Here is a 66139-nt window from a genome sequence, read left to right as displayed (position 1 = left end):
TGATTTAGGTGATGAACTGAAAGCCGTTTCAAGATACATTTCAGCAGGATCAACTCCAAAAGCTGTTCTGGAATATAAGTGCACAAATAAGATGACCACCCTCTTTCAAAATGCTTTTGTTGCTCTGTGCAAAATTTTAACACTTCGTGTAACAGTTGACAGTGGAGAACGCAGCTTCTCCAAGCTGAAGTTAATAAAAACACATCTATGCTCCACAATGACACAGGAGAGGCTAGTCGGCCTTGCAACCATCTCAATAGAGCATGAGCTGACCCAGACTGTGGACCTTCAGGAAACAGTTCAAATCTCTGCAACCAAGGAGGCATGGAAAGCACCGCTTTATTCAAACAGATAAAAATGCCAGTGTTTACTATACAGATAAGAAGAGTTACATTTGCTGTTCAGGCGTTTGAAAGTTAAGTGTTACTTAACATTTTTGAACAAGGCATTTTAAGTTGTTAGTTCCCCTTTATTGGGGTAGGTAGCAGAGCAGTACCATGAGAGGAGTAGAACAGGAAGAAAGCAAAATTGAGACCTTTCAAAGTTTTGGCCCAAGCGATGGGGCATGGGGGCATCATTTGAGCTCCCCCCCTCAGGTGCCAAAATGTTGTGAGCTGGCCCTGCTGGCAGGGGGGCAGGGCCTCGGGGGGAAGAAGAGGGACAGGGGCCCAGGCCCCTGACAAAAGGTGGATGGGCCAGACCTGTCCACTTTCCAAAGTGGGAGAGCCATGGCCCTCAGCCCCTCTCCCCCTCCCCCATTCCGGCACCCCGACACCATGGGATGCTCGTTCAAATGCTGGCAGTTGGGTGATGACTGTTAGAAGAGAGAGCTGAAACTTGCCGGCTAGAGATGGGTTGTTCCAGGACCTGGCTGCAGGTGGCAGAAATGGGCTCTCAAGACACCAGAGACTAGTCTCATTGGGGACTGTATGGGTCCAGGGTACTGAGAAGGAGGCAGTAAGACCAAGTCTGGAGGCTGTAGGACCCAGCAGCTTCTGAGAAAGATATCTGAAACTGGGATCTGTAATAAGACTTCCCCGTGCTTGGGAGGATAAAGAGGGCACCTCTAGAGGAACAGTAAATGAGTTCATTCATGGGTTTACTTGTAATTAATAAAGAAAGTTTGTTAATTAAGTCTGGAGTGGGGCTAGGGTTGCCTGCCCTCCAGGATTGTCCTGGAGCCCCCAGAATTAAAAAGATTATCTCATGTGATGAAACCTCCAGAAATAAGTCCAACCAAAACTGACAACCCTATGTGGAGCTGTGGTGACTGGGATTTCCTGCAGTGACCTTTGAAAAGCACCTACCATATTTAATCAGTGAGCACCAGGCTCCTGTGACGGGCTGGAATAAAGGGGCAGAGTGAGGGTGATACCATATAAAATTTCTAAGTGCAAAGCTCAGTGATGGCAGCAATTATCCAAGCTCAGGGCATAGGATGAGTTTTCTTTGTGCTTCTCCTTTACCAAAAATAAATAAATAAATAAATAATCCTCCTTTTCTCTCCATTAGGCCAGATAGGGAGGTGTGTCACTATCGCAACTTGACACAAATACTGAACTGGAAAAATTCTTATGGAGGCTGCCTGAAAGATTCATTAAAATACTTGGCAATTTGTTTTCACACAAGCATTCGATCCTCCATATACTCTTCTTTCAGGAAAGCAACCGCATCCTTGCTTTAGCATAATAGTTCTTAAAATTCAGGATCCTGGCAGTAGCGTTGGCATCAAGAGAGACTGCACTCACCCACCATCCTGCCCTCCTAAAGTAGGCATCCAAAGTGCCACATCTTTCAGGACTAGGAAGGGGAGGCGGAGCCTCTATGGACAGGGCAGGGGCCAACCACTGAGCAGGGGAGAAAGGAGGGTAAAGGTCCAAAAGGAAAGAGTGGAAAGTGATGGGGAGAAAGAGAAAAAGGAAGGGAAAAGAAGAGGGAGAGGCCAGGGTTAAAAACCTCAGAAGAAAGTGCGTGCATGTGTGATGCCCACACTCCAGCCTCAGTGTATGTGTTTGCCTTTCTCTTATGTCTCTGTTAGTTTTCACTCTGGAACTTGCCCCGTTCATTGCTCAAGAAGGTGTTTTTCATAGCGTTTGTCTGACCAAGTGGCTTCCATCATATAAGAACGTTTTGATTTAAACTGGAGGCTGACAGATCCAACAAGGAAGAGAACGGCTTTAAACTAGTTTTGTTTTCTTCCAGGTGCTAAAGATTGCATTTGTCATCTAATTGCAATTAATCGCTGCCCAGGTGACCAATGTTCAGCAGATGTTTCCTCTGCGACAGGAATGCACCTCAGGATTTAAAAGCTCACTTGTTCTGCTTCCACAAAGAGATGCAGGCTAGGAAGGGATCTATTTCCAAGACTATTTATATGCAAGGCAGCCAGGGCCGGCTCCAATGCTTTTGCCGCCCCAAGCAGTGAAGCCAAAAAAAAAAAAAAAAAAGAAAGAAAGATAAAGCCACGAATGGGGGTACTTCAGCAGCAGCTCTACCGTGCTGCTTCATTCTTCTGCGGCAATTCAGCAGCGGGTTCTTCCCTCCGAGAGGGAGTGAGGGACCTGCCACCGAATGGACCCTGCTTCCTTTGCTGGTGCCTGGAGCTGGCCCTGAAGGCAGTTTATTCCATTTCTAAAGCCTACGAACAGCTACACCCACATAAATTAGCACAATCTGGAGTCAGGTGTCAGCAGTGCTTTCTACACATGCCCAGAAAGCAGACCACCGGCACACCCCCTATAGTGCAGTTGTAAGCACTCAACTGCTGATGTTCAGGTGCAATCAGCATTTATATCCTGCACCTGCTTTCTCATATAACCTCATTCTTAAAGGGACATGTCTCCCTTAAACAGATTACTAATTAAGCTACCACAGTGTTCTCTGCACTGGCCAAGGTCCAGGAGAAGTCATGGTCCTTGCCCTCGCAAAGTAAACCATCACGTTGAACACACTGGAGGCTCAGAGGAAAGTTTTGGCTTGGGGTGTTTTGAGCTTTCTTTTTAAGATCATGGACACAGGTGACAGCTGTTAATTCTTTTTCAGACAAGAGAACAGCCACCAGGGAATCATAAAATATCAGGGTTGGAATGTACGTCAGGAGGTCATCTAATCCAACCCGCTGCTCAAAACAGGACCCATCCCCAGACAGTTTTTTGCCCTGATCCCTAAATGGCCCCCTCAAGGATTGAGCTCATAACCCTGGGTTTAGCAGGCCAATGCTCAAACCATTGAGCTATCCCTCCCTCCCAAAATATTAATTAATAAGGAGATATGCCTGTCTCATAGAACTGGAAAGATTATCAAGTCCAGCCCCCTGCCTTCACTAGCAGGGCCAAGTACTGATTTTGTCCCAGATCCTTAAATGGCTCCCTCAAGGATTGAGCTCACAATCCTGGCTTTTAGCAGGTGACTACTCAAACCACTGAGCTATCCCCCAACCCCATGCATAGGAGTAATCCAACCCCCCAATGTACAACACTGACTCTGCATATAGGGCAGAAGAGGGAGGGACCTGACACCTTTGTAGGACACCGATGGCTGCACAGTTGTGGTATACAACCCCTGTTACCACAGTGGCAGGAGATCTTCACCAAGCATGAAGATAAAAGTTCAATCCCATTCATAGTGAACAAGGGTCCACAGCACAAAAGCCACCACAACTGGCACTAACTGGCTGTCTGTGTTGGCAGTCTCAGCAGAGAGACCCAGGACTGAATGGGCCACGGAGCCCAAATCACCCTCAGTGCCAGAGGTGGTCTGCCCAGGAGAAGGGTGAAGCACATCGGCAGGGCAGTTTGAAGGCAGCTTGTCTTGCTGATTCCCATGCTGTGCCTGTTGTGTAGATTCAGAGGGATTAGGAGCTGCCAAGAAGGAAGAGAACAGAGAGGAGAGGAACAGCTGGAGAAGCAGAAGCTGAGGAGAATAGAACAGATGCAGACCTGGAGCAGCAGCAGCAGAAATCAGTGAACAGAGTAAACCTAGCAGCTTTAATTATAACATAGCTATGTGTGTGCATAGGTTAATAAAGATGCATGAGTGTGTGTTAATCATAACATATATATGTTAAACTGAAAGTCCCATTTAAGAACTGCTGTCAGTGATCTGTAAAAGCAGCAAAGAGTCCTGTGGCACCTTATAGACTAACAGATGTATTGGAGCATGAGCTTTCGTGGTGAATACCCACTTTGTCAGATGCATGTAGTGGAAATTTCCAGGGGTAGGTGTGTGTATATATATATATATAAAAGCAAGAGTCAGGCTAGAGATAACGAGATTAGTTCAATCAGGGAGGATGAGGCCCTTTTCTAGCAGTTGAGGTGTGAACACCAAGGGAGGAGAAACTGCTTTTGCAGTTGGCAAGCCATTCACAGTCTTTGTTCAATCCTGAGCTGATGGTGTCAAATTTGCAGATGAACTGAAGCTCAGCAGTTTCTCTTTGGAGTCTGGTCCTGAAGTGTTTTTGCTGCAGAATGGTTACCTTTAAATCTGCTATTGTGTGTTCAGGGAGATTGAAGTGTTCTCCTACAGGTTTTTGTATATTGCCATTCTTAATATCAGTGATCTGTAACAGACCGGCCATCTGTTCCAGAGCGCATCCACTTAGAATCATTTGAACTGTACGTTATTATGGCTTAAAATGCCCTTTAACTGGCAGTAAGGGATTTGTGTTCTCTTTAGATTTTTAAGGTATTACCGTATTATGGATTATTAGTTACATTAATAAAAAGGTGCCTTGTTTTTGGAAAGAATACAGTTGTTTATCCATGTCTTTCAAGTATTTCCTTAACTACCCTGGAAACACATACCTTAGGCAGGATAGATTAAGGGAGCAATAGGTAGATTATTCTAGGGGCTCTCAGAAGCCTGTTTTTTGGGGTAACAATTTGACCAGAATTCATGGACCCAGCTCTGCTTTAGGCTTCATTAGAGCACTCTGATTGTAAAAGCCATGCCACTGAGCTATGAGATTCCCCCAGAAAACCACTCCCAAAGTGCATCAGCAACAAGCTTCTTTGGAAGCTGAGCATGGAGCTGAAGGAGACTCCTTGTCTCAAGGCAATCAGCACCTGTATTTGGATCAGCAACACAGAAGCTTGAGGGAGGGCGCCCCTGGCTGTAAGTTTTAGTACACATACCACCTTGCTTTGCCACCTTCTTTCCTGTTTCCAGTTCCATTTTGATGAGTGTTCAAATGCAGGTAAGAGCAGAGCAGTCCACGGAGGCTGACTCTCTATGGAATATTGGATGAAAATCAGTGTCTGAGCATTGCGTCGCACATATTCACAGCGAAACGATCTCTGAGGACATTCTCACTCTGTTGTGATAGATCACACCCAATGGAAGATCCCAATGGGTGTGTGAAGGCATTTATCTTAGTCTCAGAGGAGAATGTCAGTAGTGTCTTCCAGCCAGACACCCAACCTGAAAAATTTCTCCATCCCGTTGCTCGCGACTGATCTGTTTCACTGACATCAGAGACTCGGGAAGGATGGTGTGTCAGTCACACTTACTCTAGTTCAGTGCTAGATCGCCGTGAATCAGGGAATGATGTACTGTGTGCAACATTATTTGTAATAGCTTCTTTAATGCAAAGTCTAGGCCAAAGTGCTTTATAAAGTTACCCACAGTACATCATTCCCTCTTTCACAGTAAATTAAAGCCAAAGTTGAGGAATGTCTGTTCCTCATACAAACATCCACAATCTCTTGCAATCAAAAGTATCTATGTGCAAACATAAATATTAGGGATTTCTTTTTAACTAAAAAGGGCTATAAACCCTCACATTTCAGGGCATAAGTCAGCCATTAGCTGATGAGAGTTAAACAGAAACTTTTCCTATGGGAAGGTTATTTCATAATTGTCCATTATCAGGTTTTTTGCATGTTCCTCTGATGAATCTGGTGCTGGCCACTGTCAGACACAGGACTGTGGACTGGATGGACCACAGATCTGATTCAGTTTGGAAATTCCTGTTATTTGTTAGTGTCCTGTTTCAGAATTTCATCCATTCCAACCAGGAAGCAGAAACAAATCTAATAACATTATTTTTTGTATTGTGGTATCACCTGGGAGCTAGTCATGGACCATGGCTCTGTTGTGCTAAACATTGCACAAACACATCATTAAAAAAACAGTCTGTGCTCCAAAGAGCTTACAATCTAAGTATAAGATTTAGGTGGATCCAGACAAACAGATGGAGGAGCACAAGGAAACAATGAGATGATAGTGTCAACACAACAGGCAGAGATCACAGCCGGGGCCGGCTCCAGGCACCACCTCAGCAAGCAGGTGCTTGGGACAGCCAAGGGGAGGGGCGGCACGTCGGGCTCTTCGGTGGCAGGTCCCTTGGTCCCTCTCGGAGCGAAGGACCTGCTGCTGAATTACCGCCAAAGAAGAAAGCGGCATGGTGGAGCTGCCACCGATCACGATCACGGCTTTTCTTTTTTTTCCCCCGCCGCTTGGGGCAGCAAAAACCCTGGAGCTGGCCCTGATCACTGCACACCAGTTGTTGAGCTTTCTGTAAGCATCACAGCAAAGGAGAGTTTGAAGGAGGAATTTCAAAGGGGACAATGAAGTGGTTTTCGGGATGTTTACAGGGAGCTCCTCTCAAGCAGGAGAGGCAGCACTGGAGAAAGTGTAAAGATGCTTGTTCAACAATGTAACAAGCGAGCAATGAAATCAAAGTGGGCTAGTTAGGAGGATCTAATACTTTTGCAGAAATCAGGATCAGTTTGCTAAGGATTCATGAGCAGAAATGGGCTAAATTCCCAACCAATATAATTCACCACAAATAATGTCACCACCTCTAGTTACAGTGTTGAAGCAAAATAACGTGAGGGAGATGGAGGTAAGGCAGGAACTGTGGGTTTTAGATGATCCACCAAATGAAATGGGGAGTCTGAATAGATTTAACCCACATCTGATTTAGAATCTGAAGACCTTGAAGAAGGGACTCATATCTTCCTATGTCTGAATATGTTGCCAAGCACAATGTCAATACTCAAATAATCTATAATCACAAATCGATGACGTGGAGAGGCACAGGTGGGATGTTTCAGACAACAGGAGCTTCAAGAGGAGGAATGAGGTTCTCTGAAGGGAGAGAGGAGGACAGCATTGGATGAGCAGGGAGGGAAGGAGAGAGAGAGGTCTGTTAAATCGAGTAGAACAAGTCTATGGAGGACTTTAAAACCAAAATGAGCAGTCTTCTAATGGATCCTGAAATAAGATGAGACTCCAGCGGCATGGGCTAAGCGTGGGAATGACACGGTTGTGTTTATTTGGGCAAAGGTAGACAGTAGCATTACACGCATGCAGGAAATTGGAGAGGTGGGAATTGCAAGTCAAGAGGAGATGAAGGTATGGATAGGCTTTCAACTGGAGGCCAGGCAGTGGCATGACACAGGAAATGATAGGGAGGTGCTGATAGGCAGACGGCAGACATGGGAGGTGTGGAGGAGGAAAAGTCAGGGTCAAGGAGGACACCAGCATTAATTATGGACAGAGGAAACAAATGGAGCATATTACAATACGGTGCCTGCATAGTGACCAGGATGGGGTTGATGCCTGATGCAGTACAATGCTCATGTCAAACAACCAAGCAGTACTGTGGGTCATCTACACAAGCCTTCTGAGTGGGGCTGTTGTGATCCAGACAGTTACCCTACTCTTGATCTGAATTTAGTCTGCAGATGTTGCTGTGAAGGTTGAAGAGCTATAGAAGTGAAATAATATTACCTTCTATAGAGGGGGGAAGAGGTAAGGGCTTCTCACGCGCTGGAAGTATTTTTCTGCTGATTCGGTAAGTAAAGGGTTCAGTACATTTGGCTGCACAGGGCAGCATGAGTTCAATATAGAGTGTTCTGCAGTCTTAGGATGCCATCTGTAGCCCAGTGCTGTGCTATACAACTTCCTTTATCTCAGGTAACAGGGTATCTCTCTATATCAGGGGTAGGCAACCTATGGCACATGTGCCGAAGGCAGCATGCGAGCTGATTTTCAGTGGCACTCACACTGCCCAGGTCCTGGCCACCGGTCCAGGGGGCTCTGCATTTTAATTTAATTTTAAATAAAGCTTCTTAAACATTTTAAAAACCTTATTTACTTTACATAGTTTAGTTATATATTATAGACTTATAGAAAGAGACCTTCTAAAAACGTTAAAATGTATGACTGGCACACGAAACCTTAAATTAGAGTGAATAAATGAAGACTCGGCACACCGCTTCTGAAAGATTGCTGACCCCTGCTCTATATGATTACATAGATATAGTGCTTGTGACACTGAAATAAAAGCCAATCAGGGTTCCGACAGAAGTGTTCAAACAGTCTGGGCAGTATATGTTGGAGACGCCCACAAAATCCTGTTCTCAGTTTATTGGAATGATACGGGTTAAATAACTGTATGTAAGTTTCCCTCATACATGCACACTTGGTGGGTAGCAATGGCTGACACACACACACCCCAGCACGCCCTCCAATGCAATGCACCACCACCAGCAGCCTTATCGCTCTGATCCACGGGCAAGGTTTGAAAAGCAGAACCAGAGAATGAAAGACAAGAGGAAAGGGCGTAAGCTATCAAACTGTAGCAGACAGAAGATCTGAGCCACAGCAATGGAAATATCCTAGTAGCTCTACTTGGAACGGAGACCAGGTTTTGATCACAGTGACTTTGGTGGCTTTCTCCAGATTCCCACTAGCGTAGCAGATCCAAATCTGGCCCACCACGGCTTTGTAAATGGGAAATGCTTTGCTTTTGGGAAACACGTTACCATCTGCTGTAAAAGCTAGAGCAAAGCCTGGCTCTGTATAACAGAGACATCTACTGGAGACTCTCTTTGAATGCATGTACTGCAGCTCTGGCTTTTGGACTGAGTACATACCAAGTATTAACCCTAAAATTTCTCCTAATTTTATTTTACCATTATGCACAGTAAAGTCATAATTATAGTCCTTATTTTATTTAGCAAGTTCTATTTTTTTAACCTGAGTGGCATTCTGTGGAACAGAGGCTAAAACAAACTCAGTGTAACAGTATCAAATTAGGCATAGAGGGGAATGATCACATCCCTTGATCTGCTGGCAATTCCCCTACTTATACAGCCCAGAATGCCATTAGCCTTCTTGGCAACAAGGGCACACTGTAGACTCATATCCAGCTTCTCATCCACTGTAACCCCTAGGTCCTTTTCTGCAGAACTGCTGCCTAGCCATTCGGTCCCTAGTCTGTAGCGGTGCACGGGATTTTTCCATCCTAAGTGCAGGACTCTGCACTTGTCTTTGTTGAACCTCATCACATTTCTTTTGGCCCAATTCTCTAATTTGTCTAGGTCCCTCTGTATCCTATCCCTACCCTCCAGCATATCTACCACTCCTCCAAGTTTAGTGCCATCTGCAAACTTGCTGATGGTGCAGTCCACGCCATCCTCCAGATCATTAATGAAGATATTGAACAAAACCAGCCCCAGGACCGACCCTTGGGGCACTCCGCTTGATACTGGCTGCCAGTTAGACATGGAGCCATTGATCACCACCCATTGAGCCCGACAATCTAGCCACCTTTCTATCCACCTTATAGTCTATTCATCCAGCCCATACTTCTTTAACTTGCTGGCGAGAATACTGTGGGAGACCATATCAAAAACTTTGATAAAGTCAAGGAATAACACGTCCACTGCTTTCCCTCATCCACAGAGCCAGTTATCTCCTCATAGAAGGCAATTAGGTTAGTGAGGCATGACTTGCCCTTGGTGAATCTATGCTGACTGTTCCTGATCACTTTCCTCTCCTCTAAGTGCATCAGAATTGATTCCTTGAGGACCTGCTCCATGACTTTTCCAGGGACTGAGGTGAGGCTGACTGGCCTCTAGTTCCCCAGATCCTCCTCCTTTCCTTTTTTAAAGATGGGCACTACATTAGCCTTTTTCCAGTCATCCGGGACTTCCCCCAATTGCCATGAGTTTTCAAAGACAATGGCCAATGGCTCTGCAATCACATCCACTAACTCCTTTAACACCCTTGGATGCAGCGAATCTGGCCCCATGGACTTGTGCTCGTCCAGCTTTTCTAAACAGTCCTGAACCACTTCCTTCTCCACAGAGGGCTGGTCACCTCCTCCCCATACTGTGCTGCCCAGTGCAGTAGACTGGGAGCTGACCTTGTTTGTCAAGACAGAGGTAAAAAAAGCACTGAGTACATTAGCTTTTTCCACATCCTCTGTCACTAGATTGCCTCCCTCATTCAGTAAGGGGCCCACACTTCCCTTGACTTTCTTCTTGTTGCTAACATACCTGAAGAAACCCTTCTCGTTACTCTTAACATCTCTTGCTAGCTGCAACTCCAAGTGTGATTTGGCCTTCCTGATTTCACTCCTGCATGCCTGAGCAATATGTTTATACTCCTCCCTGGTCATTTGTCCAATCTTCCACTTCTTGTAAGCTTCTTTTTTGTGTTTAAGATCTTCAAGGATTTCACTGTTAAGCCAAGCTGGTCACTTGCCATATTTACTATTCTTTCTACACATCGGGATGATTTCTTCTGCCCCCCATTGGCTACACCCATAACTGTCCTGAAACCTTCTGTCCCCCTGCCCCTCCCACCTGAGCTCACAGTTTTCACCCACATTCCCCCCCATTGATAGAGCCCTGTAAATAACACTTCTGTGAAGTAAGGAAATCTTATCTTCATTATTTGGCAGAGAAAGAAACCGAGGCAGAGGGTTTCAGATACATGCCCAAAATGGCAAAGAGAATTAGCCAGAGCTGTGGTTAGAATTCAGGATGTCCTGGCCGCTAAGCCTGCACTCAAGCCACCAAACTGCAGCTCTTTGCCTACTGCTTAGATACTTGAAACAAATTACCGGATATTTTTTTGGACTGACCGCTGAGAAGGCTCCGAAATATCCAAAATTGCCACTCCACCCATCATTTATATTTAGACATTACGCAAAACCTTCCTAAAAGGGAAGGGGAGTGGGTAGAATTGTACCTAACTGCCTAAATATTAGACTGCATTCAAGGGCAGACAAGCAATTCATTAGTCAGTAAACGCTCATTATTTTACTGAGCATCTCATGTGCTCGGTGCTGTACAAACATTGCGGTGGGGACAGTCTTGCTCCGATCTTATGATTTAGCCTAAATTCAGCTTTGAAAAGGTCATCAGAGCACCTGGCTGTTACTACTGATCACTAGTAAAATGCAACAGCTGGTTGTAGTTATTCTGTGGAACTTCTCAATGGGGCAGCTCTTTCTGCAGGAACTGAATACTAGGCCAGACAGAGGGATAAATAGGCCCTCTTGATTTAGTGCATAAGACAACAAAAGATCTCCTTAGAGGCACACAGTATCAATAGCCTATAACCAAATTAGTGCCGGGAATTAGAGTGCCCTCTACACTCCAGACCCCTGTTCTTGTCCCTCACTGCCCAGGAACAGACTCCTTGTCTCGGGTACAGGAAGCAGGAGGGAGGTCAACAGCTCTCATTTCATGGAGCAGTTCTGGCCCCTGCTGGCCATGGGATGAACCACTAAACACTTGTTCAAGCTGAATTGGCATCAGGGGAGCAAGTGAGCTTGTAGAAGTTGTTCAGAGTGCAGGACTGGGTATTAGGACTCCCTCTGTTCTATAAATGGGTCTCCACTTGAATCAACCTGCGAGCTTCATAACCTCCCTGTGACTCAGTTTCCTTTCCTGTAAAATATAGCTAATGATACTATTCGCACCTAGTGTTTCAGATTCTTCAGTGCACATCACAGTTTAAAGGCATAGCATTAACATTAGCAGTTAACACACAGCCTGAGGCCGCTGTGTCCTCAATTAGAAGGAAAGTCACGGCTGGATTTCACACTTCCTGATGAATGTGACATGTTGCTCTGTCCAGAAGTGCTGCCTCAAGCCTCAGAAGTGCTGTCCTCATAGCTCAGACCCACCAAATTTTCATAAGAGCCACACCATACAGGCATTTATAATCAGTAACATTTTTCTTATCTTCCATCATCACATTGAGCTACAGGCCCCCAGTTAGGGCCTAATCCAGCGAGGAATGGAGTGCACACAAATCGCACTGACGTCAAGAATTATTATTTATTACTTGTATTACTGTGGCACCTAAACATACCAGTATTGGACCAGGATCCCATTGTACTAGGTGCTGACCAAACAGACGGTTCCCCACCCCAAAGAGCTTATTATATCAGTGAATCATACTCAGCACTTCCATGGGGAAAGGACTCATCAGAGTGGACCCCATTTGATGGGATTAATGAAAGGAAGAATATGATAACACTTTCATAATGCTTTACACTGTAGATCTCAAGGTGCTTTACAAGGCACCAGGGGAGTGCGCAGGAATTTAAATGTGACCCCTTTTGGAAGGGCACATTCTGTGCCCCCCCCACCTGAGAGCTTGCTCTCCCCCCTCCCTCCCCGGCCCTGGGAGGAGCTCATTGCCCCCGCTGCCCAGCAGGACCTTGCTCTTCCCTCCCCTCACGACCAGGAGCTCACTCTACCCTCTCTTCCCCCCTCCCCCACCCCAGGAGGAGCACACTTTTCCCTGCTTCCATGGCCCCAGGACTGGAGAAGTTCTGTGTCCCGGACTATTATTGGGGGGGGCATGCCCCTGCTTGCCCCCACTCTGTGTACAGCCCTGAAAGGATCATTATTTCCATTGAAAATGAAGGACAGAAAGGTTAATTGATTCAGCCAAGGTCCCACTGCTAATCATTGGCAGAGCTGGGAATGTGGATTGTAGTTGCTCACGAACAGGCCCTTAGATAGCAGCACAAAGAATGTTGATTTTAACATGTTTGTTATAGCTTGAGAACAGCATAGCTCAAAGGGGAAATTTTTATTTTCACAGCAGACTATTTCCAAGGCAAAGCCTATTTCAAGTGATCCCCTAAAGAGTAGATAGAAGGTTTACTTGTATTTTTGGTAGTTCGATTAAAGTGCATATCACTACAAAATGGAGTGGACCTCCTGGCTGAATGACTCCGGGGCCCAAGAGATGGGATAACATCCTGCAGTGTGACCATTGCATACAAGGTCATAAACTTGATTAATAATAATTGCACTTCTACAAAATCTTCCACCTGAGGATCTCAAAGCACTTTGCAAGCATTGTAAATTTATTCATAATTAAATTAATATGTGGAGATATTCCTATCTCATAGAGCTAGTAGAGACCTTGAAAGCTCATTGAGTCCAGTTCCCTGCTAACTTAACTAGCAGGACCAGGTACTGATTTTGCCCCAGATCCCTAAGTGGCCTCCTCAAGGATTGAACTCACAACTTGGGGTTTAGCAAGCCAATGCTCAAACCACTGAGCTATCCCTCCCTTCCCCTCAAGTGAGGGGAGCATTATTATCACCATTTTACAGAAGAAGAAACACTGACAAGAGAGGTTAACGCCCCAATTTTCAAAACTGGGCACTTATGGGTGGCTGCATTTGAAAATGAGTCAACATGACTTGCAGAAGGTCACAGAGGAAGACCATGGCAGAGCCAGGGACAGAACCCATAATTCCTAACATCTAGGTTGTATGCTTTAGCCATCCTTCCTCTCTAGCTAGGCTTAAACAGAATCAGCATTACAAGTAAGCCACATGGACAGGACAGCTTTCTTCCCCTGGGCCCCAGTGAGTCTAATGCCGACCCTGCTTGGCGGCCCCCCTGAAACCTGCGTGCGCCCCCCTAGAGACCTCAGATCCCCCACCCCAGTTGAGAACTGCTGATTTAGAAGGATCTGCCCCTTTAAGGGCACCCTACTGTGCTTAGAGCATCAAAATATCCAGGGCCAACCCAGGGATTGAGTTGGGAAATGTTCTCTTTCTACAACTAAAGCTACCCTGCCAGGGCACCTCAGGGGTATTTTTGCAGTTAGGCAGACTGGCAAATGAATGCCCCTCACTAGCCACTAAGAGCCAGAGTTTTAAAGGGCCTACGCATGCAGTTAGTGGAAGTCGGGCACTTAGGTGCTTTTGAAAATCTCATTAGGCACCTACCTGCATGTTTGGGTTCCTAAATACCTTTCCAAATCTGGCCCTAACATCATCTCATCCCAGGCAACTTGCTATTCTGACTGCATGGCAAAGCCAGCCACATTGCTTTCATGCACTGAGCCTTAAAAATGCAAACTAGAGTTCCAAGGTGCCAGGAGAGATTTGCCTCCCCAGCTAGTCCTTGGGGGAGGGGAGGAAATCAGGCTCTGAGTTGTCATATACAGCCCACCCCCAAGTGATCCAGATGTAAGCAGAGTCAGGATAAGCTCTACCCTGACATCTGGTGGAAAGAATGTCAGAGAGTGTATTTGCATAGGCACGCCTACCCTATCCCAGACTGCCGAGCTGTGGGACTGCTTGGTGACAAATGACTCACCCTCAGTTGGGTGGTACTTGCTAGACAAGGGACATGGGTTCCAAAACCCAGAGAATTGAGAGAGGCTGGGGACAGGTATCTGTGCCTGGTGGTGCAGTTGCCTTGTGGAGCCAGAAGCACCAGTTCCACCCCCTCCTCTCTCCACTGTGGAATGTCAGCGTTGATTTTTTTATTCCCTTAAGAATTTAAATACAGGTTACTGAGCTGAACTCACTTTGGGCTAATGGTGCACTAGCACTGGGGCTCCCCTACTAAGAGCTGCGATCACTAAAGAGCTGAAATTACTAAAGAGCTGAAATTACAGAGCTGAGAGCACTGAGTACTGTGCTAATTAGCGGGGGAGCCTGAAGATATACTGTGGAACAGAGCAGCAAAGAATCCTGTGGCACCTTATAGACTAACAGACGTTTTGGAGCATGAGCTTTTGTGGGTGAATACCCACTTCTTCAGATGCATGTGGTGGAAATTTCCAGGGGCAGTATATATATGCTAGCAAGCAAGGTAGAGATAACGAGGTCAGTTCAATCAGGAAGGATGAGGCCCTGTTCTAGCAGTTGAGGTGTGAAAACCAAGAGAGGAGAAACTGGAACAGAGCAGCTGGTGGAGTGGAGCAGTTGTGGGGACGGCTGGAGCGGATCACGGGACAGCTGGTGGCAGCGGAGCGGCTGGCAGAACGGAGTACCTGTGGGACGGGTGGAGCAGCCCACAGAGCGAGCGGAGCCGAGCAGTTTGCAGAGAGAACTGGAGCAGCTCATGGAGCAGAGCAGCTGGTGGAGCGGAGCAGTTTCTGAGGACGGCTGGAGGAGCAGCGTGGAGCGGCTGGTAAAGCGGAGCAGTTCGTGGAGAAGGCGGAAGCAGAACCCACGGAGAGGCAGGGCAGTTGGCCCCGGACCACGTAAGGTGCCCCTTTCTACCCAGGCTGGGGGGAGGGACCTCTACAGATAAACTCTCGAACTCTAGGGTGGCATTGACCAGAGGCTTTTGGGTTGTTGGACTTTGGAGTGATTGGACTTAAAACCCTAAGGGGAAAAAGGACAGTGCCAAACGTACTTGGAGGTGGGTTTTTGTTTATGGTTTGTGTTATAACCCTGTTTGTGGTGTTTCTCCAATGGGATGCCGCATTGATTCCTTCCTTTATTAAAAAGATTTTGCTACACTCAGACTCCGTGCTTGCGAGATGGGAAGTATTGCCTCCTAGAGGCGCCCAGGGGGGTGTGGTATGTGAGTGTCCCAGGTCACTGGGTGGGGGCTCGAGCCGGTTATGCATTGTGTTACTGAAACGGAACCCCTGGATACTGAACCCGGCCCTTGTTGCTGCCAACTCAGAGGGGCAGAAGGGTTACACAACCACAAGTTCCTTTTGCAGAGTGTGGAAGGCAAGAGACATCAGGTTGCAAGCTGCTTGCCTCCCCCTGCAGTCCCAGTTTCAGGGATATTAGGCCAGGCCTTCTCTTTTGGGTACCCTGTATCCAATGCAGATTGTTACTCACAAGCTGACCTTGTATGACTCACCAATGGGACCAGAGAGAAGGAAGCATTCTGATCCTCCCAGCCTTGCCAGTAATAGGCCAGATGGGGAGACAATTCACAGGCTGATTCTTCCCCATCCAATACCTCAGGGTCCCCATAATCAGGGAGTCTCAAACTGGGGGTCAGGACCACTCCGGAGATTGCGAGGTTCTTCCATGGGGGGTTGGGATCTTTCAGCTTCTATGCCAAATCCCACTTTGCAACCAGCATTTATAATGGTGTTAAATATATCAAAAAGTGTTTTTAATTTATAAGGGGAGGGGGTCGCACTGAGAAGTTTGCTATGTGAAAGGGGTCACCAATACAAAAGTTTGAGAACCACTGCCATAAATCATTAGCCAGTTGGATGGCTGGGCAGGGTCCCCTTGTACCTTGCTTGTGTTTTATGCCACATGGATCTGAAGCTACACAGTGCTAGTCCAGGTAACCAATTGTCTAGCTTCTTTTCTCCAAGCTACTAGTCCCGAGAGATTAGACAAGGCCTATATGTCCTGGATTTCTGAGAAAGGCACGTGAATCTGGATTTCACAGACTGTCTCCTTTAACCTTCTCTCATTCAAAACCACCCACCCTTACCCTGGAGCTGATTTTAAATACCTCTTCAAATCCTGCGCAGTGAGGAAATGTTTCTACTGCAACGTCCACAAAGATCTGCTCTCCTGCAGCTGAAAGCAGGGGCAACACTGAATTGCAGGGGCTTGTGTGGCGGCAGCAGGGCATGCACACGTGCTCTGATTCTCACAGCAGCCAGTGCCTACTGCACACGCCCACTCCCAGCTGCCTGAGCCTGAGTTGTTTACTTTCAAAGCTATTGGTTGTGCTCTTCTCCCTACCCAGCAGGCTGGCAGGTGCAGCACAGGCAGTTCTGCTAGCAGAAGGAGTCTTTGCACAAACACTCACTGCTCACCAGCCATTATTTTGCAACCCCCACTGAAAAATATTTTGAGAAGCATTTTGCATTCCTCAGCCCCATAAGCCCCCCCTTAATTTCACACCTTCCATGATTAAAATATTTAAAAGCTACCCCCACTCTTATTAATTGTTGTTTGTTTAAGCAACGAAGGCCCATCTGCCGTTTTCTTTTTACTCTGCTGTAGAGCCCAAATCTTGCTTGCCTTATTCACACAAGGATTACTAATGTTAAACATCTGAAGAACATTGTTAATTATTTCTATTGTATTATTATTAATACAATACAACTAAACATCTAATACTCAATGCTGATCTCAAGAGGCGCATAGCTTTGCACACCCACAGTCACTTGCAAGATTGGGGATTTATACAGCAGTGTAACTATGCCTGCTGCTTTGCAGATTTTTAAAATGACAAGATCCCTACCCCCACCCCCTGATCTTAGACTCTAAATTAGTTAGTCTTAGAGCCTCATTCTCTACCATCTTGCACCCTCGCTGAGGAGAATGTTTTGGGGCTGTGGATGGGAATAGGTTGGGAATCCCTGGGTGAAGTCAGTGGCAAAAGATTTTCTTTTGGAGATGTTTGAACTTCATGGGACACGAGGGTGGAGCTCTGAGAAGCCCAAGCTCTGCAGTGGTTTATTGTGATGCTGTGAGATTGAGGTTTGGGGCAGTCTTCCTAACTCTTTGGCAGTGTTGGAAGCATATAGTGATCCCTGGAAAGAAAACTCACTACCCCTCTATCTACTGCAGGGGTGTATCCAGCTCCAGCAAGGGTTAAATCACAGGGTTTGATTGCCATTTGGCCCCTGTTGCCTGCCCAGTTAATCCAGCAGGAAGTTTGTAACCTGCTAATCTTACCTATGGAGCTCCCCTGAGTTTACAGGCACAAGCCAGAGAGCTTGCAGTGAGATCATAGATGGCTGGGAGAGTGGGTTCTCTATGGCTTAGCCCAGTGGTTCTCAAACTTTTTTTTCCATGGCCCACTTGAACATTGCTGAGGGTCTCGGCAAACCCTTAATGATCTTTCCAAATGTTGTTTGTACTGTTAGTTAACTATTGCAAAGCACTTTGGATAAAAGCGCTATATAAAAAAACCTCAATAATTAACATTTTTGTTCTACAAATAAAAGCACACAACTCATATTTTAATACCAGTAGTCTTACCTTTCTAATGCAATGGATGTGCCCTCTCTCCCCCTCTGCAGCAGCCCCTGAGTTGGGGCTGAGGAGGAGGGGGGTCTCTCCCCCACTGTAGCAGCCCCAAAGCTGGGGCTGGGAAGGAGAGGGGTCTCTCCTGCTCCCTGACAGCCCCTGAGCTAGGGCTGGGAAGGAGTGGGGTCTTTCACCCACCACAGCACTGAGGCTAGGAAGGAGAGCCTTCTCTCCCCAGCAGCCACAGCCTGAAGCTGAGGAAAGTCACCTCCTTCTCTGGCCGCTGCACATCCCAAATTCCCCTCACCCACTCTTTTCACCTACCCCCATTCCCCCCAAAGCAACCACCTCACCTTACATGTGCATCTTCTCCAGGGTCCAGGCAACTAATTAGTGGAGCCACGCCTGTGCAGCTCCACTAATCAGGTGGGTGGCCCTTTATTCTCTCATGTGCATCCGCCAAGGCATGCCCCTTAGAGGGAACTATCCGTGGACCAACTGAATAGAGCGCAGGGACCACAGTTTGAAAACCTCTGACTTAGCCTGTTTCTGTTTGATCAGAATTGTATTTGTTGCTGTTTAAAGACTTCAAAAGAAGCATCTGGCTGGGATCCTAGAAAGAGCCATTATAAATAACCACAATAGCCTTGGCAAATAGAGAAGAGTCTTGTTAATCACAAAGTATCTGCCATCTTTTTAAAGAGAAGGAAACATGAGCTTTTTTCGAGGGGGGTTAGAGTGATGGGGTGAAGAATGGGTTTTGGGGTAGCTCAAGTTTAGTGGTGGGTTAATGCTGGGAAGTGGGAGAGCGGTGCTGTAAGAGAGGCCTGAGCTGTATGGCATAGAGAGGAGCAGTTTGAGTTCTATGGCAGATGAGAGCACGAATAGGCTCTTAAGGACCCTAAAGAGCCATAGGAATTTAAAGCAGCTGGTTAGCTGAGAACAATAGAGCTTTTTACTGTCTGTTCACTGTGGTATCTGCAAAGGGAGGAGGATTGTTACTCTCAGTCTGTGATTTCGTTGCTGTCCATTCCAGAACTGGTGCGGTAATGTTGTCTCTCTGCATCCCTAGTTTTATTCACCCATGTTTTGTTTTTCTCATCACTTACTGATGGAAAGTCCCTTTACATGTCAGCTACTGTGAGGTAATTTTGTTCATGCTCCCTCCTATTCTGGATACATGAGTAGAAAGTGTCTTTCAATTGCTCCTCTCACCCCATGGCTGCCCAGGTCCCCTCTCTGGATTTATTTGGTGGTTTCTCACTCCATCTCTACTTCTTGTTTATGGTCTCTGAGCCTGTATTTGAGAGCAAGCCTTAGCCTTGTAGAGTGACAGTCTGTTAACCTGCCAGTTCTGGGCAGGGATTTGTAAGCCAAGCTTCTTTTTCATCTGTTCATCCTAGTAATATGTCTTGTGGTGGCTCAGCCTTTGGTTTAGTGTCTTAAGCATCAACTGGTGGTGGATTAAATTGTTTGCTATTGGTCTTGGGCAGGTGGGAGCAAGGCCCAGAGGCAGCAGTGAGGGCTGGGCTGGCTCATGGGGTGTATTGAAGTGAAGGCCTGAGCTTGTGGGCATGGAGGGGGCAGGAGTGGAAGAGACAGTGTTGCCTGATGTGATGTGCAGTGTTAGGCACTGAGCAGACCTGTTGCACCTGCAACAGGGATCGTTCTCAGTTTTCCCTTCCTAGGGAGCACTGTTGTGCTGGGTTTTGACAGCCCCTCTGCTTCCCTTCTGGGGCCCAGCCAGCACAGAGGTGAAAAGTGGCTGAGAGGTGAGATGGGAAAGAGTGGGTGCTGAGAGCAGATGAGAAGTGAGCCGCAGAGGGGGAGTGAGGTGGGATTGGTGAAAGCTTCCTGCATTTCTCCCCAAGCTCATCACAACAACCCTCCTAGGCATGGCTTCCTCACCCCAGCCCCTCTCTGGGCTCTCTCCCCAGGCTGTCCCCTACACACTTCACTAACCCCCTTGCTCCAGCTCTCCCCCAAACCCTTACTTCTGAGAGAAATGGGGAACTGGGCTCCTGCTTCCCCTACTCCTGTGCTCAGGGCTGGGGCAGACCCTGAGGGGGAATGGGGAGAAGCCTCTGACATGGGCAGGGGTTTGGGAGAGCACAAGGGGGGCAGTGGGGTAGGGAAGACTGGTGTAACCTTGGTCCAGGAGGGAGAGGTCTCAGGGGGTGCCGGGCAGGCTGGTGTAATGCTGGTCCAGACTGGAGAGGTCGGGAGAGCAGGGGGTGCTGGGTGACAGGGCAAGGTAGGATAACCCTGGCCTGGGTGGGAGAGGACAGGAGTAGGATGCTGGGGGGCAGGACAGGCTGGGGTATCACTAGGCCAGATGGGAGAGGTCAGGGGCACGGAAGGCTGTGGTAGCCCTAGCCCAAGTGTGGGGGGTGTCAGGGGGCAGTGGTGTGCTTGGCGGAGGGCAGAGGGAGCTGGGGTATCCCCAGCCCAGGTAGGGGAGGCTGGGGGTAGTGGGGGTAGGGCAGAGTGAGCTGGGGTTGTCCTGGCCCAGGTAAGTGGGGTGGTGGGGGTGCTGAGGGAGGGCAGGCTGGCCCAGGTAAGGGAGGACGTGATGGGGGAGGGCAGGCTGGCCCGGGTAAAGGGGGTGGGGAGGTGCTGGGGGAGGGCAGGCTGGCCCGGGGAAGGGAGAGGGGGAGGTGCTGGGGGAGGGCAGGCTGGCCCGGGTAAGGGAGGACGTGATGGGGGAGGGCAGGCTGGCCCGGGTAAAGGGGGTGGGGAGGTGCTGGGGGAGGGCAGGCTGGCCCGGGGAAGGGGGAGGGGGAGGTGCTGGGGGAGGGCAGGCTGGCCCGGGGAAGGGGGCGGGGGAGGTGCTGGGGGAGGGCAGGCTGGCCCGGGTAAGGGGGCGGGGGAGGTGCTGGGGGAGGGCAGGCTGGCCCGGGTAAGGGGGCGGGGGAGGTGCTGGGGGAGGGCAGACTGGCCCGGGTAAGAGGGGTGGCAGGGGTGCTGGGGGAGGGCAGGCTGGCCCGGGTAAGGGGGGTGGCAGGGGTGCTGGGGGAGGGCAGGCTGGCCCGGGTAAGGGGGGTGGCAGGGGTGCTGGGGGAGGGCAGGCTGGCCCAGGTAAAGGGGGCGGGGGAGGTGCTGGGGGAGGGCAGGCTGGCCCGGGGAAGGGGGCGGGGGAGGTGCTGGGGGAGGGCAGGCTGGCCCGGGTGAGGGGGAGGTGCTGGGGGAGGGCAGGCTGGCCCGGGTGAGGGGGCGGGGGAGGTGCTGGGGGAGGGCAGGCTGGCCCGGGTAAGGGGGCGGGGGAGGTGCTGGGGGAGGGCAGGCTGGCCCGGGTAAGGGGGCGGGGGAGGTGCTGGGGGAGGGCAGGCTGGCCCGGGTAAGGGGGCGGGGGAGGTGCTGGGGGAGGGCAGGCTGGCCCGGGTGAGGGGGAGGGGGAGGTGCTGGGGGAGGGCAGGCTGGCCCGGGGGAGGGGGAGGGGGAGGGGCTGGGGGAGGGCAGGCTGGCCCGGGGGAGGGGGCGGGGGAGGTGCTGGGGGAGGGCAGGCTGGCCCGGAGGAGGGGGCGGGGGAGGTGCTGGGGGAGGGCAGGTTGGCCCGGGGGAGGGTGAGGGGGAGGGGCTGGGGGAGGGCAGGCTGGCCCGGGGGAGGGGGAGGGGCTGGGGGAGGGCAGGCTGGCCCGGGTGAGGGGGAGGGGGAGGGGCTGGGGGAGGGCAGGATGGCCCGGGGGAGGGGGAGGTGCTGGGGGAGGGCAGGCTGGCCCGGGTGAGGGGGAGGTGCTGGGGGAGGGCAGGTTGGCCTGGGGGAGGGGGAGGGGGAGGTGCTGGGGGAGGGCAGGCTGGCCCGGGGGAGGGGGAGGGGCTGGGGGAGGGCAGGCTGGCCCGGGTGAGGGGGAGGGGGAGGGGCTGGGGGAGGGCAGGCTGGCCCGGGGGAGGGGGAGGGGGAGGGGCTGGGGGAGGGCAGGCTGGCCCGGGTGAGGGGGAGGTGCTGGGGGAGGGCAGGCTGGCCCGGGGGAGGGGGAGGGGGAGGGGCTGGGGGAGGGCAGGCTGGCCCGGGTGAGGGGGAGGGGGAGGGGCTGGGGGAGGGCAGGCTGGCCCGGGTGAGGGGGAGGTGCTGGGGGAGGGCAGGCTGGCCCGGGTGAGGGGGAGGTGCTGGGGGAGGGCAGGCTGGCCCGGGTGAGGGGGAGGTGCTGGGGGAGGGCAGGCTGGCCCGGGGGAGGGGGCGGGGGAGGTGCTGGGGGAGGGCAGGCTGGCCCGGGGGAGGGGGCGGGGGAGGGGCTGGGGGAGGGCAGGCTGGCCCGGGGGAGGGGGAGGGGCTGGGGGAGGGCAGGCTGGCCCGGGTGAGGGGGAGGGGGAGGGGCTGGGGGAGGGCAGGATGGCCCGGGTGAGGGGGAGGGGGAGGGGCTGGGGGAGGGCAGGCTGGCCCGGGCGGGGGAGGCGCGGGGGGCTGCGGGGGTGGGGGGGGTTGGGGCTCCGGCTGCCCCCCCGCTCCCAGGCAGCGCACTGGAACGCCCGGAGCCTGCACGCGACAGGCGACGCGCCGCCCGGCGAACCCTCCCGACGGGGCGGGGACAACCCGCGGCGCCGCGCGGCCTCATGAATATGTATATTACCCGCCCTGCCCTGCGCTGCTGAATATGGATGAGGTGGGCGGCGCCGCGGCCTAACGCTCCGTCCCTGCCAAGGGTGAGAAGATGGCGGCGGCGGCGGCGGGCCCTGGCGGCCGGGCCGCGGCTCCGGGGCGGCGCGGCCGGCGGCGGCGGGCGCAGGCCGAGGAGGAGGCGGGGGCCGAGTGCCCGCTGTGCCGGGGGGCGCTGGTGGAGGCGGTGACGCCGCCCTGCCGCCACTCGCTCTGCCGCGCCTGCTTCCAGCGCTGCCTGCAGGGTCCGGGCCTCTGCTGCCCGCTCTGCCGCAGCCGCCTCTCCACCTGGGCCCGCCGGCAGCAGAGCGGGGCCGCCGCCGCGGGAGGAGGCGCGGAGCAGCGAGCGCCGGACGAAGGTGCGGCCGCCTCCGGAGCCTCGCCCGAGCTGCGCCGTCGGGGGCGGGAGTTACCTGCCCGGAGTGCGCGGGGCTCGGCCCTGTGGGGGGGCCCTTACACCCCCCCGGGGTCAGTGACACATCGGGGTGCAGGGGTTACATGTACTGAGTGCGCGGGGCTCGGCGCTGTGGGGGGGCCCCTTACACCCCCCCGGGATCAGTGACTCATCGGGGTGCGGGGGTTACCTGCCCGGAGTGCGCGGGGCTCGGCGCTGTGGGGGGGCCCTTACACCCCCCCGGGATCAGTGACACATCGGGGTGCAGGGGTTACCTGCACTGAGTGCGCGGGGCTCAGCGCTGTGGGGGGGCCCCTTACACCCCCCCGGGATCAGTGACACAGCGGGGTGCAGGGGTTACATGCTCCCAGTGCGCGGGGCTCGGCGCTGTGGGGGGGCCCTTACACCCCCCTGGGATCAGTGACACATCGGGGTGCAGGGGTTACCTGCACTGAGTGCGCGGGGCTCAGCGCTGTGGGGGGGGCCCCTTACACCCCCCCGGGATCAGTGACACAGCGGGGTGCAGGGGTTACATGCTCCCAGTGCGCGGGGCTCGGCGCTGTGGGGGGGCCCTTACACCCCCCCCCCGGGATCAGTGACACATCGGGGTGCGGGGGTTACATGCACTGAGTGCGCGGGGCTCGGCGCTGTGGGGGCCCCCTTCCCCCCGGGATCAGTGACACATCGGGGTGCAGGGGTTACATGCACTGAGTGCGCGGGGCTCAGCGCTGTGGGGGCCCCCCTTCCCCCCGGGATCAGTGACACATCGGGGTGCAGGGGTTACATGCATTGAGTGCGCGGGGCTCAGCCCTGTGGGGGGGCCCCCTTACACCCCCCCGGGATCAGTGACACATCAGGGTAAAGGGGTTACATGCACCGAGTGCGTGGGGTTCGGGTGGGGCGCTGGGCTGTGGGGGGACCCCCTCCCCTGGGATCAGTGACACATGGGGTGCAGGGGTTACATGCACCAAGTGCGCAGGGCTCGGCCCCGGGAGCGGGATGCTGGGCTGGGAGGGGCTCCTTTCCCCCCGGAATCAGTGACACATTGGGGTGCCAGAGTTACATGCACCGAGTGCGTGGGGCTTGGGTGGGGGCGGGGTGCTGGGATGTGGGGGGATCCCCTCCCCCTGGGATCAGTGACACATTGGGGTGCAGGGGTTACATGCACTGAGTGCGCGGGGTTCAGCACCGTGGAGGGCCCCCTTACAGCCCCCGGGATCAGTGACACATTGGGGTGCAGGGGTTACATGCACCGAGTGCGCGGGGCTCGGCCCGGGGGCGGGGTGCTGGGCTGTGGAGGGGTCTCCCTTCCCCCAGGAATCAGTGACACATTGGGGTGCAGGGGTTACATGCACCGAGTGCGCGGGGCTCGGCCCACGAGCGGGGTGCTGGGCTGTGGAGGGGTCTCCCTTCCCCCAGGAATCAGTGACACATTGGGGTGCAGGGGTTACATGCACCGAGTGCGCGGGGCTCGGCCCGGGGGCGGGGTGCTGGGCTGTGGAGGGGTCTCCCTTCCCCCAGGAATCAGTGACACATTGGGGTGCAAGGGTTACATGCACCGAGTGCGGGGGGCTCGATGCTGGGCTGTGGGGGCCCTCCTTCCCCCTGGGATCAGTGACACATCGGGGTGCAGGGGTTATATGCACTGAGTGCGTGAGGTGAGGCTCGGGGGCGGGGTGCTGGGCTGTGGAGGGGTCCCACTTCCCCTGGGGATCAGTGACACATTGGGGTGCAAGGGTTACATGCACCGAGGGCGCGGGGCCCAGCTGGGGGCGGGATGCTGGGCTGTGAGAGGTCCCCCTCCCCACCCCGGGATCAGTGATACATTGGGGTGCAGGGGTTACATGCACCGGGTGCGCGGGGCTCGGTGCTGGGCTGTGGACAGCCCCCTCCTTCCGCCCAGGATCAGTGACACTTTGGGGTGCAGGGTTACATGCATTGAGTGCGTGGGGCTCGGCTGGGGGCAGGCGCTAGGCTGGGCTGTGGAGTGTGTGTGTGTGTCCCCCGGGATCAGTGATGTGGTGCAGGGGTTACATGCACTGAGTGCGCAGGGCTCGGCCGGGGGCAGGATGCTGGGCTGTGGAGGGGCCCCCTTTGCCCCTCCCCCCCAGGGTCAGTGACACATTGGGATGTAAGGGTTACATGGACTGAGTGCGCAGGGCTCAGCGCTGGGCTGTGGAGGGGCCCTCACCCCCCTCCCCCAGGGTCAGTGACACATTGGGATGTAAGGGTTACATGGACTGAGTGCGCAGGGCTCAGCGCTGGGCTGTGGAGGGGCCCTCACCCCCCCCCCCAGGGTCAGTGACACATTGGGATGTAAGGGTTACATGGACTGAGTGCGCAGGGCTCAGCGCTGGGCTGTGGAGGGGCCCTCACTCCCCCCCCCAGGGTCAGTGACACATTGGGGTGCAAGGGTTACATGTACTGAGTGTGCTGGGCTTGGGGCTGGGCTGTGCAGGGTCCCCCCTTTCCTCCCCCCGGGATCAGTGACACAGTGTGGTGCAGGGGTTACATGCAGTGAGTGCATGGGGCTCAGCAGGGCAGGGTGCTGGGCTGTGGAGGGTATGTCGGCCCCCCCCCCGGATCAGTGACACAGTGGGGCGTGGGGCTTACATGTATTGAATATGCTAGGTCTCAGTCCTGGGTTGCAGGACTGTGGGCTGTGAAGAGGCTATTCTCACCATCATCACACAATGAGGGATGAGAGGATTACATGCACTAAGTCTGCTGGGGCTCAGCTCATTAGTGTGTTGGCACTCCACTCATGGGGAGCACTGGTTTCTTTCTCTCTGGTATTCTGCTGAATGCAGGTGCAGGAGAGGGGCTGGAGTGATTGAGTTTTGGGCCCAGTATAGAGAGATGCTCAGATTGTGCAGATTCTTCACACCCTTTTAAAGTTATTTCTAGCCTTCATAGCTGCATAGTGAACTTTCCAAATAAATAATCCATAAAAGGCTATCTACCTTATTCTACTGAGAGCCTGAAACTTCGACTCAGCGACGTGTGAGCTCTCTTGCTCCCATCTTTCTAATTGGGATGGATTAAGACCTTGTTTTCATAATGTATTGTGATTACGTTTTCGTGATGTTAACTTGCCTCCTTGTTACTGCTTAGCATAAGTTATGCCATTGTCCAATGGGACTGATTTTCAAAAATGGAGGTCTACATAGAGGGAGGATATGTTATACAGCATTACATATCCTGTCACATCAGTAATTAACCATTAGGCTGAAGGCCATGCAACCTTTTAGTAAACTAGAACAGATTGCAAACCCTCTTTCTTTAACATACAACTTATTGCATCTCATCTTGAAGCTGGTAGCTTCTCAGACCATCTGGATTGGCCTTGCAACTGTAGTCAAGAGACAAGATCAATTAAAAAAAAAAACACAGACCCTCAGTTTTTCTTGAGCTGACCTGCTCGTGTTACAATAACTTCTTAAAATGGTGAATTGAAAGAGTAGAGGGAAAGGTGTCATTGACACTTCTCTCATTTCTACATTTAACTATGTCATATTGTTAATCAGTTGTACTGTGTCCTCTAAATAGGTAATCAGTTTCCCATTTTATTTGTGTGTGTCATACCAACATGGAAGAGAAAAGCATGAATCGCTAACACACTGTGATTTGAATACCACAAACGTTGACAGATGGGCTCTAGGTCAAGGACAGTACCTAGAATTACTTTAAAATAACTCTTTGAAATTGACTGGATACTAGTTGACAAGAACAGCCATACTGGGTCCATACCAATGGTCCATCTAGCCCAGTATCCTGTCTCTGACAGTGGCCAGTGCCAGATGCTTCAGAGGGAATGAACAGAACAGTGTAGTTTTGGGTGATCCATTCCCTGAGGCCAGGACCGCCTTCTGGCAATTGGGAGTTTAGGGATACCTGAGGCAAGAGGTGGTGTTCTGTCAGTTTTGGCTAATAGCCTGTGATGGGTCTGTCCTCCATGAATTTATCTAGTTCTTTTTTTAACCCAGTTATGAGGTTCTTTTAAATAGAAAAGTTGGCCTTGACTATGGGCAGCATTTATAGTGTTTGAGCTGCATTTGCCTTCATGCTGTCCTTTGGTTACCCATCACCCTAAATGTTGATTGACTGGGATGTGTGCTGAGGGGAACCAGAGCAAAAAAATCTAGATGGAAGGTCCTTAAGCATCCGACTTAGATTATTTTATGATTGTAAGCAGGCAGTAGACAGAAACCAGTGGTTCTTACCATTGAAGTGAATGCAGGGTTATTGTGTGAGATATTCATAAGTGATATCTCAAGACAAAATACTTTGGAATTAAGCTTGTAAGTACATGGCAGTTGCCTTAAACCAACATTATTACAATGTTGAGCTTTTAACAAGTTTCTCTGCAGTGAGTTGTAATAGGTCTTTTTTAGGGGAGAAGAATGAAAGGAAATAAAATAACTACTGTATTAAAATATCTTTTGGCTGTTTTAGTCAACAAATAGTGACAACCTGAATTTATTTTAGAAAAGTCAATGAAGGGCAGGCTGGGATCTTGGGGTTGTGGATAATGTATTATTCCTCTTTTCTATATATGCTTAGCTTCAGTTTAAGTAATAATGCAAAGTCTTTAAAACTCATTACCACAATATTTGGGGTCGGGAAGGAATTTTCCTCCGGGGCAGATTGGCAGAAGCCCTGGAGGTTTTTCGCCTTCCTCTGCAGCGTGGGGCATGGGTCACTTGCTGGTGGATTCTCTGCAGCTTGAGGTCTTCAAACCACAATTTGAAGACTTCAATAACTCGGACATAGGTTAGGGGTTTGTTATAGAAGTGGATGGGTAGGGTTCTGTGGCCTGCTTTGTGCAGGAGGTCAGACTAGATGATCAGATTGGTCCCTTCTGACCCTAAAGTCTATGAGTCTATAATTTTGGGTACAGGAATTGAAAATTTTCCTATAGACTGAGATGGCAGATTGGGAATTATTTTGTAGCTGGCAAAATATATAGTCCAGAAGTAAATGATTACTGAGGTATTTTCTTTGGCATCAGGTTAGTCAGCTGATAAAGTAAGGTCAGTTTATCTGAATGGTGTTACGAAAAGAGAAAAGTTTAGTGCCAAAGGGAGTCTCTTCTTGGCAAAATGTTTACTAGTACTAAATTCATCACTTCCTTTGGCAAATTCCTTGTCCATCTGTAAAGCAGGCAGCAACACAGTTGAGGGAACGCTCACTACAAACAACTTTTAGAAGAAAGTTCTACCTATAACAACCCTTGATCATTTGAAAAATTAACTTTTCACCGCTGTTGCTTTTTCATTAGCAGTGCACTATTAATGCTGATGTTTAGTCTCTGGAGACTGGACAGTGTAAACAGATAACAGACTAGCTAGTTTCACTTTCTCATGCTCAAACATTAACATAAGGTTTGTCTTCATTGCAGGAGTTAAAGGCTTGGATGAACCTGTAGACTGCTCTTAAGTCTCTCCCTTTAACAAAAAGCAGTGTTGAAAGGGAACTGGGCTTAGCTTTAAAAATTTTAGGAGACTCCATGTAGAGGAAGTGTTAAAACCATGGTGTTCCTCTGCTACAGTTAAAATAATGTAGGCAGGACTTTAGGGTGGGATTCACGAGAGAAACTTAAGTGCCTGACTGACACTTTAGATGCCTACATCCAAAATTCAAATCTTCATAACCCCTGCTCAGCTGCTGCCTAACCTAGTAGGTGACTAAATTCTCATGGTGCCTAAATTTCTGCTACTGGGAATGTACACAGCCACCTCAGACCTGAAATCACTGAGCCCTCAGTACTGAACTCAAGCCTAAGCCTCTGCAGGATTCACAAAGTAGGATCAGGTCCTACAGGCAAGGTGGGAGTAGATGTAGTCTGAGACCACCTTACCGTATGTCTACCAGTTTGAGTCCCGCACAAAACACAGAAGAAGGAGATGATACTCCCCTGAGGATGAGGACCAAGAGGTCAGACATGAATCAGTCGTTCCGTGAAAAATATTCACCCATGGCTGATATTGTGTTCCTGTCTCCTATCATCTTTCTGTGTGAGTTCATTTGAGAGCATAGTGATTGACTGGTTTCAGGCATGTTGTTGGGGCATTTAGTGCGCTGAGTGAGGTATACCACATGTTGTGATAGGCATGAGTAGGACCATGGATTTTGAAAGGTGTGCTGAGAGGATATTGATCATTGTAGCAGTGGAATTTTAGCTTCAGGTTTTGCATCAGTTGTTGTAGCAGGGCCTAGTGCCACTTTGAACTGGGGGGTCCTGTTCTGTGGGCAGCTTGCTTCTGATGATGAGATTGGGATGTTTTTAGGCCAGAAGAGGGGGTTCAGGAAATATTTCTTTCAGGATGGGGTCCTCACTGATGATACCTTGTATGGATTCCAGTGTGAAGTAGTATGTGACAATTAGGGATGTGCAGTCAGAGGGTTTTGTTTTGATTTCTCTCCCCCCTCCATATTGAAGCAGGTTCTCTCTGGGTATTTGGGTACCCGATTCCATGATGCAGTCTGTTTCTCTGGTGGAGTGTCCTTGTTTGATAAAGTCAGTTTTAAGTTTGTTAAGATGTATATGCCAGACTTTCTTCTTGAAAAGTATCCTGTGGTATCCGAGTGCCTGGCTGTAGATAGCTGATTTCTTCACTGCATCAACGCATTTGCACTGATGCAGCTGGGCAGCTGCGGCGCTTTAGGGAAGACGCTCTATGCCGATGGAAGAGAGCTCTCCTGTCAGCGTAATTAATCCACCTCCGCAAGAGGCAGTAGCTATGTCAGCAGGAAAGTTTCTCCCACCAACATAGCGCTGTCTACACTGGGCTTAGGTCAGTATAACTACATTGCTGTGGGGTATGGATTTTTCACACCCCTGAGCGACATAGTTGTACTGAAATAATTATGTACTGTAGGCCTGTGTCTGTGAAGGTAAGTGTGGTGATCCATGGATTTCTTGCATATAGTCTGTACGGTTCCATTGTTGAATCTGATAATAGTATCCAGGAAGTTCATGCTGGTGAGGTAATGTTCTGTTGTTGAAACTGAAACTAAGTTTTGTAGACTTCCTTTTAACAAAACTTAATTTTGGATGTGTACTAAAATAAAATAGAAGTTTTAGCATTGTACAAAGAAGATAAATTCCTTAAGAGTCAAGGGAGAGAATGGGAGTGCATAACCCAAGGCTAATTGCCAGCAGAAGAAATCCAGACAAAAAGCCCTCTGCGTTGTGAAGTGTATGAGGCTCATGTCAGTTTCACTGTGCTTCTGATTTTGTGAAAGCACTGATGGTGGCAGTGGGGATGGCGGCAAAGAAACATATGACGCTGTGTAAGAAGGGAGACAAATGAGAGGCAAAAACACAGATCTTGTCTATGCTGGGCAAGTGCATCCTGTTAGAAAGTGTGTTAATAAGCATGGTGTTAAACACAGTTCTGCCCTTAGTGTCCTTGTGTAGACTAGAGAAATAGGTAGCTTGAAAATATTTTACCTCAACTCCCCTGTCCAGTTAATGTGTTTCAATTATGAATGGTCTTGTTCGTACAAAGGCCAAATAGTTAACATTTGATTTGTTAGTATTGCTTCTGTCTACACCAGTGCTTGTCAACCTGGGGGTCTGCAGACTATGTCTAAGGGGTCTGCAAAAGGTTGTCATTACCATAGAACAGCGGCTTTCAACCTATCGTCTGTGGATCCCTGGGAGTCCATAGACTGTGTCTAAGATTTCAAAAGGGGTCCACAGCTCCATTTGAAATTTTTTAGGGAGTCTGCAAATGATAAAAGGTTGAAAACCACTGCTCTAAACAGTGCATTTCCTAGGATAGATAAGGACCCAGGCTCTGTCTACACTACTGCGGTAAGTCGACCTACACTCCGCAACTACAGCTACGTGAATAACGTAGCTGGAGTCAACGTACCTTAGGTCAAGTTACCGCAGGGGACTTGCCTTCCTCTTCTCATGTGGGGGGTAGAGCATAAGGGTCAACTAGAGAGCAATCTGCAGACAGTTTGGCATGTCTTTACTAGGCCTGCTAAATCGATAGATTTGGCGCATTGATCCCGGCTGTAGTGTAGACCTGCCCCCAGTGGGAGAAACAGCTCAAACGACATGAAGGGGGGGAGAGAGCCATAGTAAAGGGGTAGGAGACTGACAGAAGGAGGGAGTTGCTGTATGAGTGACAGTGACTCCTAGCTGAAGACAGCATTTGGTACCTTATTCTGTTGATCAGCAGAGATTGGGACAGCTGAAGATAGAGCACTTAGCAGCAAAAATGTATTAGAATGAAAATAGTTATCTATAACTCAAACTGTAGTTTTAGTGCCCCCTCCACCCCACCTCACACACACTGAATTAAACCTCTTCCTTTCCCTGTCCACGCAAATGCTTGAGAATTGCTCAGAGCTCTGTGTGTCTTTTATAGGGTGGGTGCCTATTTTATTCCCGCTGCATTCAAAAAATGAAACAAAGCCTCTCTAGGTTACCCCCAGTTCTAGTAGGCCTTCCTGAATCTAGCAGCTAGATTGTATTCAGTGTGTTGCTGTCATTCATAAAATGGCATGTTACTTATGAAAGAGCTTCAAGAAGCAGGATGTTTGTGACCTCCCTGTCCTAACATGGGGGTAACTAAGTTGGGGAAATGTTTATTTCACTCTCTGCTGGCCAGAACATGCAGAGATAACGTTGGTACAGAACCAGCCTATTATAGAGGGCACAGATTATACTTAGGGATTTTTTTAAAAAGACTAATTTATCCATTATGCTGGCTAAAATTTGCCATAGTAAAAATGAATAATAATAATTAGAAACAATTTAGGCCTGCGTCTAGCATTGCAGTTTAAGGGCACTTGTTTGTTAACTCACTGGTAATAATGTAAATATTATTATGTGACGGAATCCTAATGCCTCAGTGAGGATCGAGGCCCCATTATGCTAGATGCTGTACCCACACACAAAACAAGGTCCCTACCCTGAAGAATTTATAATCTAAAAACACAAGTCAGACAAATCCTAATACACAGATGTGAGCAAAACATAAAGGTACTAATATTATTACTTACATTTGTTTCCCCCCTGAACCATCCCTTCTACCACCATCTCCCTGATTAACAATTGGAACAGATTACCAAGCATGTGGTAAATTCTTCAGCACTTGCGGTCTTTAAATTAAGATAGAAAGTCTTTCTAAAATGCATGAGCTCGTTAAGCTGCAAGTTATTAGGCTGGCAGCAGGAACCACTGAGCGAAATTCTGTGGTTCATATTTTGCAGATCGGAGTAGATTTATATTTCAGTAGCACCTATGAACCCTGCATATAGACCAGGACCCCACTGCGCCTGCCATTGTGCAAACACAGAACAAAGAGACATAATACCTGCCACAAAGAGTGTGCAGTCAGAAAACAGACAACAGGTGGATACTGACAGATGGGGCAGCAGAAGGAAACAGTGAGACAGTATTGGTCAGCATATAGGCAGCAGTCTCACCATACTTGCCGCCTAGCTATTGTCAGGTTTAGCAGGCAGGTGATTTTGGAGATTATTACAAAGTCCCATCTGTCCTTGAAATACATGAATCCTTCTGTTTGGGTGCCTTGGCCAGTATGCTCCTCCACTGCTGATTCGAAGTGCTTCCCTTTCAACCTCTATGGCCTTTTCTGTTATATTTTATTTTAATGCTTGCCTGTTGCCTCACCCTTCTGTATGTCTCCTTCCCAATCAGCATCTACACCTTCCCTTATTCCTGCTTTGTGCATTTTCAGTATACATCACAGTTTTGCTGTCAAGGGTTCTGAAAGCATCCTAGGTCTCTAATGGCCTGCTCCCTCTGTCCCAGTGCTGCTCTGGTTGCTGCTGCTTGGGGCTGACTCTTGGGAGTTAATATCTTCTACTGCCTGCATGTTTTGGGACGGCTATGGAGATATTACACAATTATATGGCGTAAATTGTCCAAACTTTAGGATAGTGTAAGTGTTTGCTAGGATTTGAAGAATGAATTCCACTGTCTAAGACCATCTTTACTATCATAGAGATGGAAAAGACTTCCTCGGTCATCTAGTCTCTCTCTTTCTGGCATTGCAGGATTCTTCCCTGCAATGCATTCTCTAGTGCTTTGCCCAGTCTAGTTAAATAACTCTCTTTGTGAGAGCAGGCTACTTACTAGATCTCACTTTAAGGAAGAAATTATTGATTTTTTTTTCAGCCTAAATTTTCTTAATTTCTGTCCTTAACTTCTAGTTATAGTCCTTGGATTGTTCTAAGGAATTCCTTTCCCTACTCAATGTTTACATCCTTAAATCTTTTGTAGGTTGTGAAAAACCTGTTCTTTTTCTGAAGATAAAAGAAGAAATAGGTTTTATCAGGGCTTCCTTCCTTCCTGCCCCCATTTCTGCACCTCTGTGTCACTGACATATTTGCATAAACATAATTTATATTTAAAAGCACTAGGCTCTGACAGTGAATGAAAACATTTACTACTTTAAAATATAAAAAGGGAAGCAGGGAGACCCTCACAGTTTTTGTGATGTCTGCCAGGAAACCAAGAGTGACAGTCTTGTCTACACTGACACTTTACAGCACTGCAACTTTCTTGCTCAGGAGTGTGAAAAAACACACCCTGAGCGCTGCAAGTTTCAGCACTGTAAAGTGCCAGTGTAGACAGTGCACCAGCAGTGGGAGCCATTCCCCACATGGTGGTGAATTGTTTTGTTTTTCTTCTAGCGCTGGTACCGCAACTACACAGCCATGTTAAAGCACTGTTGCAGCAGTGCTGTAACACTGCTATTGAAGACATGCCCTAAATTCTCAAAGAGAGAGGGGCGTGACTAGGGAGAGGGATTAACTATTGAGAATGGATGGAGTTATGAACTTGAAGGATGGAATTGGTTTGGCAGAATGTAGGCGCTTCTGGAAGATGAACAGGGCTTCTGATAATGTTTCCATATAAAGCTAGTTAGTTCATCTTATTTTTCAGTCTTCATATTTTTGCAGGTGCTAAGTGTCAGCTTCTCGTTCTAACTCTAATAAATGTGTCAACCTGTGGAACTCCTTGCCTGAGGAGGATGTGAATGCTAGTACTATGACAAGGTTTAAAAGAGAACTAGATAAATTTATGGAAGTTAAGTCCATTAATGGCTGTTAGTGTCTCTAGCCTCTGTTTGTCAGAGGTTGGAGATGGATGGCAAGAGAGAGATCACTTGATCATTACGTGTTCGGTTCACTCCCTCTGGAATACCTGGCACTGGTCACTGTCGGTAGACAGGATACTGGGCTGGATGGACCTTTGGTCTGACCCAGTATGACCATTCTTATGTTCTTTCTAGCATTTAAAATTGAAGCTCCAGATCTGTACCCCAAATTCAGCCTTGTGAGGGAGGTTGTCTTGTGTTTTTGTTGCATCAGAATGTTGGAAAATTATGAAAGACAAGTCATGGAAGACAAGAGAGTTGAATTCAGAATTTTGTCAACTTTTAAAATGCCCATACTGTCCAGCCAGCTCTCTATCAGTTGAGTGTGTGTTTTTAGCATGGCTGAAATTTTGTGATGGGCAAGTGACTGTAAAAAGCAAGTAAGTTGATATAGATATTGATTCTGAAAAGCAGGTACAAAAGAGCGGTAGGACCTCACTAGTTAGTAGGCTGGAGACTCTGCTGTTGTGTTCTTTTAAGTTAGTTACACAGTTTTGAACTTTTCATTTTGGACTATAAGTACAAGTCTTTTGTATCTTACACACATTTAACATGCGCAATTTCAGCCTTACGCACATATGCAAATTAGATACAATTAACTCAGGCCTAAACAGAGACTGGGAATGGTTGGGTCATTACACTAATTGAATCTATTTCCCTATGTTAAATTCTCCTTACACCTTCTATGGGTCATCTTAATTATCACTTCAAAAGTTTTTTTTCTCCTGCTGATGATAGTTCATCTCAATTGATTAGACTCTTCCTGTTGGTATGCATACTTCCACCTTTTCATGTTCTCTGTATGTATAAATATCTCCTGTCTGTGTGTTCCATTCTGTGCATCCAAAGAAGTGAGCTGTAGCTCACGAAAGCTCATGCTGAAATAAATTTGTTAGTCTCTAAGATGCCACAAGTACTCCTGTTCTTTTTTCTCTTTTGGATTCCTCTTAAAAATTTCTCTGACTCTAGAGTGTAACTTGTCCAGACTTGTGCTGTATAAAAGTGGGTGGGGACTTTTAAAGCTGACATCAGGAACTTAATAGAGTAACAAAACCTACTGCCATGGCAGCTTAAAAATGACTGTTCACCAATATGGTAAACCTGGTTTTGTTTCTACAGGTCTGTCTCTTCTTACGCTGGGGTTACGTTCCGCAGTCAGCGCGTAAAGCGAAAATTGCGTATAGTCAAAATTACATTGAGTGTAATGGCGGGCGGAATCGCCCGCACTACAGAAACAGTATTAAAATTGTTATTTTTCTCTCTTTTTTTGTGTTTTTTTTTTTCTTGTTTTTGCCGACCACATAAAGCTGAAATCGCGCATGTTAAATGCACCTAAAATGTGACAGACCTGTACTTCTTCAGTTTTGTTTTAGTGTACTAGGGAGAGAGTTGAATAAATTGTGTGTGAGACTTAAGACTGCTGAAGTTACTCTGTGCATTGCAAACAAAATAAAAGCTGTTTTCTAATTATAGTTCTAATAAGACAGCTAATTGAGATGTTAAAACTGCAAAATGTGTAGGTGAATGGAATGTAGATCTCATAGGTATGCTGATAAATGTAACAGACCATTTAAACAAAATTTAGAAAATATGTTTAGATTAATAGCTTTGTTTAAATGGAAGCAAGAGACATACAGGAATAAGGATATTGTACTGCCTTTGTAAGTAAAGACTTGTAGATGATCTTGCTAGTTTGGTCTAGTAGAGCAGTGGTCTCCAACCTTTTTTGATTGCGCACCCCATCAGTAAAAAATTTTGAGCATGCACCCGCTGCCATGTAGCAGGGCCAGCTCTAACATTTTTGCTGCCCCAAGCAAAACAAACAGACAAAAAACGCTCGGACTCCTGCCCGAACTCACGAAGTGCTCCCCACCCCCAAAAAGCCACCTGAACTGCTGCACCCTGAAGGATCCTCTTGCACACCCGCAGGGTGCACGCACCCCATTTTGGAGACCACTGTAGTAGAGCATAACACTGGTTTCTACTTCTGGCTCTGCCACTGACTGACTCACTGTGACACTTCAAGCAAGTTGCTTAATTACTCTTTGTTTACATCCATGTAAAATGGAGATAACACCTCCATGGGGGGTTGTGATGCTTAATTGCTTGTAAAACGCTTGGAGAAAATTAGAAGTACTATAGAACAGCAAAGTGTTATTGCTTGGCACTTAGCTCTCAGAACACTTTTGTGTATTGAGTTGGGAGAGCAAGACAGTGTAACAAGGGCAGCTTGAGGACAGTCCTAATTATCATACATAAAGTATGTTCCCTTTTTTCTTTTCTTTCTAGACTTTATATTCAGAGCACCCATCAAATTAAGCAAACCGGGGGAACTGCGTGAGGAATATGAAAGCCAGCTGAGGAAGGTATAGTGTTTTGTTTAATTGTAACTTTCTTCCAGAGAAACTTGGAATCCTTTCAGATATGCCTGCTTACCTATATATGGAGAATTCTAAGCATTCTTTTCTTTTCTAAAACAAAGGTCATTTATCCCTTCCTACCATTCAGTCAATTCAGGAAAATGTTGGCAGTTGACAGTTAGCCGGTTCCAGAATTACTGACATCTTAGACCATGTCTACATTACAAACTTTGGTTGACACTGTTGATTACAGATTGCTCTCGCCCCTCGCTCCACCGATATGGCCACCAGGTGCCCGTTATCTACCGGGTAATGAGCGTTGGAATAGGGCGGAGGTTCGATCACTGGATGCCCTGGGGGGGGGTGACAAGTGCCCAAGGGTAGTGACGGGGATAACGCAAGCAATCAGTCGTAGTGTTAAAGATTGAGGATTTATTAAATGAGTCACAGATAAGGATAAGGGACCACACAATTAGTTACAACTTGGGCTTACAATATAATACTAGAACAAATAACACAAACACTACAATTACAAATAGAAGCTGGCCCTGGTATTTTTCTAAGTCCCAGTAATTATTCAGGTCGTCCCAGGGGTTAGTAAAAGTGATATTGGTGCTATTAGTAATCATAAATGCAGTAACTAATCTTATTAAACACAAATTGTGAGGCTCAACTGGTCCCCCTTGCGTTCAAGGTTTCCTGGTCAACGGGTTTCCCCTAGCAGGAGCCTTGGGGCGGCTGGAACCAGTCTCTGCCTCTTATCTAACAGCACAGATATACAGATATCCTTAACAGCTAATTCTACTTACACATACAAACCACAAAAGTTTCATTACGGCCGGCAAGCAGTCAGGCTCTGGGAAACGCGTGAGCCAGGAGAGAGCTTCAGGTTGATCAAGCCTGGATACGGTTCGACGGGAATTCGAGTTCTCTCTCCGCCCGTCCCCAGGAGGGGGTCAGGAATATATAACGAATTTTTCGTCATAATTTATGATAAGCCAATTGCAGGGTCTTGAGTGGCTCATGCCCATACAAGGGAGGCAATCGGGCCCCAGCATCTCTACCCAGGAAGCAACCGTCGTGAGGGGAACTTCCCCTCCTCAGGTCGGCCGACCGCAAGGTGCTGTTTCCTGTTACAAGTTCTGCTTTCTGAGCAGCTATGTGATCAGTGGCAGTTCTGGGGGCTGGGGGAAAATTCCGTTGGGGGGTGGAGGCCGGAGCACCTGTTGTCTGGCCCTGGGGCCCAACTTGGGGGTCTAACAGACACGAGTTATGTTAAGGTACAACCTTCAGAGTTTGTATATCACTCGTGCGAATGCATACTTGGCTGCTTGCATCAGCGCGGCATGTGTTCACCAGGAGTGCTTGTGTCGATGAAAAAGGCTACACGCCATGGGTAGGTATCCCAGTGTGCCATGCACTGTCATCTGGTGCAGTGCCTTTTGAGAACTTCTTGTGGGTGAGTTGTGGAGTACAAAGGAGTCTCCCAGGATCTCTGGGAGCTAGGGGTCAAGTTCCAAGCATGCAACTTTCTCTATCCCATAATGCCATCCATATCCCGTAACTTTCTCACCCCTTTTTAAATCTCACAAACTTGTGCGGCACTTTTCAGTGTTTGCCATCTTTGACAGAAGTATGGAGCCCGCAGACCTCTGTACTATTCTCACGAACGCAGCAAATACAGGACGCACGATCTTCTTGTGTTTGCAGACCTGCTGGAAGTGCTGCACCAGTGGTGGACATGATGATTTCTTTAAGGACAGTTTGCTGAAGGACATGGCAAAAAACAATTCAAGGTTGTTAGTGACAGTCACCAAGCAGCTTCAGATGGTGGAGTGCTGCTTCTGGGCCAGAGAAACAAGCACTGGGACCGCATCATAATGCAGGTTTGAACAATGAGCAGTGGCTGCAGAACATTCAGATGCGAAAAGCCACATTCTTGATTTGTGTGCTGAGCTCACTCCAGCACATGGACACCAGCATGAGAGCTGGATTGATAACTGAGAAGCAAATGGTAGTTGCACTGTGGAAGCTTGCAACGCTTGTTTTCTACAAGTCAGTGGGAAATAATTTTGGAGTAGGAAAATCCACAATTGGGGCCATTGTCATAAAAATGTGTAGGGCCATTTAATTGTCTCCTGCTATGTAAGGCTTAGCAATGTGTAGGCCATAGTGAATGGATTTACAGCAGTGTGCAATAGATGCACGCACATCCCTTTTGTAGCACCTTGGACAGAGTACATCTTTAGAAAAGGCTACTCTTCTATGGTTATGCCAGCATTAGTGGATTACCAGCGATGCTTCACCAATATCCGTGTGGGCTGATCCAGTAAGGTGCAAGACTCTTGCATCTTTAAGGACAGAGGACTGTTCAAAAAGCTGCAAGCAGGGACATAAGTTCCCAACCATCAGATTACCATTAGTGATATTGAAATCCAGATGTGATTTTGGGGTAGCCAGAATAGCCCTAGCTCTCCTGGCTCAAGAAGCTATGTGCTGGCCGTCTCGACAGTATCGAAGAACTATTCAGCTACCAGTTCAACGGGTACAGAATGACAGTTGAATGTGCTTTTGATAGATTGAAGGGACATTGATAGTGTTTACTCACTTGATGAGATATTTTTCTCACTGAGATCCAAATGGTTGTAGCTACCTGTTGCGTCCTGCATAATATCTGTGAGGCAAAGGGGGAAAAGCTGCCTTCAAAGTGCAGGTGGAGCTGGAGCAGCTGCCTGCTGATGTTATACAGCCAGACACAAGGGCCACTAAAAGGATTCAGTGTGGAGCTATGCTGTTGAGAGAGGCTTTGAAACAGCACATGAACAGTCAGCAAAAGTATTGTTCTGTGCTGCAGTGTTCTCTGGCCTGGAGCTTTGGGTGCTGCTGAGAATTGTGTAGTGATTGCTGTACATTTATAAATGACTTTTCCTGAATCTATGTTTTATGTGGTCCTTCCTGTTTGTTTAGAAGTACTGTGTGTTTTGAGTACTGCTACGCATTCTGCAGCATGTGTTGTGAACTAATAAAGATAATTGTATTCTCCTCAAATAGAACTTCATTCAGTGGCAAAAACAGTTTAAAAATGCAAGAAATGGGTAAACTTTGAACATAAATTCAGAGAATAGAAATTTAAAATTGGAAAGGCAGCAAACAAGCATGTCAGTCCATTTCAGTGCACAAATGTAGCCCATCGTGGCTACATACACTGACCTGTGAGAACCACTGCTGGTGTGTACGTGAAGCTGTGGTTTTCCTTCTTGTTTCCCAGAGTGAAGTGCAAGGAATAAGGATCCCGGCCCATGATGCCATGTGGAATATTGAGGGGTATAGAGAACTGCTACCATGGAGTTCTCCAAGGTCAGCAAAGGGTGAGAATTCCTGGGATTTTTTTATTTTTTTTTTTTTTTGACCTGTAGGTCCACTGGGGTCCTGCATCATTTGTGTTTGCTGCCCAGGAAGACCCATTATGTGCTGGTGCATCTCCTTATTCTTTTCCTGCTGGCATTTCTGAACCTTTCTCCTGTCTGCCCTTTCCTTCTCCATGCTCTCTGCCACGGTGGCCCTCCGGGCCTTTTGTTTGCAGACCAATGCAGTACTGGCTTGCAGGATCTCACTGAACATGGCCTATCTAGTCCTCTTCTTTTCCTCCTCATCAAAATCAGGCATTCTGCAAATGTGAAGGCGACATCTCTCAAGGCTGCCACCGCAGCAGCTACAGACAGATGTACCATTGGATTTACAATCATTGCGGAAAGGGAAGGATAAGTGTCAGAACTCACTTTTCTTATTTCCATAAACACTTTTAAGAAGACTTGCTTATTGACACTTCATCTTCGGAATGCCTCACCACAGTACTTGTTGCCAGCCCCAGCCATAGTAGTATGGCCCACCAGGGACACGGGTGGGGAAGAAAAGTATAGGGTGATGGCAGGCAACATTGGCATTATTTTCCACAAGTAGTGATGGGGTTAGCTGATACTTCACTTTTGAGGGTCACAAAGGCACAGAGAGCACAGCTGGCATCCTGAAGACTCCAGGCCCATATGCTGCTAGCTCGTTTACTGAAGTGATGCTATCTGGACTCGTGGGGTGGGGTGGGAAAGTATCTTAGAGAAAGAAATAAGGCAGCCATCTCTCGAAACCTTTCAGAGAGGATTGCACAGTATCTCCATGAAAGTTTTTCATGGATATGTCTCAGGAGATGCAAGGGTTACTCCTATGTACATAAACTCCTGTGCTCCCCTTCTCCACCTGCCTAAACCAACAGGGGAATGAATGTCAAATGCCAATTCTACATCTGTTTGTTTGTACCTCTACCTCTTCTCATATGAGTAAAACCGTGAAAACTTGATACCTGTGTCTTGTTAATTTGGGGCTGGGTGCCATTTTTAAATTTAAACATTGTAAGGAAAAATGGATGCACACACTTACCTGAGGTCCGGTCCCCTTCCTTGCGCTAATCCTTGCTCTCAGCTGGTGGAATTGGCTAGACTCAAACAGGTCTTGGCTCGCAGCATAGCCGACCACCCCATTGCATCTCTCCCCTCCTCCTGTTAGCTGTTCACAGCAGGGGTCTCTGGCTTTCCTTAGTTGTCCACAGTGGTCTGCAAGGTACCGGTGGAATCTCTACCATATATGACATGCAGCTTGTTGTAAAAGCAGCAGGTCTGCAGCTCATCACCAAATCAGTTGTTGGCCTCCCTGGTCTTCTGGTATACCTGGCACAGTTCTGTCACTTCCACACTGCATTTCTGCTGATCCGCTTTGTACCCCTTTGCCTTCCTCCCCTGTGCAATCTGCTCTTAAATATCCATGTTGCTGTGGCTGGTCAATAGCTCTGCTTGCATAGCCTCTTTTCCCCAAAGGCCCAGGAGCCCATACCTCCTGTCTACTCTTAGCCAAAGTGCATCTAGTGCATGGAGCTGGCGTGGTTGGTTGGGCAATTACACTCAAGAAAGGAGGGTTGCTAGGTCTGTCTGCCAAGGTGGTCAGTCAGGAAACAGCATTTCAAAAATACTCATGGGGACATAAAGCGCAGGGATGGCTTCAGGTCTCTGTGACCCCTGGGCAGTGGAGTATGCAATTGTGACGAGAACAGTCACTATCACAAGGAATGGGGCATTGTGGGATAGCTGCTGGAGAACTATTAGGGTTACACTTGCACTGATTGACCCCAGTAGGTCAATCGTGGTTCCATTCTATTAAGGGAGGTGGTTTTACTATATCACAGTACCAAGGCACTTACATTGGCTGGAGGTGAATTTTAAGAGTAGATGTGCAAATAGGTCAATGCAAGGCAACATATGTCCATGTAACTTTGTAGTGTATACCGGCCTTCATTTGCCTTCCAAAAGGTGAAAATGTACCTGCTTGGTGCAGGTCTACCATCTTTGTTATACAGGGTTTATAGAAGAATGAGCTATGGTGAATGTAATAGGTTTGCAAAGCTAGTTGCAGTAAAATCTCCCCCTTTCCTACTATAACTCTTTCAGAATCTTAATCTGGGAAACTGATGCTTTCAATGCTTGGTCTTAGCCAAAAGATGAACTCAAAAAAATTTGAGGAGAATCCATTCAGCCCTTTTGGACTTAAATAACTGGGGGCGTCCCTTTTTTTAAAAAGAAGCATTTTTTATCCACAAATCACTGAAATGACTGAACTCTAACCCTAAATATCTCATGCAGCTAGTCATTATTCTAGAAATATTATAATGGGGCAGTGACTGCTGTAGTTAAGCTAGGATAATAGTTTCTATTCTAACTCCTCCACCCCTAGTTCTGAGTTATTCATAACTTTCTGAAACTTTCATTTTTTCCAGGCATAAGCCCTGATCCTATAATCAGATCTGCTAGTGTGGACGCATGCAGAACCCTGTTTATTTCAACAGGGCTCCACACAAGAGCAAGGGCCTCTGACAGCAGATCCGTTTGCTGGATTGGGGCTGCGCAAAGGTGGGATTTTGGAGTGTGATGTGGTTGGTTTATTTATTTTATTTTTTATTTTTTTGGTCAAGCTTGACCAAAAGTGGTTTAGCTGTTTTTGATAAGGATAGTATATATGCGTATCTGCAAAGGGAAGGAAATACATTTTTCTAATGAAATAATCCTGGCAGTCTTCATTTGAAGAATTCAGCATCCTGTGAAGACCAGTGTAATGCATACATACAAAGGGGCAGAGTTAAGGTTAAGAGTGACATCTGGAAGAGGTGATTGCACTGATTTTTAGCTTTGAGTTGCCTCAGTGACACACAGTCAGTAGAGCTTCAGTTAATTGAGGCTTTGTCCCTAGGAGTTATTGATTGTGGTCTTTTCACTTCATTTCAGACACATTTGCAAGTGGATGCAAGGTGTGAATCAGTCAACTGAGGGATGCTGCAATCAATTGATTTCTCTATTTTAGACAAGCCTCTAGTGTAAACAAAGTGCAATGACTTCTGACATTTTTACCACTGTCGGAAGTTTGGTAAAAGATTAGGTGCATAGAGATTTTATTCACGTAAATGTCTAATTTATCAGTTAACTTAAATGGACACCACTATAGTTAGGAAATTACAACTTAAAAAACAAACAAACTTAGAGATGAATATTTTGTAACTGAGCCTCTTGGTTTAAAAAAATGAATGTAACGTTTGGTGGAGGTCTAAAGTATCAGCCACACCAGGATTTTATAAATCTACTTCCTAATGGTGAGGAGGAGACCTTCCCTGGTGAGATATGGGGCTTACTCAGCATTTCTGCAGAATTTTATTTTTCACTGGTTTTGTGTGTTTGTGTCTGTCTGTCTCCAAGGAGATGTGACTAGATTCAGTTTTTCTTCCTGAATCTGAATTGTGTGAACTACAAATAGCCCAAATCCTGGCCTCAGCACACAGCCCAACCAATTAGGATGTGTACCGGGGATTTCTGCGGGGCTTGAGGGAATATCTTTCTTCCACCATCTGCTGGCAACTTTGTTTGAGCACTGCTATTCTACCCTCAGCTACAGTGGCCTCTGGTAACTACAGGGGTTTGAAGTGCCTCAGTGCATTTCAATGGGGTGTTAATCTTGACATCTGGTTTTGCTCCTCCAAACTACTAAATGCCTGGAACTTTTGGGGGGACTCACCCATCTTCCTCCCCACGTTCCACAAACCTTTTATATGAGCACCGTCACTGTGCAGGATACGTCTTCTTGTTAGTGAACTTGTAGCTGATTTGTAGTCCTTTGCATAGCCCTGGTCAGTCAACAAGTATTGAGTGTGCAGCAGACCTAATCTAAGTGCTGCTGAGTGTGTTTGGGTGTTGGAGTCTTGATTTTTTTAATATATATTTTATTTGAAGTTCAGTGTAATAAGCCTATTTTTAATCATAGTAATGTTGCAGCAGCTGTAGATCATTCTGAGATTTTTTTGTAACTCTTTATTGACCTGAAAAAAATGGGTGATAATCCTTCTCATTTCCACTGCAGCAAACAGGAGAAGTATTTTAATGTGCTTCTGGCATTTTGACTATTCCACTTGTTTATTTTGAGGATAGAATTTTTTGTCTAATTCCTGTTTGGCCTGAGGTTCATCTATCTTCCTCTTTTCAATCTTTGTTCACTGCTAGACTGGAACCCTGCTTCCATCCCTTCACAACATGTACATACCCTTTCTGAACCTCATCTGAAAGAAGAGGGGATTGGGGATATTCCCCAAATCTCATCCTGTGAGCAAAGAACAACGTAATCCTTCTGACAGATTGTGAGTTGAGAAAATTCTCTATCACTTGTCACCAAGCCTTATGTAACCAATATACAACTTTAAAAAGAGAAAATATTTTTAAGCTAAGTAGAATTTGGAGGGCTAAATACTATCCCTCTAACTCTTGTAACAAGAGTTTCATAATATTTCTTTGAGGGGAGGGATAGCTCAGTGGTTTGAGCATTGGCCTGCTAAACCCAGGGTTGTGAGTTCAGTCCTTGAAGGGGCCACTTAAGGATCTGGGGCAAAATCAGTACTTGGTCCTGCTAGTGAAGGCAGGGGTCTGGACTCAGTGACTTTCAGGGTCCCTTCCAGCTCTATGAGATAGGTATCATTATTTGGATAGAGTCCTGAACACTAGGGGCAACATGACATGAAACTGGGGGTAGTTCCTTATTTGTGGTACAGCTCCTTATTTGTGGTCCCCAGTTCCTTTTTCAGTGGCCAAAATTATTTAAAAATATATGTGGGAGCCCAGACTCTTGCGTTCAGATCCCGTATCTAACTTTGGCCTTGTCTACATTGGCAAGTTTCTGTGCAGTAAAGCAGCTTTCTGCGGTGTAACTCCCAAAGTGTACACAATGCCCAGCCACTTAGTGCGCAGAAGCTGCGCAGTTGCAGTGCCGTAAAAAAACCACCCGAGAGCCGTACAGCTTTCTGTGCTGGGGGGACAGTACCACGGTGCCAGTGTAGACATCCTGGTTGATTACAGTGCTGCAGTTGGCCTCCGGGAGGTGTCCCACAATGCCTGTTCTCCCCTCTCTGGTCATCGGTTTGAACTCTACTGCCCTGCCGTCTGGTGAGCAACCGTGAGCCCCACCCCTTAAATACCTTGGGAATTTTGAAAGTCCCCTTCCTGTTTGCTCGGTGATGCATGCATTGGTCTCAGTGCATCTTTTCAGGCTTCACGCATCATGCAATCCCCCTCCTGGAGCAGTGCTGAGTTGCTGGACCTCATCAGCATTTGGGGAGAGGAGGCTGTCCAGTCCCAGCTGTGCTCCAGCCGTAGGAATTATGATGCCTTCGGACAGATTTCATGATGCATGCAGAAAGGGGCCATGACAGGGACACACTGCAGTGCAGGGTCAAAGTGTAGGAGCTGTGGAACGCCTACCACAAGGTGTGGGAGGCAAACTGCCTCTACAGTGCTGCGTCCACAAGCTGCCAGTTCTACAAAGAGCTGGATGCGATACTCAACGGCAACCCAACGTCCACTGAGAAGGCCACTGTGGATTCTTCGGTGGCTCACATGCCAGTTGAGAGTGGACCGAGCCAGGAGGAGGAAATCTTGGACGAGGATGTGGAGGGAGAGGAGGACCCAGAGGCAGAGGACGACTCAGAGGTCAGAGGTGCATGCAGGCAGGAGCTCTTCTCTACCCCAGAGGAGGCTCGCCAGTCACAGCTGTCAGAGCTTGGCAAAGCGCAAACAGGAGAGGAGGCTCCTGGTAACGAGCTTTGATTTTGGGAATCGCTGAAGCGAGTTGTTGCGGGCAGGAGGGTTGTAGAAAGCAGGCTTGTGTCTGTATGATGCACGTACCACCGCATGCCTAGGCTGAATGGCAGAACAGGGGGTTGATTGACTCCCCCACCTCATGGGAATCTACCTCAGAGATCTCCAGGAAACTTGTGGAGATACTGGGCAATCCGCTGCTGCAAATTCTTTGGCAGAGCTGCTTTGTTTCTTGCCCCATGAAGGCTGACTTTCCCATGCCACTCTGCTGTCAACTGGGGGTGGAGGGGCATTGCTGCACACACACAAGCCACATAAAAGCCAGGGTAGAAGCCGCAGGCGTGGAGAAGACCCTCCCTTGATTCCATGCTCACCCTCAGCAGCGAGAGATCTTCCATAATGAACACAGCCTGTGGAAAATGTGGGGACAGTAATGATTATAAAGCCTCCCTACAGTGCTGGCTCTCCCCAAGAGCTACATGCCCAATGTACCGTATGGTCCTAGAACACTGCGGTTACTCACCATTTTGGGGGTCTTGTGGCTCATATGTGCTTGCCTGGGGTCAGCCAGGTATGTGAATAGTGGCTGTGTTTTAAATCACTGAATCCGTGGTCTGTGTGTTGCAAACAATACTGCTTCTGTAAAATGTTGCATTTTGGCTTCACATATATGACGTTTGGAGCCCAGCCTCCCTCTTTATCGGCAGCTGAACAGCTGCGCAGAATTAGAAAGTGGCCACGAAGAACTAAGGAGGACTTTCTGCGTTATATCATGATGCACTCTGTGGCCAAAACACAAGAATTGAAAGAGTGGCAGGACAGCGAGAAGAGGAACCAAAAGGAGAATGCAGCGTGCCAGAACGAAGCCACGGAGAGGCTCTTAAACGTTACGGAGCACCAAGCAGACACGCTGCAGGCGATATTAGCACTGCAAACCAAGCAGCTCCGTGCCCACCCTCCCCTGCAGCCACTGTCGCAAAACTCTTTCCTGTGTGCCTCCCAGACACCGCCAACACACTCCTCTCAACCTCCTGGCTCCAGTCTGTACCCACTGCATTCCACTCCTGCCCCGTCACAGTCCAGCCCTGCGGACTCCCAGTACCCACTGCACTCAGTACCCGTCCCTCTGCACTTTAGCCCTGCTGAAGTCCAGTACCCGCTGCACCGTACTCCAAAGGACAAGGTTGCATATGATACCTGGACATACGCAAACCTTTAACTGTCACCTCCTCCTGGGATCCTCCCTTCCCCCATCTTCCACAGTGCTGATTATTTTTTTTTGTTTGTCTCTCTCCCCTCCAGTTGTTGTTTTTTAATAAAAGAATTCTTTTGGTTTGAAAGCAATCTTTATTCCAGTCATTGAAAGCAAACAGAACCCTGCAGAGCAACAGGCAGTTTTCTTACACCTTCATAGTGCATTATCTGCACCAATCACAATTGCCTCCTAGCATTACGAGCACTGCAGTCCTGAGCATAGCAACAAATATTAGTGGCTTTCAGCTTCAAATTGCTGCCTCAAGGCATCCCTGACCCTTATGGCTCTGCGCTTCACCCCTCTAATAGCCCTGGTCTCGGGCTGTTCAAATTCAGCCTCCAGGCGCTGAGCCTCTGTGGTCCTACCCTGAATGAAGCTTTCACCCTTCCCTTCACAAGTATGGAGCGTACAGCACGTGGCTATAAACATCAGAATATTGTCATCGGCCAGGTCCAGCCTCCCATATAGGTAGCACCCATGGGCTTTTAAATTGCCAAAAGCACACTCAACCGTCATTCTGCACTTGCTCAGCCTGTTGTTGAACCGCTCCTTGCTGCTGTTGAGGTGCTCTATGCTTCATAATACTTCATAATCAACGGTATTAAGGGGTAGGCAGGGTCTCCCAGAATCACAATGGGCATTTTGACTTCCCCTACGGTGATCTTCTGGTCTGAGAAGACAGTCCCTGCTTGCAACTTCCTCAACAGGCCAGTGTTCCGAAAATGCGTGCGTCATGCACCTTTCCAGATCAGTCTGCGTTAATGTCCATGAATTGCCCATGGTGATCCACAAGTGCCTGGAGAACCATTGAGAAGTACCCCTTCCTGTTAATGTATTCAGTGGCTAGGTGGTCTGGTGCCAGAACTGGAATATGCATGTCATCTATCGCCCCTCCACAGTTAGGGAAGCCCATTTGTGCAAAGCTATCCACAATGCCATGCATGTTGCCCAGAGTCATGGTCTTGTGGAGCAGGATGCAATTTGGCCCTGCACACTTCCATCAACACGATTCCAACAGTCTACTTTTCCACTCTGAACTGGTTAGCAACCGATCGGTAGCAGTCTGGAGTAGCCAGCTTCCACAGTGCAGTCACCACACGCTTCTCCAACGACAGGGCAGCTCTCATTCTCGTGTCCTTGTGCCTCAGGACTGGGGCAAGATCACACAGTCCCATGAATGTGGCTTTCTGAAAGTTCTGCAGCCACTGCTTGTCATCCCAGACGTGCATGACGATATGATCCCACCACTCAGTGCTTGTTTCCCGAGCCCAAAAGCGGTGTTCCACTGTGGTCAGCACCTCTGTGAATGCCACAAGCAATCTCATGTCATAGCTACTACGTGTGGCAAGATCAATGTCGCGCTCCTTTTGCCTTTGTAGTTTAAGGAATATCTCCACTGCCACTTGTGATGTGAGTGAGAGCGAACAGCATGTTGGCCAGCAGTGCGGGATCCATTCCTGCAGACAGAAGAGGCAGAGTACGCAGTACACAAACAGTTGAAAGATGGCGCCAGACGCGGACGGAAGCACAGGGATTGCTGGGATGCGAAGCAATGCATCATGGGACATTGGGCCAGGACCCAGGGTGCTCCGCGAACCCCCCACCTTCTCACAACTCTTTGCGGCAGAAGAGGAATAGGTGCTCTGTGGGATAGCTGCCCAGTGTGCACCGCACCAAATACCACTGCAGGTGCCACAAGTGTGAACATACTATTGCGCAGGCAGCTGACAGTGGGAACACACAACAGCGGTTTCCCTTCAGCACTCTGAGCAGCGATATAACTGTCAGTGATGTAACTTTGCCAGTGTAGACATACCCTTAGACTTCCTCTGTGATCTAGAGCAAGTCATTTTAACCTTTGTCTCAGTTTTCCTACCTGTAAAATGGGGATGATACTTGCTTACCTTCCTTATAAGTGTGAGTAATGATTGTTTAAAGTGTTTACATTTTTCTTTAAGATATAAGGCACCGTAGAAAGTCTAAATATTGACCCTAGTTTAACCCTTTGCAGTTGAATGCAATGTAGTCTTTCTTTCCTTCTTTCTTCCCTCCCTCCATTTATTTTACTGAAGAGTGTTGATTAGATTTAGGTAATACAGTAAAATACTATTCTTGTCAGTATGGATGACTTTGTTTCAGGATAAACCGGCACATTGTAAAGTTACATATTTGTTTTCCATCTTACTAAGCAAAAAAACAAAAACAAAAAAAAAAAAACAAAAAAAAAGATTTTCTTGTTTTGAGCATCTTGCTTTGGGTACTCGTATTTTGCTGAGGTGAGAAGGCCTTGTAATATTGGTAAATCCATAGCTGCATCCAGTTCTCTTCACACAACAGTTTTTTTCCTTGGAAACTCTGTAATCAGGAGGGAAACTCCTACCTGGGGCATGTGCTGACATGTCACTTTTCAGCAGCGGGGTAGACAGAGCAGTTTCACCTAAGAAGAGGGCACCTTTTAAAGACTCCATAAACCTGGACAGGTTCAGGAAGAGAAGATGTCAAATGTGAGTTTCACAGATTCTGAAAATATATGTTGAGCATATAGGAATAGTATTTCTGATATCAAGAAACGAGAATCCTGATCACCGTAAAAAACAAGCCATTTTCCTTTGGATTACTTGCAAGGGATTATTCTCTGAAGCTATGAGCACAGTGATCAGGGCCTGGGGGATATTTAAAAGGGTAACTAGGTTAAAATAAGAGCTGTTACTTATAATTACTAATAACATCTGAGATTATCAAAACTAAAACTTCTAGGAATCTTTTTTTTTTTTACTTCTCGCAAGTTGGGTGTTACAAGTAAGGTCGTCTGTTTCGCTTTTTCTTTTCCTTGTGCCTTATAACGTAGTGATTGCAGTGTTCATGTTGCAAATTCTTCCCTGGACTGTTTGCATTCAAACAAAAATGTTAGGCCTAAATTCCCAGGCAATCTTCCATTAATTGGAATATGGGTTGTTTCTGCTCTGGTGGTGGGTTTTTTGTTTTTGCTTTCCTCTTTTTTCCCCCCCTCCAGGTTAGAAAAAACCTGCTAATTGCAGAAGCTACTACATCCAAAGGGGTATATCTGGGGAAGGGTACATGGAGGGTAACTTCCAAGCCAAATTTGGAGTTATTGGCTTCCAAACTTTATACTGTAGGGCAAACTTTGCATATGTCTAAGTCAAATGGAAACAAAGCTCTCAGTTACCTTTGTACAAATATGTTATTGGATGCCAACATTAACCTTTGGCTTGCGGGAGACATATATGGTCTCCAAAACAGAGCACAAAAAGTCTTTGTCAACAAGAGATTTTTTTCTTTTTGTAAGGTTTTTGTAGACCTCTGCTGTTCTTAATATCCAAAGAAGATAGCCCTGAGTGTTTTCCATTGACAGAGGTTATGTTTGCACCTCTTATGGTCTGTTTCAGTAAACTGATAAGTTTTTAAACATTCTTGTATGTCTCACTGTACTTGGCCGTTAAAATAAAATCCAAATATAATCATAGATTAGAAGACAAATAGATAATTCCATGTGGATTTCTACACATTTTGGGGGAGAAGGGATGGAAGCTGTGGGGAGGATTTTGGACAGATTGCCAGAAATAACTTTTAAAAATCCTGGTTTATTTACCCCTATATACAGGACTCATGAACCTCTGAGTTTGTGTGTCCCATAGTAAAACAAATAGAGCAGACTCCTTTCAATTCACACTTCCTATTACTGAGTAAAGACTTGATACGAGTTCTGTAACGAGGTTCTGTATTACTCAGACTAATTACTTTAGTCATCTCCTGAGAAATATTAACAAACCATGCATTGAAAGAATGTACCCTCAACCCCAACTTCAGCATTTGGTCATACAATTTTTGCTCCTCTTTTTGCCTTTCTTTCTTCACTCCCTCAGGGCCGCCTGAGGGGGAGGGCGGAAGTGGGACAATTTGCCCCGGGCCCCGGAGGGGCCTCTGCAAGAGTTTTTTGGGGCCCCTGAAGCAGGGTCCTTCACTTGCTCTGAGGGCCCCGGAAAACTCTTGCAGAGCCTGGGCCCCCGGAGCTGTCTTCGGTGGCAATTCGGCGGCAGGGGGTCTTTCCGCTCCGGGACCTGCTGCTGAAGTGCTGGTCTTTGGCAGCAATTCAGTGACGGGGCCCCCCCACCGCCAAAGACCCCAGGCACCCTGAACCCTCTGGGCGGCCCTGCACTCTCCTACCCCCCCCCCCCTCCAGTGTTTGTACATTGCCTTTCTAGGCTCAGCTCCTGTAATGAGAACTCTGAATGGAGCTCTCCAACTTTATCTGGATTCTGCCTAGATACACTTGAAGGATTGGGGCCATAGATTGTAAGCTCTTCAAGGCAGGGTCTTTGTGCATATCTCCAAAGTATTGAGCACACTTCTTTACACTAGTTTAAATACTATGTATTAGTATGTTATGAAATATTCTACATTAAAAATAAAATTTTTCACTCAAAAGTATTTTTGCAGTCATTACAATTTTTAGCGTGTTTGTTCACTAATTTTATTTGTTCTGTAAATTAAAAACACCTTGATAGCCAGGAAAGGAAACGCAACAAACTGATGACTAAAGGAGAACCAGAAAATATGGCAGTTGAGACGTTGCTGGAATTAACAGTTCTGTTTAATGATGAACAAATCATCACAACCTCTCAGGACTTTTATTGGAGCCGATCTCTATGGACTGCGATACTGGTGAAAGCCTAAAAGTGGGAGAAGTCTAGAAACTGGGGGGGAAATATTCACTGCTCAAAAGCTTGATTTTCATATTCTCCTAGACCAAATGTAGAGGTGGTGGCAGGGAAGGAGGAGAACGCTCATGAGAAGGAAGCGTGAGAATACAAAATCAAAGCACTGGAGAGCTGCAGTACCTCACGGCTTTAAAGAACATTTACTGGGATCACGTGGGCAAATATTTACTATTGATTGATTAAATATCAGATGCTCCCCCACCCCCGACTTTGGGCACCCCCAGTCTGTGGTGGTGATGCACTAAGTGCTTCCTGCTGACATCTGTCTGTAAACTCCCAGTATTGGGTGTGGGAGGCAGCGCTGTAACCTTGGCGAAGATTAACTTAAAGGGTACTGTCAGTGTGTCTAACAAACTGAACACACTTCATTATAACCCTTTTGAAGAGCAAAACAGAAATCTTTGCTTGAGGGAGGGTTCTCTGTGTGTGTGTGTGTGTGTATTGTATGTTTCCACGTTGCACCTTTGTCGTAGGATCCCATATAAGTGGCTGTCTTAAAGTAGACAAAACTACTTGTCATGCTTTACAAAGAGATGCAAGGAAAAAGGCTGTGTCGAATACTGGTCCTAACAACGCCGCTGCCAGTTTAAGATGTGTAAAGACAGTAATAGCCTTGGTACTTAATAGTGCATGTTAGTGTCAAAACACTTCTCAAAAACTTGTCCTCAGAACGTTCCTGTGAAGTAAATGATGGCCCTATTTATGGATGGGGAAACTGAGGCATGTGGCAGGATTAAGGGACTTTCCTACAGTGAATCATTGTAAGAAACCAGGATTAGAATACAGGATTTTCTGGCTCCCAGTTCCATGTTTAATTCAACAAATACATTGCGTATTAACAGCCTATTTCAAGTATATTGTCTCCTTTGTTATTTTACTGCTAGTTGAGGGAAGAAAAATTACAAGAGGAAAAAACGTCTGAGGATCTGATCCACAAGCTAATTCTAGAAGACATGGAAGGGGGAAAAAGAAAAATGGAAGAACAGCAAAAAAAAGATGAACCACTAATGCTTAAAATGAATCAAGAATGTGTAAGTAAAGAACAGATTTAAAAATTTTATTAAAGTGAATGTTTGAAATGAAATATACACAGGTTGAGAGGGAAAGGTACTGTGCATCTGGGGTCAGGCTTGGGTTATGGGGGGTTACAGATATCATTTGCAAGGATGAAAAGATACATACATATCACATAACCGGCGTATACCCAGATTGGGGTGCAAGAGTTTTTAAAATGTCAGTGGATAAGTGGGCTCGGGTACGCCACCCATGGGATGAATAAGGAGTCCAAGTCAGTATCGGTAGAGCGGATAAGTATGTGGGTGGAGTGCGTCCCTTGGTCCTTCAGGGAAGGAAGTGGGTTATTTCCCTGGTCGGCTGTCTCGGTTACTCAGTGTGGTATTGGCGGTGTCCGGTGATGTGTTCGGTATAAATGTCTCTGGACCACCTGATGGTGTCGGACAGCATAAGCTGTCTCATGAACCAGGCGTAGCGTTGACTGACCACGCACCCTCTCAGAACCGTCTCGTTGCGGGGGTCCCACGAGCCCAAGGCTCCCACAATCAGGGCGTGTACCTGGACTTCGTAGCCCTGGGCTCATCCCAGATACAGCATTAAACCTACCCAGGACTGACTGGATTCAGTCCTGGATCATTAATCACTTTTCTAGATGTAAAAAATGATCTAATGTGTCCAACTCCTGCACAGTTGAAATTAGGAGCTATATGTCATTGGAAGGGATGGTGTCCCTAGCCTGTTTGCCAGAGGCTGGGAATGGGCGACAGGGGATGGATCACTTGGTGATTACCGTTCTGTTCATTCCCTCTGGGGCACCTGGCATTGGCCACTGTCAGAAGACCGGATACTGGGCTGGATGGACCTTTGATCTGATCCAGTATAGCCATTCTTATGAAGCTGTAGCTTCCCAAGATAACTTGTTTGAAGGACCTGAGATACCAGACTGTACAGTTGTGGTATTTTTAGCTATAGAAAACCTACCTTAGGTCATCTTTTAGAGGTTTGAATAACTCTTCTGTGCATTGTACATTTGGATTCCATAGTGACTAAGGCACCTGGCTGTAGGGGGAAGGAAGGCAAGAAACAGTCCCAGTAACATTTTAAAAACTCTCTCTAAAGCATTCCTAAAGTAGTTCATCTGTAATACATGTGACATTTTTGGAATACAGGATGATGTGGAATGAAGGTTTCATTGGCTCCCATTTGGAGTGGCCTGTTAAACTCGCTTCTGGCTTCCCCATTCATGAGTAACGTGGTCATTTCAAACACGTGGTGATAAAACCTGTATAGCAAACCACACTACTGCACGTATCCTCTCTCTTTCTCACACACATACAGACTTGTAGAAATACACATCTACAAATACATACAATACGAGTCATCAGGGGACTGTATGTCAGCATGGTAAAAGAGTAGCTTCTTGTTTAGCTTTGTCTCTTGCCCATATCAGTCATAGACTGTGTGGAAAGCACCATATAATAGTTTACGGTTGATAAAAGATTATGCTGATATCAAACTGTGGCTCCCTTAGTATTGTTTGCTGGATGAATTACTATGGGCTCTGAGTCCTGTAGTATTTGATAATGAAATGTTTGTCACTAAACCACAGCTGCACATATGAGTAGTGAGTGTGTGCAAGGTCTTCTGATTAGAAATTATGCCCTTCAGTTAATTCAGTGGGAGGAGGGATAGTTCAGGGGTTTGAGCATTGGCCTGCTAAATCCAGGGTTGTGAGTTCAGTCCTTGAGGGGGGCCATTTAGGGATCTGGGGCAAAAATCTGTCTGGGGATAGGTCCTGCTTTGAGCAGGGGGTGGGACTAGATGACCTCCCAAGGTCTTCCAACCCTGATATTCTATGATTCTTTGAGTTCTTTTTTTTTTCCCCAAGTGGCAAAAACATTAGGCTAGATCTTCAGCTGACATAAATTGCTGTAACTCAAGGGAAGTTAATAGATCTGTGACACTATACACTAGCTGGCAGTCTGTCTCATTCTGTTCTTTACATACTTCAAATGTCACCACTACATGGGCTTTTGGAGACTTGAAACATTTTCCCAAGGAAAAATAACTATTTCCTGAGTGACTTTTTTGCGTATGCCAGCTGATTCTTCCTTTATTAACTTCAGTTTCCAGAACGCCTCTCGGATTCAGAGAATGAAGAACCATTCCGGAGCAAACACACACATCGGTCGGCTTTTGTCTCCAAAGGCAGCGCCTATTCTTTCACCTTTCTGACAGGGTAAGAAACAGACTTAGTTCACACTGGCTGTCCATTACGAACATAAATATTGTTCAATTGAATTTTTTGTTCTAAACATCCCTGAAGTACTTAAATCTAATTCAAACAGTCACCACAGCCCCAAATAAGTTATTGCTGTTTTAGAAAACTTAGTATTGAATAATTGGTAAAATATAATCATAGAATCCATAGAAATGTAGGGCTGGCAGGGACTTCAAGAGGTCATCAAGTCCAACCCCCTGCGCTGAGGCAGGACCAAGTAAACCTGGATCATCTCTGACAGGTGTTTGTCCAACCTTTTCTGAAAACCTCTGACCGGGATTCCAAACCTCCCTTGGAAGCCTGTTTCAGTGCTTAACTATTAGCTCTAGTTGATATCTAAAACTCCCATGCTGCAGATTAAGCCCATTACTTCTTGTCCTGTCTTCAGTGGACATGGAGAACAATCACCATCCTCTATAACAGCCCTTAACATATTTGTAGACTTATCAGGTCATCCCTCAATCTGCTTTTCTCAAGACTAAACATGCCCAGTTTTTTTTAACCTTTTCTCATAGGCTAATTTTTCTAAATCCTTGATCGTGAATAGGATCAATTTGTCCCACGGTTGCCATTGAATTCTTGAGGATGAATGCACTGGGTATGTGTCCTTTGAAGGCTGTATTGTAAAATTCATTACATTTACAGTCTCTGTACTCTATAAAGATCTACATGGTAGGGTCATACATAAAAACATTTGTTTATACAGGTCTCAAAAGGGGCAGGGCACTTTACAGCAACAATGCCAAGAGCTGGCCCCGCTCCAAGGAGCTGCTTATATAACTTTACTCTCATTGGTTGCATCAAGTGTACCAAGTAGGGGAGATTGAGTAGGACAGGACAAGGGTTTCTGTAATGTCATGCATTTATTCAGGGCTAAATTATGGCTTTGCCATAAGCCCTGGGTGTAGAGCCGTGTGTTGTTGCAGTGGCCCAGGAAACAGATCAGTCATAATCTCCCTCCACGTTCCCCCTGCTCTGATAGTTGGGAGGTGTCCTGTGGAAGCTAGAGTCTGTCTTGGTGGCTACCTCTGCCTCCTGCATGACACAGGTAACTGGCGCACATAAGCAGAATGAACTATGTGCCCAGCTTGACGGCGCCATGAAATTTGCTGTTTTAAGTTAATACACAGTCTAATGTTTTACATATCCCTCATTTTTAGGAACCTAACCTCCAAACTGGAAAGGAGTCAGAGTTGCAGTGACACCATTCAAGATCGATCAAAGAGCAGGCAGAGATCAGCCCCAGCCAACAGAACAAAGGTACCAGATGTTTTTGGAAATCTATTCCATCCAGTGAGGGAGAAGTTTGTACATTTCATAGAAATGTTGAAGGCTATACAGTGACAGTTACATGCATCTATCTATCGGTCAAAAAAATTGTTGTCAGCAGAGGCGTGATGTTAAATTGGTATGGCTAATCAGTCCCTTACGACTTACAGCAGCAGCTGACTGCCAGTCCAGGTTGGAAGTAATTGAACAGAAAAACAGACCACGCACACACTTTTTCCCTAGCATCATGTGGTAGCAGGGAATTCGAAGGGTACTCCCATTTCCTTTGTTGTTAGTCAGATTTCTTTTCAAACCTGATTCACTGGTTGTTTAAAAAACAAATCTCACAAGCTTGAAAAAAACTGTCTCCATTCCACCCCCAAACTACTTTTTAACCTCTGCATCTTAGCGAAAAGTTATTCCACCCCCTCCACACCCCCTACCATGCACCCCTTGCAGATCAGTTTTAAAGTGGAGCGGAAATGATCCTTGTTGACTTGGTCTCTGTCTCCTACCTTGTGCACCATCACTGATTAACATCACTTCTCTAGGAACAGTTGGTCTAGTCTTGCCCTTGCTGAAGGCTGTGGAGCTCTCTTTGTGAATGAACTGGTGCTACAGGCCAGCAGAGGGAGCCTATGGCACAGATGGGCTTCAGTAAGAGTTGTGGCTACTAAGCACCTCTGAAAATCCAACCCGTGATTTTCTCAGGCAAATGTCCATCTGCTGTTCCAGCCTAATTACTGGGCTGCTGTTGCACATCTGGCAGACTTCTTCCTTTGCATGATTTCTGAGACTCTAAGGCCTTGTAGCACCATCAGCCCCAGGATTTGGTCTCCCCAGCATCAGCAATTTGATTGATATCACTCTGGGCTTTTACTCCACTACTGCTCTCCACATACTGGGCCATTTTCTGCCTCTCTGGCTTGCAGGCTCCTGGTGCCTGGCAGAAGCATCATACAACACAGTGGATTCAGTCAGTTTTACCTAATCCAGTCACAGGCGTCCCACAGTTACTGGATTCTTAGTATGATTTTCCCCACCCACTTGTGAAATGAAGATGAAGCTCATGTCCACTTCAGGAGGCCCAGCCCGGTCAAGGTAGGAGATGGGGATGTAGCATGTTTCAAAGGGCTTCAGTGGTAGGGCCGCCATATGAGACCTGTGGCTCTTTGGCTCTTCTCCTGCCTTCCCTCCACTCTCTGCTGAGTCTTCCTGCATGGAGATGGGGTGTCCCCTGCAGCCATTGGCTGAGCTCTTGCTCCAGAACCTTCCTCTCTCCCACTGCACCTTACGTCCATCTGAGCCTTCACTTCCAGTCAGGGCCGCCCGGGGTGAGGGAGGGCAAGTGGGGCAATTTGCCCCAGGCCTGGGGCCCCACACGGGCCCCGCGAGCCCTGATCGAGAATCCCTTCCCTGGTTAGAGGGGCCTTTTTAATTTTTACTCACCCAGAAGCAGTCCGGGTCTTCGGTGGCACTTCGGCGGCGGGTCCTTCAGTGCTGCCGAAGACGCGGAGCGAGCAAAGGACCCGCCACCGCCGCTGCCGAAGACTCTGAGCACTGCCCGGTGAGTACAAGCGCTGCAGCGGGTGGCACCTTTTTTTTTTGTCCACTCCCCCGCTTTGCCCCAGGCCCCCTGAATCCTCTGGGCGGCCCTGCCTCCAGTCACCAAAGGGAAGCTCCACTCTTCCTCCACATCTCCCTGTCCAGCGAGAGATCTTCATGACCTCATTCTCCCCAGAGCTTCCCTTTTTTCAAGAAGGAATAAGGAACCATCCATCTTCTGCCTGCATCTTTACAGGGACTGTCCACTTTCTGCACTGAATCCCCTTCTCTTCAGCTTCTGCTTCATCTTCATTTCACAAGTGGGTGGGGAAAATCATGCTAAGAATCCAGTAACTGGGGGATGCCTAAGGAATCCTTGGGATAGCCACTTGGTGAGGAACCCAGCTTGCAAGATGGGGAGATCCTCAGTAGGTCCTGCTCAGGTGACATAAATAGTCTTTCTGACAAGGTCCAAAGTACTGTGGACCTCTCTGAGGTCACAGTCATGGGCCATGGTGCTAAAAAAGGACCCTCTTAGATGACCTAATCTAGTGGTTCTCAAACTGTGGGTCAGGAACCCGTTCCATGGTTATCAACCTCTTTTTGTCATGTGCTTCAAGTGTTTGCCATCACTACGGCTAGCTACTCCCCATTCCTTTGATGTCCCAAGCACAGCCGTTCTGCTAAGGATGAATTTGGGACCCAGGCTGTGCTGGATTCCAGTGCACCCTGGTTACCTGCAGGCCTTTCAGTGTGCTCTAATCAACCACAGTCGCTTAGTCTGACTTGCTGCAGGATCTGGAGCACCCCAGGCTGCATTCCAGATTAGACAGTGCACAGCTGAATGGAAGACAAGTAGGACTGCAGGGCCTAGCCCCAGGGCTGGACTTAGTGCTTGTTATTAACGTGGTAGGATAAGGAAGTCGCTGGCCCGAGCGGAAGAAGTTGGCTGAAGCTGCTGGCTGGTACAGCAGACATCGTGGCCTGATAAACAGGTACAGTTGCCTGAAAGATTAGGAACTAGTGGTCTAGTTAATTGTTTGTGATTTGCAGCATCTTCTGTTCTCTCGCAGATTCATCCATTTCACTCTTACTCTGGCCCCTCTTTTTAGATCACCACAATGACAAACTTTCTAATCCCGATGACTTGTCTTACAGGTTCCATCAGTGACCAGTGCGTCAACTCCCATTGTTGGAGTTTTGTCATCCACCCAAAACAATCGCTGTCTCTCTGCCCCAGATTTGACAGCAGAGAAGCGTCTGGTTTTCAACTCTGTTTCGTCACTCTCCATTCTGCACAAGCCGGAGCGATCCATCAGCCCTGAGAGCAATGACAGTATCTCAGAAGAGCTAAATCATTTCAAACCTATTGTCTGCTCACCATGCACTCCTCCCAAGAGGCTTCCTGACGGCAAAGTCTTGAGTCCTTTGATTATAAAGTCTACTCCAAGGAACCTCAACCGAAGCCTGCAGAAACCAACCACCTATGAAGCTAGTCCCAGAATCCTGAAAAAATGGGAGCAAATATTTCAGGAGCGCCAGATTAAAAAGACTCTCTGTAAAGCTACCCTTACATCTCTGGCTTCAGAGACTGGAGAGGACTTTCTGGTTCCTGACATTGCTAACTCCAATAAAGAGCAGCCACGAATGTTAAATGATCAAATTCCACCTGGTTCTGCGGCACACACAAACACAGAGTTAGATTATTGCCCTTCAATCAGTGAAGTGAAGCTCGAAAGGACTGGTAACAAGAAAAACTGTTCACAGGCCTTAACAATGGATGGCAGTTTCTCTGAACTAGATACAAGGTCAAATGGAACCTCTCTGAACACTCAAATTTCAGATGTGTCTGAAGTAAAAACAAATTCATATCTGGACAAATCTGGTCATTATTTTTGCCCCAATGCTAAGACAAGAAGAATAATTGGAGTCAACCCAGCGCTGCCAGGGAACAGTATGCTAGGAGTTTCTGTCAAGACAGCAGGAAAAAAGCAGCTGAAATACCTGAACAATAGTGAATTGATCAACGTACAAAATGGTACCTGCAATTCTGTTGAAAACGTTATTGGTGAACAGCCCCCTTCACTGAGACGAGGACGAAAGAGACACTGTAAAACAAAGCACTTGGAACAGAATGGTTCGGTTAAAAGACTGAGGCAGACAGCTGGTGAGATGGGCTTGGCCACAGCTGATTCTTTAGTGAGGGAGATGGAACAGAAGCTGCAGCAGGAGGAGGAAGACAGGAGGCTGGCCTTACAACTGCAGCGAATTTTTGACAGTGAAAACAGGACAATGGATAGGCGGAAAGGAAGAGTAGATCAATATCTCTTGCGGTCAAAGAGCACTACAGGTGCAAAGTAGCACTTAGGAACAATGTTGCCTTTTGTAGAGGACATGAGGTTTATCAAAATATCCTATAGGAGGAACTATTTTCTTGTCATACTACCACCCACAAATTTTTTTTTTCTTTTTGATGGTAAGACATTTTAGATCCAGTTCACACTGAAGCCAGGGTCCTTGCAGGTTAAAAACAAAAATTCACCTGTCCCGTTTTGTCCATCGCTCTGAAAGACAACTGATCCTCACCATGTATATGCTGAAATGTACTTAAACATAGTAGGTGACATTTCTGAGTTAAATGCTGATGGTGACCATCTTACTAAGGCAATGGGATACTAAGAGTATATGAGCTCAATGATAAGGACCTTGTCAATCCACTGTCCAGCCTGCTGCATCATGTCAGGCAGAAATTAGCGATTGAAAACACATTTATGTAAATCATCCAGACTGTTTCTCTCCAACACCCCAATCCTGTGCCTGTTTCACTCTCTCCCTTATGTTGCAGCCAGATACTGTGAATGGATCGTAAGTTATAACATAGTGATGTAAACTCCCTGGTTTGTGATAACCTTGTAACAATGGGACCCCTTAAGAAAGAGGCTATGAGCCATGCTTTCTCCTTTATGTCCTAAGGAGCAAATGGAGACATCCATAGTGGATATGATTCAGTAACACCTTCCAGGGGCACAACAAATGAAATACATTAGACAACGCAGATCAGAGGTTATTGTAATGAGACCAAATGAAATGTAGGAAACCTGCAAACCAAGGATTTTATGGAAAATGCATTGTTGAAGACTAGTTAATCGATGTTGGTAATTATCGCAGAAAACTTAGCTATAAAGAAAAGGTAAAGTGAATACTTCCAACCCACTCTCTTGGGATGGCACGAAGGTGAAACCAACCAGTCAATGTGGTTTTGCTTATCTTGGACATTTAGGAAGAGAAGCATCAGGAAGGAAGGAAGCCACCCAAATGAATCCGTTTGACAGTGGCAGCATGGGAGCCCCGTGTACTGCTCATTCCCTAGGTATAAACCGGCCACGGTTGGGTTGGGGAATGTGTGCACTTGCAGTTGTAGTATTACTTAGCACTTAGTGGACTATTTACCCAGAGGTTTCAAAGCATTTGGTAGCAGCAAGTGGCCTTTATCTTCACTTTAGAGATGTAGAAACTGAGGCACAAAAGTTACAATTTTCAAAACAGCTGCTAATTTTGGGCTCCTCCCATTCCAGTTGAAGTAATTGGGAGCTGGGGGTGCTCGGCCCTTTTAAAATTCTTGGTCCTAGATCTCCCAAACGAGGCTCTCCAAAACAGTGGCATCCAGTTAGTTGACACTTCAGCCTATCAGCTGGCCCAGGGTCAGTGGTAGAGTTGGGAATAGAACCCAGGACTCTTGACTAGCCCAGGACCCTATCCAGTGGAGAGCGTGTTCTCCACCCCACATGCAGCAATCACCATGTGAAGCCCTTTCCAAGTGGGAATTCCCACAAGGCTTTCACCGTTGAGCTTAATGCCACAGTCTGGCCCAAATCACACTGATGCTTTAAGCAGCCTGACAAAGTCTGTCTGTCTGCCTGCGGTGTGGAGGGTGTTCGATTTTCTCTCTTGGACCAATTGCAAGGAATATAGATCAATGCATTAGGTAAGGTAAATGACCATGCTGCCTGTTAATGGGTGCCCTTCCTTCCCAAAGAACCTCTGCTTTTCTCCCTTTCACCTCAGGCATGTCCTTGCAATTGTTTCACCGAGTGAAATAACTTTCTCGATTACCACCAGTAATGGGCTCAGAAATGTCACTCTTTGAATCTTGAATTTCGGACCTAGATGATGGATCTTCTGTTCTGTCAGTGGAATTTTTTTCCCCTTTCAGAAACGTGAGTCTGCCAGTTTAATATCTTGTTGCTCCTTATGCCAGGTGACGCTGGCATTTTAAAGAGCTACCTGAAACACGCTGCACCAGCAGTACACCAAGCAGCTGGCAAACCTTGCAGCTGAGCTGTGCAGTGCTGGGAGGTTCTGCTAATGCAGCATATAAGAAGCTGATGTAAAAGGATTTTAATAGTTCATCTGTTTCTGCTGTGTCTTTTGCTCTCTCCTTCCATCTTAAATGATGAGGAATGGCTTGCCTTCCTGGCAACAAAGGAATTGGTTTCGTCTCCGGCTTGCCACTTATTCATATAACTACAAGGACCCTGAAGCTTTTTACTGCTTTAAACTGGATTTATTTTTAAAAAAAAAATCTTATATTTTAATGGATAAAATTTATATATTTTAAATACTATATTTCAACAGATTGACACTTTCATTTTGAGAAATCTTGTAGTAATGATGACATAATATATATCTCATATTAACACACACAAACTACTGGCTATTCAACTAATATGTGAAGCCAGGAAGTTGATGCTGGTTTTCTGAACTCTCTTAGACTGGACTGCTGTGCCTAACTCTTGTAGCTCATGGGTTGTGTATTATTGTATCCTCTTTGGAGAGGAAATTCTGCCCTTAGTTACACACTTGCAACCTCTCTGGGCCAAATGCACAGCTGATTTTAAGCTGATACGACTCCAGTGACTTGACCTGCATTACACTCACTTAAGCCAGCAGTGAATTTGAAGGAAACTTGATTGAAGTCAGTGGGTTTGCATGGGTCAGAGCTACTGATGGTCAAATTTGGTCTCATCAGTACTCACGAACAGCAGAGTACATTAAGGATGGAACAACAATCTTTAATCCTGAATTTCCTTTATTTTTGTTCTGAGCAAAAGCTTTTTTACACTATCCAAGTGTATTCATTATTTTTTTCCTAGTCTCTCTTTCAACAACCCCTTATCCGGTCCCACCCGAGTGAATATCTTGAAACAGGCTTCCTTCCTCAATTACCGTGGCTTGTTCTCGGCCTGGGCTGCTGGCTTTTTTTAAGACAAAAGAGCTTTTGAGAAACTCACTTTCTGTGGGTTTCAAAAAGCTGAATGTATCTTTCCTTAGAAGGAGATTTTGAGTCCTACCCACCTAGGCCAGTGTCCTTCTGTGTGGTTCTTTTTAAAAAGGTCACTTAAACACATGGGTTTTGTGTGTTAATTTCATGTGTTAATTTTGTTTTTATTTTAAATCTGAGTCTCAATGGAAGTGCAGGAGCCATTGCCTCAGGACAGTTCCTCAAGCTAACACAGCTTGATAGAAAAGAACCATGCTAGAATGTCTGTTACATACTTCATTATCTATGGGTCGTTCACACAAATGGCCCTACTCTGCAAATTGTTACATGATTAATCCAAGGCCCTGATTCCACTGAAATTAATACAGAGCTCCCATTGATTCAATGGGTGCAGGTCCGGACCATCATAGAAAAGCCCTTACAAAGTATGGTCCATTTTATCAGTATTTATTTAAAGAGGCCTTTGATTTTGGGATCCTCTTGTGGAGTAATGGTGGATCCTAAAAATCTGTCACTTTTTTTTTGTGTGAGACATTATTACTTGTACGCAGAGCATCTTTAAATAATGTGGCAGGGTTGGTTTCAATATTTCCAAGGGGTGCTTGTCCACAAAATACAGTGTAGGATTTTAGTCCATTAATTTCAGCCTTTCTTAAAAGAAAACTACAGTTTATATTTATAATTTTATCCTCCATCTAGTTGCTTAAAGATCAAGACAGACCGTTTCCAGCTTGCTAGAATAGATGCAGTCCTACTCCTTTAAAGTCAGTGAGAGCAGGATTGGGCCCATACCGCCTGATCCAAAGTCCACTGAAGTCAATGGGAGTCTTTCCACTAACTCTGCTGGGCTTTGGATCAGACACCTGGTTTGTGCATCTCCATGTGCACTTAGCTGGGGAGGCTGGAGACGCGAGTTGATGGAATGTTGATGACTCTGTTGGAATGTTTTACTACTTTAACATCATGAACAGTGTTTTTATTATTTACTAGAAAAACTTGGGTAAAAAAAAAGGGTACTGTATACACCTGCGCTTCAAACAGCAGAAGTTCCCAGCCCTTCGTGCATTCAGAGGGCAAATTTACACTTCCTTTGACACAGCTAATGCCAAGTGAGAAGTATCAGTAAAACAGCGGCTCTGGTGGAGACACCAGAACCATGGATGGAGTCAAAGATCTCCACATGTTTGGAGACACTAAAACAAGAAAAGATTTTATTAAAAAATCTCTCTTTTGGCCATTGTTTTGCATCTTCCTTTCTGATCTAACATTCTCTAAGGAATTGAAGCTACTCCCTGCACTTTGCGAGAAGGTGAAGGCATGTACAAATTCTTCCAGAATGTGAATGTCTCTCACCTTACTGCCCTCCTGTAAGCTAAAATGGGGCTCAGCTGTGGGGGCCCTGTGGCTGGTGAAGTAATTGCACTGCTTGTTGCACTTCCTTGTGACAAGAAGGGGTGGGATTAGGGATTTCATTTAGTAGCTGAATGACTGAATCTGCCAAAGATGCCACAGGACTTTAAACCAACTCTAACTCTGTAGATTTCTAGATGGGGTGAAAAAAATGTATTAAAGGTCTTTGGGGGGGTGGTTAGTGACTACAGACATCAGTAAACAAATGAAGGAAAAGTGCCAAAAGAGTGGATTGTGCAAAAGATGATTGTATAACACTGTCCTATATTGTCAGTATTTTTTCTTCAAATGGTATTGTACATGCAGTATGGATTAGTCTTGAAGTACAGCTTAATCAAGTGCTTCTTTGTCTTTTGTCAATGAAAGCAAAGGGGAGATAGATGCCTTAAAGACTATAACTGATTTTAAAACCAGGCCTTTAGCCATGCATCAAGGAGATAGCCCTGCAGTGCTCTCTGCTGGACTTTCCAGACCTCTTTGCCATCTTCTAGCTTTCAAGTGAAAGGTTGATAAGGAGCCTGTCCTGTGCAGTGGGAAAATATTTCATCAAAACCAATCCTTTCTGATTTTTAAAGGGGACGAGAGATGAAAACTAAAGACCATTCCTTGTTCAACTTTTGCATGTGGACATGAAGGTCCAGCAAGTCACTTATCGAGCTCTATGGGATCTTTGGTAGATCTTCACAATGAGCTCAAAACTGTGCCATGTCTGCTGATTGAACTGTAGCTCAGAAACCGGAACAGTCTCTCTCCATGTTGTACATGAGTTTGATGTAAACTGTTTTCTTCCCCTTATCTCTAAAACACTGCAACGCATCAAAGAGATAGAGAATTAGCTATTCACTATGCAAAGAAAAAATCGTTTAACTGATGGGATCATGTGTATGCCTGGTTTTCTGGTGTTTACTGTCAAATTGTTTAAAACAAATATAGATGTTGCTACATTTTTTCCAATATGCTTTAAATTATGGTGCTTTGGTGTATCCTCAACTTGCTGTTCAAAAACCAGTGCAGTAAAAGACAAAAGGTCATTTAGGGCCTCAGCTGAACCACTGGCTTCATCAGAAAATTATAAAACACATCAGAGTTTACTGAGAGCTTATTTACTTGCATGTGTATAATGTGTGGGTAAAATAACATGTGGGGACATGGTTCTATCAGACTGTTGCTTCTGTTATTTCAAGCAGAGTGAAAAATCCCCAGACTCCCCCTGTGTCAGTCGTACAAATACCTTGTACAGTTTAACAGCAGAGAAGAGGGCTCTAATCCTAGGACAAAGGCAGAAGTTAAAATAGAATAAAACAAGGTTCTTGTAGTGAATTACCTGTTTTTTTCTGAAGTTGCTGTACATGAAAACTAGCAAGCCCGTCCCTGTGTCTTTTCTAACCAGTTACAGCCCCAGCCTACACAGGTTTGCTAGTGACTGGTATGTGAAAATACAGCTGCTGAAACTTCCAGTTTGCATAAAATAAAACGTGTTCTTTATGTACCGCAGTAACCATCTGGCCACTGCTGCCAGGGGTGGGGGTGGTTGGCCTGCACACGGTGAGTGGCAGATGAGAGCTCTGAGGGTGGGACTGGACTGAGATAATGACACCACCAAACAGCCCAAAGTTTTGCCTGTGTAGATGAGGGGCCCCCTCCCCTTGCTAACAGCAGAAGAGCCGAACTGCTGTTTTTGTAGTGCAGCCAGGGCCTGG

At 47.1% G+C, this 66139-nt stretch overlaps 1 protein-coding gene across 3 annotated transcripts; it reads left to right on the top strand.

The window, feature by feature from the left end:
* Window positions 1-22611: 22611 nt before the first annotated feature.
* Window positions 22612-65594, top strand: RNF169 (ring finger protein 169). Of its 3 annotated transcripts, none has more exons than XM_050930482.1 (6): window positions 22612-22930; window positions 36405-36481; window positions 52524-52670; window positions 54780-54892; window positions 56095-56194; window positions 58907-65594. In XM_050930482.1, exons 1-6 carry the CDS (start codon window positions 22627-22629, stop codon window positions 60107-60109), a joined length of 1944 nt encoding a protein of 647 aa, XP_050786439.1. In that variant the 5' UTR covers window positions 22612-22626; the 3' UTR covers window positions 60110-65594. The 3 variants fall into 3 exon arrangements, with proteins under 3 accessions (XP_050786439.1, XP_050786442.1, XP_050786445.1); XM_050930485.1 differs by lacking the exon at window positions 22612-22930 and adding an exon at window positions 39744-39843; XM_050930488.1 differs by lacking the exon at window positions 22612-22930 and adding an exon at window positions 38186-38361.
* The last annotated feature ends 545 nt before the right edge of the window (window positions 65595-66139 follow it).

This window comes from Gopherus flavomarginatus, chromosome 1, assembly GCF_025201925.1.
Source record: "Gopherus flavomarginatus isolate rGopFla2 chromosome 1, rGopFla2.mat.asm, whole genome shotgun sequence".
Classification (NCBI taxonomy): Eukaryota; Metazoa; Chordata; order Testudines; family Testudinidae; genus Gopherus; species Gopherus flavomarginatus.
The sequence above is the reverse complement of the archived record's forward strand: the minus strand, read 5'-3'. Positions and strand labels throughout refer to the sequence as shown.

What these genes read in the sequence shown, in the direction of transcription:
- RNF169 (XM_050930482.1), top strand. Translation starts at nt 22,627, where the DNA reads ATGGCGGCGGCGGCGGCGGGCCCTGGCGGCCGGGCCGCGGCTCCGGGG. An exon ending in TTAAAATGAATCAAGAATGT is followed by an intron (nt 52,671 to 54,779) that starts GTAAGTAAAGAA and finishes TATTAACTTCAG; the next exon opens with TTTCCAGAACGCCTCTCGGA. An exon ending in TCTTTCACCTTTCTGACAGG is followed by an intron (nt 54,893 to 56,094) that starts GTAAGAAACAGA and finishes CCTCATTTTTAG; the next exon opens with GAACCTAACCTCCAAACTGG.